The sequence below is a fragment of the Dasypus novemcinctus genome, unplaced genomic scaffold (genome assembly GCF_030445035.2).
Source record: "Dasypus novemcinctus isolate mDasNov1 unplaced genomic scaffold, mDasNov1.1.hap2 scaffold_271, whole genome shotgun sequence".
Lineage (NCBI taxonomy): Eukaryota > Metazoa > Chordata > Mammalia > Cingulata > Dasypodidae > Dasypus > Dasypus novemcinctus.
The window spans coordinates 357-65,426 of NW_026688236.1; the positions used below are offsets into that span (position 1 = coordinate 357).

Sequence of the window (65,070 nt, forward strand, 5' to 3'; positions counted from 1 at the left end):
GCCCCGCTGCCCTGCCCTGCTCGCCCTGACCGCGGGGCAAGCACAAGGCGCTGCGTCCTCAGGCTCGGCTCAGCCTAGGGGTCCCCACCACAGCCGGAGGCTGCCGGGGCCCCCCTACCCGGCATGGCGCGCGCAGAGAACGCGGAGACCTGCGCGGGCGGCTGGCGGGGGCCTGGCCACGTGGGGCGGCCGCAGCGCCTCCCGGCGTCCTGCGCGCCAGGGCGTCCCCCAGCGGGCAGCAGGGAGACGGGGCTTGGGGTGGGGAGGCGGGTTTCCCCAGAACTGCCGCTTGAAAAGGGAACACAAGGAAGGAAGCGCCCCCGGGGCTGGCGGGGACCGGCCAGGCCTGCGCCCTCGAGGCCTGGGGTCCCACCCGCTGCCGCCCGCGGGACGCCCACGAGGCAGGGAGCCCACCGTGGGCCGAGGGGGAACCCCCACACGTCAGGCCCTGTGCAGCCAGGAGGCGGCGGTCCTACCGCAGGGGGCGCGTGGCGCTGCGCAAGCGCAGGGACCCTGGGGGGCATCCACGCCCCGCTGCGGCCCCCGGCCCCCGGCCACCGGGGCGGCCCTCCTGAGCAGCGGGCGCCCGAGCCACTGCGGCGGCGGCGGGAGGCGCGGCCTGGAAGGCGGAGCGTGAGGAACGACGCTCACGTGGCGCCGAGGGAGACCGCCACCCGGGGCAGAGCCCACCGCCGTGGCGCGGACGGAGCGAACCGGGGACCCGGCACGCGGGACACGGGCAGCAGCTGCTCCTCTGCGCCCGAGGTCCCGGGTGCGTCGGCCGGGTGCACCGCCAGAGCATGGTCAGGTCACGGCTGCCCGCTGTGACGCGCACCGGGGGCAGGGGGCAGAGCCCAGGCCCGCCCCGCCCACCCCGCCCGGCCACGAGCAGCCGGCGGTCAGCGCGGCCCCGTGGGGTCAAGCCTCCCGGCGGAGGCGCCGTGTCCGCCACGCGCTCCCGAGGGGGCGGCAGAAACGCCGGCACGTGGCGCGTCAGCGTGGCCAGCCTTCCCAGGACACCCGCCAGCCCCCCGGGCCGAAGCCCAGCGCCGAGCGGGGCCCCTGGCTCGGCCCGCCCACCCCCAGGGAGCCGCCCGTGCAGGGGGGTCCTGCACCTGCGCCGTGGGGGGGGAGGGCGGACGACGGCCCGCGCCAAGCTGCCCCGCGCAGCGCCAGAGGGCTCCACGGGGGCCGGGCGGGCGCCGTGCCGCCCACCTCCCCGCAGACGGGAGCCCTGGCCCGAGACCCCCGGCGGGAATCAGGGGCAGGCTCCGCGGCCTCAGGGCCCGGCCCTCGCTCCCCGGGCTGCCCGCAAGCCCGTCCTGCCGGCGCCGCGCAGGGAGGCCCTGCCATCAGGGCCTTCTGCCCTGCGGCGCGTCCCTCCACGCGCCAGATGCCGTGAGCGCGTCCTGCCTGCCGCCCGCCGCGGCTCGGACGTCCCCCGGGAGGGCCCGGCTCGCCGACACCCACGGCGCCTGCTCGGGAGCCCCCGGGACCGCGGGCAGGGCCTTCGGCCTGCGCAGAGCGCAGCCGCACCAACGGATGCCCACAGCCCGAGAAGGCTCCAGAACGAGGGGTCGTGCCCGGGACCGTCACAGCCGGGGAGGCTCCGGGAACGAGGGGTTCAGGTCGGGCCCCCGTGGCCCTCAGAAGGATTCGCAGCAAAAGGGCGGCGGGCACAGGACGGTCGCGGCCTGAGAAGAAGGTTCCGGAATGAAAGGGTCAGGCGCAGGGTCCGCACGGCCCCGGCTGGAAGGGTCTGGAACGAAAGAGGGTCAGCTGCGCCATCTTCACCGCCTGGGAAGGCTCTAGAAGGAAGAGCGGGGTCAAGCGTGCAGCCTCCAGGGCCTGAGAAGGTTCTGAACGAGCAAGGCTTGGGCGCAGACCCCTCGCAGCCCGAGAAGGGTCTAGAATGAAAGGACGTCGACACGGGGCACGGGATCCCCGTGGCCTGAGAAGGTTCCATAGCGAGGCGTCGTCGGGCCCAGGACCCTGTCAGCCTGAGAAGCTTCTGGAATGAGAGTGACCCGCGTGGGACCTTCACAAGCTGAGAAAGATCCGGGACGAGAACGAGGCAGGTACAGAACCCGCACGCCCTCAGTGGAAGAATCCAGAAGGAGAGAAACCCTCGCGGCCCTGCGCGAAACGCCGTGAGACGAAAGGAGGTCAGGCACAGCACGGGCAGGGCCCGAGAAGGTTCCAGAACGAGACGGGGTCCCCCAGGAGTCAAGCCGGGGCTCGACGCCCGGCCGCCCCGGCCCTCGCGTGCGCCGTGCCGAGGCGCCTGCAAGCAGCGCCCACCTAAGACCCCCAGGGGATCCCCGCCCGTCCCTGCGGACGCCTCGCGCGACGGGGGCCAGGGAGGCACGGGGGAGGGCCTGCGCCGCTGACCACAGGGCTGACGGCAGAGCCGGGGTTCAGCGCACGCCCCCAGTCGCCCCGAGTGGCTCTGGGAAGCGCCGGGTGGACGGGGCAGGCCCAGAGCCACCTTCCCTCGCGCGGGGAGGACCCGGGCTGGGGGAGGGGTGTAACCGACACCCGGAATTAAAAATAGCAGCGTGCGGCGCGGGGAGGGCGCCGGGCCACGCCGCGGGCCCCGCGGCTCCTAGGGGCGGCCCGCCCTTCTCGCGGGCCGGGCGCGGGGGGCCGGGCGGAAGGGCGGCCGGGGCGCTGGCCGTCGTCCGCAGGGTGCGGGGCCGCCAAGCGAGGTCACGGCCGGCCCCGGCGGACGCCGGCGGCGGGGAGCGGGGCGGCGCGGGGAGGCTCCCGGCTTGGCTGGCAGCGCCGAGCCCGTCCCGGGCAGGAAGGCAGCCACATTCCTTCCCGGTTAGTCGCCCTCCTCGCCCGCCCCCCCCAGCGAGCACAAACACACGCACGGCGCGGGGCTCCCGCCCCCCCCCCGAAAGTGGACACCTCGGCCCCCACGGACCCCGCTTTCCCGGGGGGGAGCTCGGATACCCCTTCCCCCGCGGCGCCGCGGACACCTGCGCCGAGGGAGGGCGCCGGGACCCCCGCGGGGACGGGAAGGCGCCCGTTTCTGCCCGCGGCTCAGCTGTACCCCGAGATGGGCCGCCCAGAAGGGGGTCTCCCCCTGGCCCTAAGGGGGCAGAGCCGAAAGGCCTCCATACTTCCCCCCAGACGGCCCCAAATCGGGTGCTGAGGGGCCCGGGAGTGGCGGCCAGGGGCGGGGTCCGGCGACACCTGCCAGGTGCCCCACCGGGGACCCCCGGGGCCAGGACAGCAGCAGGACAACTCCCGCCGCCCGGACACGGCCGCCCACGGGGCCCCGTCTGGCAGGGTCCCCGGCAGGGGGGTTGGCCCCGAGGTGGGGACACGCTGTCAGCGGCGCCCCCGAGCCCCCTTCCCGCACCCCAGGGCCAGGCCGACCCCGGGCCGTCCCACCGAGCTCCGGGCACGGCCCCCCACCCACCCAGGGGGCGGCGACCCCGGCCCAGCACCCTTCCAGCGGGGGGGTTGGCCCCGAGGTGGGGACACGCTGTCAGCGGCGCCCCCGAGCCCCCTTCCCGCACCCCAGGGCCAGGCCGACTCCGGGCACGGCCCCCACCCACCCAGGGGGCGGCGACCCCGGCCCAGCACCCTTCCGGCGGGGGGGTTGGCCCCGAGGTGGGGACACGCTGTCAGCGGCGCCCCCAAGCCCCCTTCCCGCACCCCAGGGCCAGGCCGACCCCGGGCCGCCCCCCCCCCCCCCCCCCGAGCTCCGGGCACGGCCCCCACCCACCCAGGGGGCGGCGACCCCGGCCCGGCACCCTTCCAGCGGGTGGGGGGGGGGGTTGGCCCCGAGCTGGGGACACGCTGTCAGCGGCGCCCCCAAGCCCCCTTCCTGCACCCCAGGGCCAGGCCGACTCCGGTCACGGCCCCCACCCACCCAGGGGGCGGCGACCCCGGCCCGGCACCCTTCCGGAGGGGCCGCTCCCCGGGGCCGGGCCCCCCACTCGCGCCCCCCGCGCCCCGCGGGCTTTCTGCTGGCGGGGGTGGGGGGCGAGGGCCCCGGACGCCCCCTCCCCGGGCCGGGCGCGCCCCCAGGGGCCCCTCCGCCGCCCCGGGCCGGCCGCCGGGGGTCGCCCCCGGAAGGGCCGCGCCGGCCCCGCGCCCCGCGCCCCCGGGCCCCCCGCTCACCTGGCCGGCGCGGTAGCTCTCGAAGGCCCTCAGGGCGCTGTCGGTGAGCTTCACGTGGAAGACGGACACCCGGCCGCCGCCGCTCACTCCGCCCGCACGACAGCCCGTAGCTCCGAGGCTCCCTCAGCGCCGCCATCTTGCGACCAGCGCGCCCCCCGCCCCCCGCCGCGGCGCCGCGCCGACGCCGCCCCGCCCCGCCGCCGCTGACGCGCTGCATTATTCATGAGACGCGCCCGGCCACGCCCCCCGGGGGGCGGCCCCGCCGGCCTGCGTGTTCAGGAGCGCGCCGCTCGCCCCGCCTCCCCGGGCGGGCCGGCGCGCGCCGCTTCCCGCGTTCGGGCCCCGCCCCGACACGCACGCCCTCCGCAGGCCCCCGCCCCCTGCTTATAAATTCATGGCGGCGTTTTCCGGGAGGGGGGCGTGCCGAAGCCCCGCCCAGCCGGCCAATGACGCGATGCATTATTTATGAGGTCCTGCGGCACTTCCGTCGCTGGCTGCGGTTGGAAGCCGCAGAGCGGGGCGCGGAAGGGGCGGGCCGGCGGGGACGCGAGGGAGGTGGAGCCCCCCGGTGGGACGTGGTTATGCAAAGCGGCGCGCGCGTTGGACGCTGGGGCGCGGCCGGTGGGGGTCCTTGTAAAGTTAGTTTGCGAAAAGAATGAAATTTTAAGGCCCTGTGAGCGCGGAGAGGGGGTGGGTCCAGCTCCCCCCATGAGGAGAACTAACTTTATGGAATCGTATTTTTATCTATAAAATTTATTACTCTGGAAGTCCCCCTTTTGGTGACTTGCAGTAATTTTATCATAATCATCTTCAAGACATTTTTATCTCTCCAGGAAGCTTCCTCTCGTGTTAGCTCCGCCACCCACTGATCTGCTCCATGGAGCTGCGTGTTGGCGACATTTCACAAAAAGGCGGGTCACGCAGCGCCTGTCCCTTCGTGTCCGGCTTTGGCCCTCAGCCTGACCGTCGTGGGCACCCCACGTCTCCGCGTGGGTCAGGCCTTTCCCAGGCCTGAGCGCTGGTCCATCGCGCGGACGGTCCACGGTGTCCCCACTACCCTGTGATGGCGACGTGGGTCGGGTCTGCCCGCTGGCCACCACGTCCGAGTGCTGATTTTTGGGTGAACATGTGTTTTCCCTTTTCCTGGGGGTCCAATTGCCGGATCATGGGACAACTCTCCCCGTGGGCCCCAGGAAAAACGGCCGGAAGGTTGTCCACAGTGGCTGCAGCTGCCTCTCAACTCCCCGTTTTACAGATGGGGAAACTGAGGCTGGAGACGGGCCCTGGCCGGTCCTCCCGGGGCTCCCCGTCAGGTTGCTCTCACCGCTCGGGACCGGGGGCCGCTGGGTGGCGAGTTTGGGGTGAAAGGGAGGAAGGTGAAGCTTGGGGACCCGCTGTACCCTCCCACCTGAGGTCACCGCTTCCCGCCACCGCCGGCCGGCACGCCCACTCCCACTTCACAAGCGTGACTTGTCAGCACCCGGGCCGCGAACTGCTGGCCCGAGGTCCACCAGACTCCCCGCGACGGCTTTTACCAGCGACATCCCCGTTTGCAAATGGGTAAACCGAGGCTCAGAGGGCTGAGGCAGCCGGCCCGCGGGCGCCCTGCCGGCGAGTGGCAGGGCCAGAACTCGAACTCGCATCTTTCCCACGCAGGCACGCTGCGTCTCCCGGGCCGCCTTCCTCGTTTCCTCTCTGAACGACCCTGGCACGGGGCCTGGCGTGGGTGGGCGTGGAGGAGGCGCCCGCCCCAGGGGGTGAGTGGCCGTCCAGCCGTCACGACGCAGCCCCGGGCCCCTCGCCCCAAGGTCTCGCTTGCTGCGGCAGGGACGTGGGCTCTGGGATCCACCACCCCCACACCCCACCCCGCCCTACCCGGGAACCCCTGAACCCGCTTGTTTACCCAGGAGGGCGGGCCAGGGACATACGGGAGCAGGGAGAGCGCACTGCTTGGGAAGGTCATGAAAGGGCAGGCGCAGGGGCAGCCACGGTGTGGAGGTGTGGGGTGGACACGGGAGGGTGCAGGCTGCCGGGCGGGTGGGGTGCAGGGGCACGTGGGCGGGGAGGGCTCTGTGGGCAAAGCCTGGCTGTGCGCCCTCGAGGAAGGCGCCTCCCCTCTCGGAGCCTCTGGGGTCTCACCTGGGAAATAGGCGACTAATCTTGACTGCGTCCCGCGCCAAGCGGCAGCTCGTGGCCACGGGCTGGAGGGCGCCGACGGGAGGGGGGCGCTGGGCTCCCGGGAAGGTCGCTCCACGAGGACAGGAGGCAGGGACGTGCCAGGGCCGCCCCAGGAGGGGCCGGGAGAGAGGCGGGGCCGCCCTCCCGCGGGTCAGGGCCGCCCAGCGCCCGCCTCGCGCCCCTCGGCCGCCGCGGGGCCCCGCTCCAGGCTCCGTGTCCTGGCACCGCCAGCAGCCCCGGCTCCCTCCAGCACTGGCCCCCCACCCGGCCGGGTCCCCCATCCCCGGCCTGAGCAGCGGAGCGAGGCGCGGCCGTTTACTGCCCTGGCCCGCGCTGGGAGGGTGTGCAGAGGACGCGCAGCGCGGACGCGGGAGCACGGGGCAGGGCCGGGTGGGGAGCGCGGCGGGCGCCTCCTCCAGGGACGGCCTGGGCGGGGCGCCTTCCCTCGCCACAACGCGGGTGGCCCAGCGGGTGACGTGCACGGCCAGAGCCGGCAGGGGGACGGACCCGACCTCGGCAGGCACTGGGGGGCCCCGAGAGCGCGGGGCCTGCAGGGACACGGACAGAGCGGAGGGATACACGGGGGACACACGGACAAGCAGAGGGACATGGGGACATGGACATACAGATGCATGGATGGGGAGAGGGACACGGGGGACACGGACAGTGGGGAGGGGACACATGGGGACAGAGTGGAGGGACATGGGGACACAGGGACACAGAGTGGAGGGACACACGGACAAGGGGACACGGGGACACATGGACTGATGGGGAGGGGGAGACATGGGGGACACAGAGCAGAGGGACATGAGGACACATGGACACATGGACAGAGCAGAGGCACACGGGAAATGGGGACACGCAGACCCACAGACGAGGAGAGACACGTGGGACACACAGACACAGAGTAGAGAGGGACACGCAGCGGACACACGGACACAGATAGAGCACACGGACACGGGGACACATAGATGGGGAGAGGGACATGGGGGACACATGGGTGTGGACAGAGCGCGGAGGGACGTGTGTGGATACAGACGAGGAGGGACACACGGACAGAGCAGAGAGACACACGGGAAACGGGACACACAGACTCATAGACGGGGAGGGGCGCACTCGAGAGATACGGGGGACACGTGGACACGGACAGAGCGGGAGAGACGCGTGAAGACACACGGACCCACAGAGAGACGGGGAGGGACACGGGCCCGTGGCCCCGGGACACCGAGGGGGGGGGCGCCTTCGCAGACGCCCTGGACTGGACGCCTGGGGGGGACGCGGCCCTCGCCGGCCAGCGACAGCGGGTGTCACCGACAGCCTCGGCGCACAAGCCAGAGCCGGGGGCGCCCAGCAGGGGCCCGAGTCCCCGCGCGACGCGATCGTACGAGGGCGCAGGCCGGGATCCGCGGAGCTGCCGCCGCTCGTCCCTGGACGGGCTGACCGAGGGGCCGGCGGCGGCGGGGGGCGCCCCAGGGCCCAGTGGGGTGAGCCCCAGCCGGGCCCCGGGCCCCCCCAGCCGCCCCACTCGCCCACCGGGGCCTCCGCGCAGCCCCCCGCCCGCCCGGGGACGCAGAAGGGCCCGGGGGAGGCGGGGACGCAGAAGGGCCCGGGGGAGGGGGTGCGGGTCCCTTCCTGCCGGGCGGGCGGTGGCGTAGCCTCCTGGGCCGCGGGCGGGGGTGCAAGGTCCCCCTCGTCCGGGCCCCCCACCCCGATTGCAAGCCCTGGAACTCGGGGCACTGATCCCGTGCAGGGGTCCTCCCGGAACCCCGGCTCCTCCAGGCCTCAGTTTCCCCCTCAGGGGGCCAGGCGCTGCGCAGTGGGTGGCGGCGGAAGGAGGCTTCAGGCAGGGGCTGCGGCAGGAGCTTTTATTTCCCAGGGAGGGGTTCGGGGGTGGGGGGCTGCACTGGGGGGCGGGGCGGGGGCTGGGTACGGCCCCTCCTTTGGGCGGGGCCCCGCCTCGCCCTCCTGCTCGCTGGGGCGTGACCCCCGACCTTTGGCCTCGGGGCCCCCGCCAGAGGGCCAGCCGAGAGGGGCGATGACGGGGGGGCCGGGGGGTTCCGGGGGGGGGGGGGGAGAAAAGGTGGGGGGCTGCGGGGCAGGCGGTGGCCGCCTGCCGGTCAGTTCCGAGCGGCGATGACCACGGACAGGGCCACGCCCCCCAGGGCGACCGCAGTGGCCCCGAACAGCCACTTCCAGGGGATGGACTGTGGGGAGAGGAGGGGAGAGGCGGCTGGAGGGCGCGCGAGGCAGGGCCCTGCTACCCGGCGGGCTCCTACTCACGCGCTGAAACCCAAAGCAAATGGCCCCTCCTGAGATCCCTTCCCCGAGAGGCGCCATCGAGCCCCACCCTCCGCCCAGCCTGGCTCAGGCGACGTGTGGGGGGCAGGGGGAGACCCCCGTGCCCGCCGGCCCGCGCTCACCCAGGCGCCCTTGCTGGGACACTTGGCGGGCAGCCTGCTGGGGTTGCCCAGCATCTTGCGGTACAGGGCGGTCTCCGTGTGCCGCTGCGCGGCGTGCTTCTTCACCAGCTTCGACAGCTCCGCGTGGATCGTCTGCGGGGCGCCCGGGCGTCATGGGGGCCGGGGCTCACCCCTCCCTCGGGAGCCCCCGGCCGCCCGCCGCCCCCCATGGGGGAGGCGCGGCGGGCGCCCGGGCGGCGGGGGAGGCGGGCACTCACCTTGTTGCACGGCTCCAGCTTCAGCGCCGCCCGCAGCGTGGGGATGGCCTCGCTGTACTCGCCCTGCTGCGCCAGCACCTGCCGGGGCCGCAGTGTCACGGGACCCGGCCCCCCGGGACCCGCCCCCCACCCCGAGGCCGGCTGGGTCTGGCCAGCGCCTTGACCCGGGGCCGTCGCGGTCCCTGAGTGCGGAAGGCGGGGGCCCAACGATCGTGGCCTGGGCCCAGCTGTGCCTGAAGCCGCAGCCGGTGGCACGGGGCCTCCTCCTCGGCTGGGGCCTGTCTGCGCGGGGGGCGCATCACCGACCACCACGTCCGAATCCCCCGGGAAGGGGTGGGCTGGGGAAACCCGCCCGCCCCCTCCCCACGCGTCTGTGGCGCTCAGCGCGCGGCAGGTGCCTAATGTGTGCACGCGAGGCAGGGGAGGGCCCCCTCGGGCCCGTCACAAGCGCGCTAGGTGAGTGGGAGCCTGTGCCTCAGTTTACCAGCCTCCCGGCTGGACGCTGGGAGCCCCACCCCCACCACCGCAGGGCCGCCATGAGGAGGGATGGGGGCCCCTGGGCGGGGTGGGGGGAGAGTGCCGCGGGGGAGGGCGCGGGCTGTACCAGGGCCTGGGGTGGGGAGCAGCAGGGAGGAGTGGGGGGAGCCAGGAAGCCCTGGGGGTGCAAGGGTGCAGGGGGGGCCCTGGGGGCTGGGGTGAGGTCCCTGGGCAATGTGGGGGGCCAGGGGGACTGGGGGTTCCTGGGGGGGAGGAGGGCCCTGGGGGGCCAGGAGGGTCCAGGGGGGGCCCTGGGGGCTGGGGGGGAGTCCCTGGGCAATGTGGGGGGGGCCAGGGGGACTGGGGGTTCCTGGGGGGGAGGAGGACCCTGGGGGGTAGGGAGGGCCCTGGGGGGCCAGGAGGGTCCAGGGGGGGCCCTGGGGGCTAGGGGAGTCCTTGGGCGATGTGGGGGGCCAGGGGGTTCCTGGGGGGGAGGAGGGCCCTGGGGGGGAGGAGGGCCCTGGGGGGCCAGGAGGGTACAGGGGGGGCCCTGGGGGCTAGGGGATCCCTGGGCGATGTGGGGGGGCCTGGGGATTCCTGGGAGGGAGGAGGGCCCTGGGGGTCGGAAGGCCCCAGGGGGGCCAGGAGGGTCCAGGGGGGGCCCTGGGGGCTGGGGGAGGCCCTGGGCGATGTGGGGGGGCCAGGGGTTCCTGGGGGGGAGGAGGGTCCTGGGGGGGAGGAGGGCCCTGGGGGGCCAGGAGGGTCCAGGGGGGGCCCTGGGGGCTGGGGGATCCCTGGGCGATGTGGGGGGGCCTGGGGGTTCCTGGGAGAGAGGAGGGCCCTGGGGGTCGGGAGGCCCCAGGGGGGCCAGGAGGGTACAGGGGGGGCCCTGGGGGCTGGGGAGGCCCTGGGCGATGTGGGGGGACCAGGGGTTCCTGGGGGAGAGGAGGGTCCTGGGGGGGAGGAGGGCCCTGGGGGGCCAGGAGGGTCCAGGGGGGCCCTGGGGGCTGGGGGATCCCTGGGCGATGTGGGGGGGCCTGGGGGTTCCTGGGAGAGAGGAGGGCCCTGGGGGTCGGGAGGCCCCAGGGGGGCCAGGAGGGTACAGGGGAGGCCCTGGGGGCTGGGGGGTTCCCTGGGCGTTCCTGGGAGGGAGGAGGGCCCTGGGGGTCGGGAGGCCCCAGGGGAGCCAGGAGGGTCCAGGGGAGGCCCCGGGGGCTGGGGGGGTCCCTGGGGGAGGCCCTAGGGGCTGGGGGGGGTCCCTGGGTGATGCGGGGTGGCCCCGGGGGGCTGGGGGTTCCCAGGGGGGCCTCTGGGGGATGCGGGGGGCCGGGGCTCGGGGGGGGGGGGCGCGGGGCGGCGCACCTTGCCCTTGCGGAAGAGCGCCTTGACGTTGTCGGGCTGGTGCTGCAGCACGAGGCTGCAGGCGCGCAGCGCGGCGCGGTGGTGGTCCAGCTTCAGCTGCGAGGCCGCCAGGTTGTTGAGGCACTTGACCTTGAGCTGCAGCAGCTGCTCCTCCTCCTCCCGCGTCACGTCCACTGCGGGCGGCCGGTGCTCAGCCCGCGCGCCCGCCCCGCGGCCCCCCCGCCGGCCCCCTGGCGCCCCGGCCCCCTGGCGCGGCACCTTTGGCGCTGGAGGTGATGGCCTTGATGGCCAGGTCGTAGGAGTTGGCGGCCAGCACGAAGTCGGCACGCTGGTAGTGGGGCGTTGCCGCACTCGCGCTTGCGGTCCGCCAGGGCCATGCGCTCGCGCCCGCTCAGCGTCTCCAGGTCGGGGCCGGCGGCCGCCGCCGTCAGCGTCAGCTCCAGGCACAGCGCCGCGTGCGGCGGGATGTACGGGCTCCTGCTGGGGGGGGGGGGCGCGGGCAGGGTCAGCCCCCGCCCGCCCCCCGCCCCGGGGTCCCCCACTTACCCCGGGGGCCCCGTCCGGGGGCCTCACCTGCCCTGGGTGCCGTAGCAGTACTTGGCGTCGGCGGTGACCATGGCCGTCTCCCCAACGTCCATGAGCGGGGACGCTGAGGTCCAGCGCCTGGGGACGGGCGGCCAGGGGTCAGCGGCGGCCCCTGGGGACCGCCCGCCCACCCCCACCCCGCACCCACCTGGATGACGTCGCAGTCACCCAGCGTGAACTCAAGCTGCGCCTCCTCCTGCACGCGCGTGCCATTCTCCAGCGAACGTCTGCAGCCGCACGGTGACCACCTGGCCCTTGGCCGGCCGGCACGAGCCGGGGGGCCCCGCCACCAGCGTCTTCTTCCTCAGTAGCCCGTTCCCTGCGGGCAGGGGGGCGCGGGCGTCACGGGCGGGGGGCCCCATCGAACGCAGCAGGGCCCCAGGCAGGGGGTTGTGCCGCCCTGAGCCTCGGTTTCCCCACCCGGGAATGCCGCCGCGGCGAGAACAAGCAGCGGGCGGACATGCCTCCCCGGGGAGCACCTCCCTGGGGACAGCCCCGACGCGGTCCCGGGCCACCGAGAGGCGCGAGGGGACGTCGGCACCGGCGGTGGGTTCTCCCGTGGACGCCCGAGCGCCAGCCCTGGGTGGAGGCCCACGACGGGGGGCGTCCGCCTCACCCAGGATGTCCAGCCACTCGTCAGGGGCGGGGCGCCGGGGCGGGGGCGGGCTCCGTGGCGGCCAGGAACTCGCGGGCCAGGGCGCCGGGGGGCTCGGTGTCCAGCGGCGGGGGCGGCCCCACGTCCTCCAGCGGGGGCAGCTGGCTGAGGTCCTCATCGTCGTCGTCCTCGGTGTCCCCAGTTCCGTCCAGCACCTCGAAGTCCTCGAGCGCAGGGGGTCCCGGCGGGCAGCGGGGCGGTGGGCTCGGGGCCCGCGGCAGAAGGCCTGGCACAGGATGCCATGCTGCCGGGGGAGGGCGGGGTCAGGACGAGGGGGGGACCCCGCGCCCCGCGCGCTCGGGGGTGCCCCGGCCTCAGTCTCCCCGTCTGTTCGGCAGGTATAACGACGGCGCCAGCGCGTCCGGGGACCCCGCGGTCTGGCTCGGCGGGAGCTGTTATTAGGCGGGGGCCGGTATCCTCGTCCGCGCCCGAGGAGGTAAACTGAGGCCTGGAGGGGCATATCCGTGAGTCCAAGGTCACGGGAAGGGGCGGGATTTGAACCTGGGCCCTTGGTTAAATCCAAAAGAAGGGGGTGATGATTTGTTTTCGTGGGGGGGGGAGGGTAAGGCCTTGGGAGGATATTTTCAGAGCCCAAGATAGAAGGGATCCCGTGCTCCCGGGGGCTCCCCACTTGCAAGGGGCACCCCCTCCCCAAAGTCACCTCCAGTGGCGACCACCCAGGAAGCGGGACCCCAGCCCAGCGCTCCCCAGGCCTCCTGACTCAAAGCGCTCCCCACCCCAGCTCCCGGGGAGTGGGCACCCGGCCTGCCCCTGGCCCCCCCCCCCAGGCCGCCGGGCAGCCCCCCGCCCCAGGGATTTCCGGGGAGACCCCTCCCCAGGCCGGGGGAAGCCCTCACCTGCGTCTCCCGCCGCCCCCAGCCCACAATCCCCCGCGCCCGCCCCAAGCCGGGCCCCCCCACCCGCCGCCGCCGCTCCATCACCCCGAAACCCGCCCGCCCCCGCCCCGCAGGCGCCCCCCGCCCGGCCCCCGCCACCGGCCCGGCCCCCGCCGCCCTCGGGCGCCCCCGGCCCCGCCGGCGACCCCCGCCGGCCCCCGAGGCCCGCCGCCCCCGCCGCCCCCTCCGGGCCGCCCCCCGGAGTCCCCGGCGCCCCCCCCCCCCCGGTTTCCCCTTCCCCCCCCGGCCCGGTGCCCCCCGCCCGCCGCCCCCGGCCCCCGCCGCCCCCGGCCCCGCCGGCGCCCCGGGCCACGTGCCTCCGGCTCGAGGACCCCCGCCCGGGGTCGCGCGCCCCCTCCCCGCCCCCAGCCGCGGCCGCCGCGCCTCGGGAACCAGGCTCGGGCGCCCGGCCCCGCCCCCGCCGCGCCCATTGGCCGCCGCCGCCGCCGCCGCCGCGCCCATTGGCCCGCGCGCGCGTCGCTCTCGGGCGCGGGCGCCGCCCCCTTCCTGCCGGCCGCCGCGGGGCTCTCTTAAAGGGGCCGAGGCCGCGGGGCCGGCGGGGCTGGGGCTGGGGCGCCGGGGGGCCTCGCGCGGCTGCTCGCGCGCGTCCGCGCTGCCCCCTGCCAGCCTGCGAAATGGGGCCGCACGCCTTGGCCTCGCCGGGCAGCCCACCCCGCAGCCCCCCAATACAGAGGGCCCCCGGGGTGGGGGGGGGGAGGCTGTGCCCGCCGCCCCCGTCCCCAGAACGTTGCTTGGTGCATGCATCTGGCGCCCAGTAAGTGCAAGGTGGGCGACCGAACGAGCTGCGCCGCCAGGGGTCTGCGGGGGTGATAGGTCGGGGATCAGGCTGCAGCCCCCCGTTTGTTTGGGCTGGGGAGGGGCGCTGACCCCACCCTCGCCCCTTCCTAAATTCCTTCGCGGCACTTACCCCGCTTCCGGAACCACGCTGTTCATTTCCCTGCTCGCTTCCCCGCGCCACTCCAGAGTGGCAGCAACTGAGGCCTGTTTTGTCCCTAGAACCTCCTAGAAGGGTACCTGGCTGCTGAGTGCTCACTGAGGGAATAAATGAGTGAGGCACCTGCACAGACCTGACGGCCAGCGCCACCTCCTCCAGGAAGCCCCAAGGCTCTCCGGGCAGGACGGGCCTCCGCTTTGCTTCACAGGGGACAGAGTTCTATTTGTGCCAGGATTTGGCTAACCTCCGCCACCCCTGCCCTGGGAGCCCCCCAAAGCCCGACAAGGGTGCATCTCTTACTGCTGTAGGTCTGGTGCCTTTGGTGGGGGGGGGGGGGTGCTCAGGAAGATAGCTGAGGAGGGGAGGGGGGAGGCAGCTGGGGAATGAATGGAGGAGCATGGATCAGCCTGGGCCGTCCTGGATCTCGGGGACCCAGATAATTCTCCTTCCATCCCTGAGCCCCAGGGCTCCCCCGGCATCCACCCCACCTCTGTGCTAGGCTCTGAAGGAGCAGCAGCTAACCACAATAACGTGGTAATCAAACAGCAGCGAATAAGCCTGAAAATTGACTGATAAAATAAAAACAATAGGGGAAGTGGGCTTGGCCCAGTGGTTAGGGCGCCCATCTACCACACGGGAGGTCCGTGGTTCAAACCCCAGGCCTCAATGACCCACGTTGAGCTGGCCCATGTGCGGCGCTGATGTGCGCAAGGAGTGCCCTGCCACGCAGGGGTGCCCCTGTGTGTGCAAGGAGTGCGCCCCATAAGGAGAGCCGCCCAGCACGAAAGAAAGTTCAGCCTGCCCAGGAGTGGCGCCGCACACACGGAGAACTGATGCAGCAAGATGATGCAACAAAGAGACACAGATTCCCATGCCACTGACAACAACAGAAGCGGACAAAGAAGAACACGCAGCAAATAGACACAGAGAACAGACAAATGGGGGGGGATAAGTAAATCTTAAAAAAAAAGAAAAAAACACAATAATATAGAATTAGTACAATGGAATTCTAACGCTGAAGCGCATTGCACAGAGACATGGGTACCAGGTACTGCTCCCCGCACTTCCCATGTGTTGAATCCCCACGTGGACCTTAGGAAGCAAACAGGCTATGTCCCGGGGGCCACATCACGGGCTGCATGAAGAATCAGCTGAGCTGGGCCTCGTGCAGGATGACGTGTTCCAGGTGGGCTCAGTTGCTTTCAGACAGAACGGCTGTTCTCTTTGGGATCACCTTGAAATGCTCCCACACACGCACCTTTCTGTAGCCTTACGCGGTGGCACGTATGTCTCTCTGACGCAGTGGCACGTGTGTCTCTCTGCAGCTGCCAGGCTCGGACTTTGTTTTCTGATCCACTCTGCCGATCTTTGCCTTTTAACTGGGGTGTTTGGTCTGTTCGCGTTTAATGTAATTACGGACCTATCGAGGCCTAAATCTGCCTTCTTGTTGCCCTCTGCTCCTTTTTTCTTGCCTTCTTTTGGATTGGTGGGGCGCGTTTTGGTAAGACTCGTAGGATCCTCATCTAGGAAATAGGGAAACCGAGGTGCAGAAAGGCCGATCGTCTGGCTTGAGGTCATGGCAAGATGGACACAGGCCCCTTCCCGCCACCAGGCTCCCCTCCCAGACCGTGTGGCCAGCTATTGCACAAACGACGGTGCACGCATTTACTTGCAGCTGTGGTAAGCGCTGGGGAGGAAATGAACGTGGGAAAAAAGGCAAACAAAGGCTTCCAGGCTCCAAACCCGGGCCTCCCCCTTTCTGCTGAGCCAGAATCCTTCGGCCTCAGCAGCTGGGCCGCTGGGCCCGGGGCCCGGCCACTTCGGGGCCCGAGGAATCTGGCACGTGTCCGGAAGGGAAGTCGATCCTCCACTTGGGGCAAATAAAAGGCCTTTCCCACCTATGTCGCCGCCGCGGGCAGCTGTTGGCAGCCGGGACGTTTCCCCTTCGTTCCACCCTGACCCGTCGACACGCAAAGCAGGAAAATGTTTTCTGTCTCCACCCCTTTGTGCTCAAACTAGTAGGGGTCGGCCTGTCCCCTGAGATCCCCACCCCAGCCAGGACCCTCGTAACTATTTCCTGGCCCCCCGCCGGAACCCGAGGGACCCCTTGAAAGGGTTGGTCTCTCCAGCCCAGGCCTCCTCTGCCGGCGCCTGCAGACGGCCGCGGTTCTGCTTTTCCCAGCAGGCCCCACCCCGCTGGCGCTCGCTCTCGGCGCCTGCTGCTGCCTGGCTCGCGGAGCTCCCCAGCTCTTACAAAGGTCAAGTCCACACGCTGTACCTTCCCGCCCTCCTGCTTGGGCTCCTGGGATCCCCTCGGGCCTGGAAAGGCTGGCCAGCGCCTTGGAGAGCTCCTCATCCTACCTCAAAACCCTGTCCAGATGGACCTGCCAACCTTGCAACCCTCCTGGCCCCCGCCATGAGCCCTCGGTGCCCACCCTGCAGTGGGGGGCGCCTGTGCCCGTCGCCCCGCCTCCTCCAGGGTTAGGCAGGGACACAACCTCTCCAGATCTCCAGCATATGGTTTGCAGGTAGCAGGAGGGCTTACTGGACAATTTAAAAAAACACAAAGAGAGAAATAGGAAGCTGCATCCCTCCTGACTTATTTTTCCGGGGGTTACCAATTCACTTTTTTTTTTTTAAGATTTATTTATTTCTCCCCCCTTCCCCCACATTGTCTGCTCTCTGTGTCCACTTGCATTCTCAGCAGCACTGGGAATCTGTGTTTCTTTTTGTTGCGTCATCTTGCTGTGTCAGCTCTCCGTGTGGGCGGCGCCATTCCTGGGCAGGCTGCACTTTCTTTCGCGCTGGGCGGCTCTCCTTATGGGGCACACTCCTTGCGCGTGGGGCTCCCCTACGCGGGGGACACCCCTGCGTGGCAGGGCACTCCTTGCGCGCATCAGCACTGCGCATGGGCCAGCTGCACATGGGTCAAGGAGGCCCTGGGTTTGAACCCTGGACCTCCCGTGTGGTAGGTGGATGCTCTATCCGTTGAGCCACATCCGCTTCCCCCAGATTACTTTATTTGAAGGAATGGCATAACGGAAGACCTCGGGGGATCTCAGCAGGACTTAAAGACAAGGTGAAGGTAAAGCCAGCACTCAAGCTCCGCCATGGGGACCCCAGAAGTCCCCTTTGGGGCTCTGGGTTCGCTGTCCGGAGGCCGAGCTCTCCAAGACACCGTTTCCCGGGATGGGCGGGCCGAGCACTGCCCAGGCAGGGTGGCCGGGGCGCCTGCCCCGCCTCGGCTTTTCGGGGAACGAGCAGAGCAAAGCGGGGGCAGCAATGTCGCCCACAGATCCCCGAGGGCCCCCGGCGCGCCGGGCCTCGTGGTACGCGTTTCTCCGGAACGTTCCAGAACGGCCCCGAGGACGTCGGAGCTGAAGGGCCACCAAGCCCCCGGCCGGGGTGGGACGGGGCTGGGGCTCCGCGGGCATCCGCGCCCTGTGATTTCCGTACGGATGGCCACTCTCTCAACAGCCTTCAAAAGCGGACACTGTGCCGCGCCCAACGCGGAGAGTCACGTAGGACACGTGACACACAGCCCCAGCTGCTCAGGAACGGCCGACGGGGACTGAGCAGTTACTACGGGACAGGTTTGGTTCATGCGTTGAACCCACACGATCTCATTTAAAAAGTCATCTTCATCTCTGTGTGCACCCTTGCTGTTGTTTTTTAGAAGGTACCAGGGATTGAACCTGGGACCTCGTATGTGGGAGGCAGGTGCTCAACCCCTGAGTCACGCCCGCTCCCCAGTGAGTTGGATTTTTTGTTTGTTTTTAGGAGGGACCAGGGATTGAACCTGGGGCCTCTTATGTGGGAGGCAGGCGCTCAGCCCCTGAGCCACACCCACTTCCCTCCTCCGCCGCCCACGTGGTTTTTAATGGATGGAGACAGAGAGCCGGAAGTAGGGCTGGATTAACACACGCAAATCTCCCTCCCAGGGGCCAGAGGGCCTAAAAAGCAGCAGGAGCCCGGGAGAGACCTGGACTAGAAAGCAGGCTCCCTGCAGAAAGGGCTGATTCTGCGGCTACTGCGGAGGCTGGAGCATCTTGTGGTGCCAGAAAGGAAGCGTAGCAGTTTGATGTAATTGATGAACTCCAAGAAGAAATACTGGATGATGCTTGTAATCTGATCTGTACCTGGGCATGATGGAATTATGATTACGGTGTGGGCAAAAGCATGGAGAAGACCAGACTGGAGGGCTTTCAATGTTGGAGTTCTGAGGTTGGAGTTTGATGCCGAAGCCTTAAGCTGGAGCCCCAGGAAGTCAGCTCCCAGAGGAAAGAGAAGCCAGAGCCTGGAAGGAGGGACCCTGAGCCCAGAGAGAAGCCAGACCCTGGAAGGAGGGACCCTGAGCCCAGAGAGAAGCTGGACCCTGGAAGGAGGGACCCTGACCCCAGAGAGGAGCCGGACCCTGGAAGGAGGGACCCTGAGCCCAGGGAGAAGCCAGGGGGACCCTGAGCCCAGAGAGAAGCCAGACCCTGGAAGGAGGGACCCTGAGCCCAGAGAGAAGCCAGAGCCTGGAAGGAGGGACCCTGAGCCCAGAGAGAAGCCAGAGCCTGGAAGGAGGGACCCTGAGCCCAGAGAGAAGCCAGAGCCTGGAAGGAGGGACCCTGAGCCTAGAGAGAAGCCAGACCCTGGAAGGGGGGACCCTGAGCCCAGAGAGAAGCCAGAGCCTGGAAGGAGGGACCCTGAGCCCAGAGAGAAGCCAGACCCTGGAAGGGGGACCCTGAGCCCAGAGAGAAGCCGGACCCTGGAAGGGAGGGACCCTGAGCCCAGAGAGAAGCCGGACCCTGGAAGGGGGGACCCTGAGCCCAGAGAGAAGCCGGACCCTGGAAGGGGGGACCCTGAGCCCAGAGAGAAGCCGGACCCTGGAAGGGGGGACCCTGAGTTCAGAGAGAAGCCGGACCCTGGAAGGAGGGACCCTGAGCCCAGGAAGAAGCCAGACCCTGGAAGGAGGGACCCTGAGCCCAGAGAGAAGCCGGACCCTGGAAGGGAGGGACCCAGGAAGCCTGAACCCTTGCAGACATCAGCAGCCATCCTGCTCCAAATAGCCTTTGGTGAGGGAAGTAACTTGTGCTTTATGGCCTGGTCTCTGTAATCCCCTACCCCAAATAAATACCCTTTATAAAACCAACCAATTTCTGGTATTTTGCATCAGCACCCCCTTGGCTAATGTTGTGGGGCATTTGCAAGGTCTATAAACACCGTGCCCCAAGTTTATGGCACTGGCAGGCTCTACTTCTCAAGCGAGGGCTCAAGGTCAACAGTCTTCTTTAGGTGGCACCAGGAACCAAATCTGTGACTTCCCGTGTGGGAGGCGGGTGCCCAACTGCTTGAGCCACATCCGCTTCCTGGGATGCCTTTTAAAACATTTATTTTGGTAACAAACACAACCTAAAAATTTGTCTCTTTAACCACAAATATGTAGTGTGGTGGTGTTAATTATACATCACGCAATATTGTACTGCCATCGCGACCACTATAAAAATTTTTCTGTCCTCAACAGGAACTCTGTATCGACCAAGCATTAACTCATTCCCTACCCCTACTCTGATAACTGCATTCTAGTTTCCAACTACGGATTTGCTTATTCCACTGACTTCAATTCAGCATCACCGTAAAATGTTTGTCCTTGTGTCTGCCTCAGTTCACGTAACATGATGTCTTCAAGGCTCATTCATGTCCTTGCCGGTGTCAGAACATCTTTCTTTTTCACAGCTGTGTAATATTCCATCGTGTTTCCCTACCCAAGTTTGTCTATCCGTCCACCGGTCGATGGACACCTGGGTTGCTGCCACTTTACGGCTATTGTGAATAGTGTCACGATGAACACTCGTGTGCAAATGGCTCTCCCAGTCTCTGCTTCAACTCTTGGGGGTAGCGCCTTAGAAGTGGGATCGCCGGGTCACAGGGTAATTCTGTAAGAGCAGGGACTTTTGAACCCAGATGAGGCTGATTCCCAGCCTGGAGAGCGGGACCCCTCGGTCTGGGTCTGCCGCAAGCCCTCCACCACCGTGCGGTGGCCGGAACAGCGCCCGCCGCGCTCGGACCTCGGGCTCTTCTTCCGTACCACGCCACCAGCCCTGGCGCGCCTCCCTACTTCCGGGCCGCCGCGGAGGGCGAGCTGCGCACTGCGCAGGCGCCCGAGGGCCCGCCTCATTGGCTCTTCTCTGGGACGCGCTGAGCTTACGCCGGGGGCGCCCGGCCCCGCCCCCTCCCCGCCGTGCCGCCGCGCACGTACGCGCGCGGGCCCGGGGGCACGTCGCCGCCGGCCGCGCGCGCGCTCGCACGCACGCAAGGACGCTGCGTGGTGACGTCGCGGCGCCGCCGGCGCGCCATCCCGGAAGCGCGAGCGAGGCCGCCAGATGTGCAGGTGCCGCCGCCGGGGCGGGGCCGGGGAGGGGCGGAGGGGGCCGCGCCGGGGGGGGGAGCCGGGGGCGCCGGGCCTCAGTTTCCCCGTCGGCGCCGCGCGCGCCTCCCCCGAGGCTGTGCCGTGCGAGCGGAGCCCGGCGCCGCGGGGCTGGGGGCCTCGCGGGACGGGGGGACCCCACCCCCCCTCGGGACCTTTTCCGACCTTGGGCCGCCCGATCCGGGGCAGGGAGCCCGCGAGCCTCAGTTTCCCCCGGGGACGCGCCCGCCTCGGGGCAGTCCCGCGGGCGCGCGCGCGCCTCCCCTTGGGAGCACGTGGCCTGCGGGCTCCCGGGCCCCCCGCGGGGCCGCCTCGGGCTCCCTAGGCCCCAAGCCCCGCTCGCTTCCTGCCTCCGGGGCTTCCCGGCCTCGCAGACGGCCCTGGGAGGTCGCTACCCTGCCTTAGCCCCATTTCTCGGATGAGAAAACTGATTCGGGAGAGCTGAGGCGATTTCCCCGAGGTCACAAGCCCCCTTCTCCGCGGGTTTCCCTCCGAGCCCTGGCCGCAGCATTTCTGCTCTGTATCTATCCGGGTGCCAGGGGCTGAACGGTTACCCCCAGGTCCAAACCCTGCTGTGGCCGTGGGACTCCGTCCTGTGACCCTACGTGACCTCTTCAGAAAGGAATGATCGTGGGTGTTTGGAAAGGTGTGGACATGTCTGCCCACGGCACGCGGCAGCGGCCCAGTGATGATTGGAGGTGTCTCCGGCAGCAGCGGGGGCTGCAGACCAGCAGCAGGCTCTTTAGCCTCCACTGTGTTTTGGGAAAAAAAAAAAAAATATATATATATATATATATATATATATATTAGTGGCTAACACTTGTAAATGAGGTGATGACACAGAAAGAATATCCCTTGGACCCTTTTTTTCTCGGAGCAAAGTTAGAAATCTGGCACAGATTGCCACAAGAGGCAGCTGTGCCGTCACAGGTGGATACTGTCCTCAAGAGTCACGCCTTTGTGTGGCCCTGGACGTTGGAGTTTGCCCACCCCCTGCATCCGCTGGCTGTGTGATGCTAGGTTAAGTTTCCCGTCTCTCTGGGCCTCAGTTTTCTCTATAAGGATGATTTTGGTGCCACGCTTGGCATTCAGCAGGTGCTCCATAAATGGGAGGGTGGAAGGGCTCTGCAGCGTGTGGCTCTTAACCAGCCGTGGATGACCTTTTCTGTCCACATCATGTGGTCCCCGAGCCGAGCCAGTCGGTTATTCCGGGCTTTATCTGAACCCCCCAGGAGGGAAGGAGCGGAAGCTGTGGCACTTCCTATCACGCGATCTAGGAGCCCCCACCAGGCAGGATGGAGCCGGGGAGCTGCTCAGTCTGCCTGCAAGTGCCTGCAGTTCTCGGCTTGAACTTGCTCTTAAAAGTCTAGCATCCCAGCTGAGTCTGAAAGGGCCCCGGGGTGCACAACGAGCGGGTTCCTGGCTGGCCCCGCAGGCAGAGCTGGAACTTGCTCTTAAAAGTCTAGCATCCCAGCTGAGTCTGAAAGGGCCCCCGGGGTGCACAACGAGGGGGTTCCTGGCCGGCCCCGCAGGCAGAGCTGGAACTTGCTCTTAAAAGTCTAGCATCCCAGCTGAGTCTGAAAGGGCCCCGGGGTGCACAACGAGCGGGTTCCTGGCCGCCCTGCAGGCAGAGCTGCGAGCGAGATGGACGTGGGTGTTTCCTTCTGGAGCTGCCACGGAGGTGGGGGAAACAGACCCAGGGTCAGCTCCTAGCTGAGATCATTTCCAGAAGGAGGCAAAGTGACGCGAGGGCCGGGGCGGGGCCGTCAGGGCTTCCTGGGAGAGCAGACGCCCGGGGCGGGGATGCGGTGAGGGGGCCGCGCGCACATTCTGGCAGCGGGAGCAGCGCGTGCCCAGGCCCACGCAGCAGGGAGTGAGTCAGAGCGCGGGGGCAGGCCGCGCCCGTGGTCGAGGACGCGGGGGGCTGGGGGGCCGAGGAGGCGGAGGGCGTCGTGGGCTGCGCTGAGCGCGTCGGCGGGGCCCGTCCTCAGGAACGGGGCGGGGGGGGGGGTGGCTCTTTGGGGGGACACAGTTGAGCCGCAGCCTGGAGTCCTCCCGACACCCTGAATTCCCGACGAGCGCGGAGGCCCGGGCCCTCCCGCGCAGCCCCCCGACGGTCTCCCCCCGTTGCAGGCGGCGAAGGCGGAGGAAGGGATGGAGCCCCCGGACTCGGCCTCGAGGGTCTTCTGCGGACGCATCCTGAGCATGGTGGACGCCGACGACGTCAACGCCATCATCCAGGCGCAGAAGAACATGTGCGCGGAGGGGGAGGGGGAGGGGGAGGGGGAGGGGGAGGGGAGGGGCGGGCCGCCCACTGGCCAGCAGCCGGGAGGAAGCGGCCTCTGGGAGGGGCCGTGAACGCCCCCCCCCCAGAAGGGCAGGTGCAGCCTCTGCTGTCAGCAGCTGCCCCACTTTGGACATGCGCAGATGCGCCTCCCCACGGCGGGGGGGGGGGTGTCTGGACCTCAGGCGTCCACCCCCCCAGTTCTCCCAACCCCGTTCTGGAAACCCCAGACTGGGGAGCCCAAGCCAAGTATCGCCCCCCTCCCCCCCCCAGTCCTAGAGGATCAGAACTGGGCCCCAAGGAAGAGCCTGGGGTCAGGGGAGCCCAGAGTCTGCTGGAGAGAGCAGGGGAAGAAGGCGGCGGGAGGCGGCCGCACTCGGGGAGGGTTCTGAAGGATGAACAGGAGTTGGGGCGGAAGGCCCGGGAAAAGGCGGGTGCAAAGCCTCAGAGCGGGAAAGGCCGAGCCGGGCTGGGGGCGGGGGCCCGGCAGGGGCGCTCACGCTCGCCCCGGGGCCGCCAGGCTCGACCGCTTCGAGAAGACCAACGAGATGCTGCTGAACTTCAACAACCTGTCGAGCGCGCGCCTGCAGCAGATGAGCGAGCGCTTCGCGCACCACACGCGCACGCTGGTGGAGATGAAGCGCGACCTGGACAGCATCTTCCGCAGGATCCGGTGGGCGCCCGCGGGGGGGGGGGGGGGGGGCCCTCCTGGGATCACACCCGCCCTTCCCTCCCCCGCAGCCTCCAGGGAGCAGGCGAGGAAGCCTGAGCTCCGCGGTGGAAGTCTTCTGTTTTTATTTTGTTCTTTTTTAAGGTTTATTTTATTTCTTTCCCCTTCCCCCCCCCCCCCGTTGTCTGCTCTCTGTGTCCATTCGCTGTGTGTTCTTCTGTGTCAGCGGCACCCAAAATCTGGGTCTCTTTATGCTGCGTCATCTTGCTGCGTCAGCGCTCCCTGTGTGCGGCGCCATTCCTGGGCAGGCTGCGCTTTCTTTCGCGCTGGGCGGCTCTCCTTACGGGGGGCACTCCTTGCACGTGGGGCTCCCCTACGCGGGGACACCCCTGCGTGGCAGGGCACTCCTTGCGTGCATCAGCACTGCGCACGGCCAGCTCCACACAGGTCAGGAGGCCCGGGGTTTGAACCCTGGACTTCCCATGTGGTAGGCGGGTGCTCTATCCGTTGGGCCAAGTCCTCTTCCCGTCTATGTTTTTAGATTTCAATCTAATTTATTTTCCAAAAAAGTTAGCAGAGTGAGATAGGAGAGAGCGGGAAGCCGTGCTCCCCCCAGCCCCGCCCAGGCCCCTCTCGATAGGCCAAGGTCACCCGCCCTCGGGTGCTGGGGCGTCCGCATGGGCCAGCAAAGGCCGGCGGACGACGCGGCACAAAACCCAGCCTCCCCGGGCCCGCGAAGGGCTCCACGCGGTCCGCTGGGGCTGCAGGTGCCCCAGGTTTAAGGAGAAGCCCCCTCCTGCGCGGGAGTCAGGGGAGGACAGCTGCCCGCGGCCCAGGCGTGGGGCAAGGGCGGTGCCCACCACGCGGCACCTCCGGGACGACCCCGCTGGGTCCTCCTCTGTGACCAACGCGGCTCAGGCTTTGGGGGGAAAGGAGGGCGGCGCCTCCAAGGAGGCAGCCGAGCCCCGGCTGGACGAGGGCTGCGGGCGAGCGTCCTCCGGCCCTGGCGCTCGCGGCCACCCCGGGACCCCCAGGCAGGAGCGGGCGGCCGCGGGCAGCGGGACCTCCCGGCCCCGCGCTCACCACCCGGCCCCCCATGCTTCCCCCCCGCAGGACGCTGAAGGGAAAACTGGCCAGGCAGCACCCCGAGGCCTTCAGCCGTAAGTGTCCGGAGCCTGCCGTGCCGGGGACCGCCTGGGAGGACACCGTGGGATCCCCTCGACCGCCTGCACAAGGGGGTGGCTGCTCAGGGGATGGGGACAGGACAGGGATGGCCCGCGCCCCCCAGGCCTGCAGCCAGGCTCCCACCTGCCACCACCAGAAGAAGCCCCCCTGGGGAGAGCCTCGGTTTCCCCTGGGGCCTCCCGAGCCGCCCCCCGGTCTCTGCACCCCTGCAGATGTCCCCGAGGCGTCCCTGCTGGAGGAGGAGGACGAGGACCCCGTCCCGCCCAGCACGACCACCACCATCGCCACCTCGGAGCAGAGCACCGGCTCCTGTGACACCAGCCCCGGCCTCGGCTCGCCGCCGCCCAGCCCGGGCTTCGAGGAGCTGTCCCCGGCCCGGCCCCGCTCCCCGGCCATCAACGGCCACAGCCAGACGGACGAAGAAGAGGGGACCCCGGGAGAGTAGCGGTGCCCTCCCCCCCCAATGACGGGGGGCCCCGGGGTTAGCGGGCAGCCCCTTCTCGAGTCAGCCTGCGGGGTCGAGCGTTGCGGGCCCTTCCTCCCAGAGCACAGCTCTCCTGCAGCCCCCAGGGCCGGCCCAGAACTGACCAGGCCACAGGGGCCACTGCCCCCAGCCTGCCCCCTGCCCCCTAATCCCACCTTCCTGCCCCTTCCTCTGTGGACACCGCTATCTCAAGGGGGAGGGGGGTGCCCGGGGCAGGAGGGCCCGCTGCGCAGCCCCCGGCCCGGGCTCTCCACCGGGCAGGGACCCCGAGGGCCCTCGGGGCGCTCCCCCCACCCCGGGGCCTCCCCGGCGAGCCTCCGGGCAGACGGAGTAGAATGGAATATTTTTGTACCCGATGTTTACAGATGCTGTTGGGAAGCTATCAATAAAAGGAGTCTGTTACTAAACGGGACGCGTGGCTCAGCCGGCGGCCTCCGAGCCCGGGACGCACGCGGGGGGCCCTTCTGGCAGGGGGATCCGGCGGCGGCCGCCGAGGCCTCGGCACCGGCCCCAGCTAGGGCGCTGAGGGGGTCCCCGCCGCGTGCCCGGGCCCCCGCGGACCCCCGAGCCTGGGCCGCGAGCCCCGGGGCGCCGCGGAGCCCCCCACGCCAGGGGCGCCGGCCACGTGGCGCAGCGCGCGTCCGCCCGGACCTGCCGCGGCTTCGCGCGCCAGCACCCAAGATGGCGGCGGCGCGGGGGCGGGGCCGGCGCCCGCGGCGCGGATTGTGACGCAGGCGCGCGGCGTGCCCGGCGCGCAGGCGCCGTCGGGGCGCAGCGGCGGCTTCCGGTTCCGCCGCCCTCTTTCTCGTCGGCGAGGCGGCCGAGAGGGTGGGTGGCGGCGGCCGGGCCGGGGCGGGCGGGCCGGCGACCCCCAGCGCGCGGCCCACGGGGCTGCGGCGGCCCCGGGCCCAAGGCCCGCGAGGCGGGTCGCGCCGAGCCATGCGCCGCGCGAGCCCGCCCCCGACCGGCGCGGCGGGTGCTGGCGCGCGTGGCTCCCGGTGGTCTAGGGGGCCCCTGGCACGCGGGGGGCGGGGGCCCGGGGGCTCTGGGTACGGAGAAGGCAGCAGGCGGGCGGGTTTTTCCAGCCTGGGGCTTGGGTGGGACGTGCGCGCCTGCAGAGTGCGCTCGCTCCCGAGATGGCGGGGAGGGGGCGCCGAGCTGCGGACGGGGTGTGCGGCCGGGGGGGGGGGGTCTTGCCGGCCTGGACTCGAGGCCGCCCTGCTTGGCCCCCGTGGGTCACCAAGTGGTGCCCGTGACGCTCGTGGCGGCCAGAGGGCGGGTGGTCCGGATCGCGGGCCGGGGGGCGGGGGGGCGAGGGGCCCCGGGCAGCGCCCGCGCTGAGCCCCGCGCCGCCCCCCGCAGACGCAGCCATGCAGATCTTCGTGAAGACGCTGACGGGCAAGACCATCACCCTCGAGGTGGAGCCCAGCGACACCATCGAGAACGTCAAGGCCAAGATCCAGGACAAGGAGGGTGAGGCGGGGGGCGCCGCGGGGCCCACCCGGCCTCAGCTTCGCCCGTGTCCCCCCCCCCCGGAAGATAACGGCAGAACCGGCCTCTCCGTTTCCCTCGTGAAAGCGTGCGTGGGGGGGTGGTGGCGAGCTCTGCGGGGGGCCGTGACCCTTCTCCTCTCCCCCCACTCAGGCATCCCACCCGACCAGCAGCGCCTCATCTTCGCGGGCAAACAGCTGGAGGACGGCCGCACGCTGTCAGACTACAACATCCAGAAAGGTACCGCGGGGGTGGGCGCTGGTGCTCCCCGGGGACAGGGCGGCTTTTATGGCCTGGCCGGGTGGGGGTGGGGGGCTGTTTCGTAAGAGCCAGGGGTCAAGGTGGGCCAGCGTTCCCCCACAGCGGCGGTGCTTTTCACGTCCTTAAAAACCAAGAAAACGCCTCTGCTGTAAGGGAAAGCAGCACGGCTGTCCAAGTAACGGGCCCTGAGGGTCTTAGGGATAGAAGACTCGCGCCGCGGAGCCTAAAAGTCCCCTGGGCGAGCCCAGACGGGCGGGTGGCCTCGGCACCCGGGGCTGGCGGTGACCCCCCCCCCCGCCGCGTCCCACCCCCGTCCCCCGCAGAGTCCACCCTGCACCTGGTGCTGCGCCTCCGGGGGGGCATCATCGAGCCCTCCCTCCGCCAGCTGGCCCAGAAGTACAACTGCGACAAGATGATCTGCCGCAAGTAGGAGCCCGGGCCGGGGGCGGCGGGGAGGGGGGCGCGGTGGGGGATGGGGGGGCTCACGGGCCCTGCTGCCTGCCCCCCAGGTGTTATGCACGCCTGCACCCCCGGGCCGTCAACTGCCGCAAGAAGAAGTGTGGGCACACGAACAACCTGCGCCCCAAGAAGAAAGTCAAGTGAGGGCCCCGCTCCGCAAGGCGCCCCGGCCCCCCCTCCCCCCCACGGGCGGCCTCGAGACCCCAATAAAGCCCCCTGGGTCGACTGAAGCAGTAGCTGGTGTCCGTGTGGCTGGTCTGTGGGGGGCGGGCCGCTGGGCCTCGGGGTCAGGACACTGCCTGGTGCCCCGCTCCTGCCGCCCCCGAGCTGTAGTCCAGCCGGGCGAGGGGCACTGGGGGCCCCCCACCCCCCTGAGTCGGGGGCTGCACTTGCCAAGGCGAAGCCGGCGGGGAAGTGGAGGCGCTGGTGGGGTTCAGGGTGCTCCTTGGGCCTGGGGGGTGCTGGTCTGGGTCAGGGTCTCCTGGGCAGGCACCTGCCACTCGAGGTCAGCACTGCGCCAAGGCGGCCCGGGGCAGCGCAGGTCGATGGTGGCCGGGACCCCTCCCCTCCCGGCCTGCCTGCCAGGCGCCCCCCCGCCCCGGGTAGCCCGGGAGCCGCCGTGTCCCGGCCGCGACAACCACAGGGCCTTGGCGCGGCTGTGGCCCACCTGCCCGCGGCGCAGAGGGCAGGGCCTGGCACGGGGGGCTCCGGGGCGCGGGTGGCCCAGGCCCCTCGGGCCACAGCCGCGCGGATCAAGCCAGCCGCGGCTCCAGGGCTGTGCGGGGAGGGCGCCGAGCGGTGTCGAGCGAGTGCGGGGACACGCCGAGGCCGGGCGCGGGGCCTCGGGCCGCCCACGAGCCGGAGGGGGCGCCGCGCGGTCACGGTCCCGGTGGAGGCGGCGGCGGCGCCGGGTGAGCGCGGGCCGGGCGGGGAGCGGTGGCTCAACGCGCGCCGGCCCTCGCCCGCAGAAAGGCGGCCGCTGCGCGCGCTGGTGCGGCGCGCCCGCGAGCTCCAGGCTGAGCGCGCGCGGGCCTTCCGCCGGCTGCGCGAGTGAGTGCGGGCGCGGTGGGGGCTCCCGGGGATCGGGGCCACCCCCGGGGCGGAGGGGGTGCCGGCGGGCGCGGGGCGGGGGGCGCGGCCCGGGGCGCCCGGGGCCAGCTCCGCTCCCGCCCGCCGCCTTCCCCCGCCCCCGGGCCGCGGTGCACGAGGTGACCCAGGCCTTCGCCGCCGCCGCGCGGGAGGTGCTGGCCCCGGAGGCCGAGCTGGCCGGGCCCCGCGCAGCCGCTGCTCGCCGGCCACGTGCGCCGCCCGCAGCGCCGGGAGCAGACGCGCCTGGCCACGGCGAGCCCCGCCCCCGATAGGCCACGCCCCTGAGGACCCGCCCCCCAGCAGGCCACGCCTCTGCGGGCCCGCCCCCGGCAGGCCACGCCCCTGTGGGCTCCGTCTTCCCGGCCGCCGCGGGCCCCGCCCCCGGCAGGCCCCGCCCCTGTGGGCCCGCCCCCGGCAGGTCCCGCCCCGTGGGGGCTCCGCCTTCCCGGCCGCCGCGGGCCCCGCCCCCAGCAGGCCCCGCCCCTTATGGGTTCCGTCCTCCGGGCGCCGCTGGCCACGCCCCCAGGCAGGCCCCGCCTCTCCCAGGAGCCGAGCGGCAGGCCCCGCCCCTCGCAGGCACCGCCCACCGCGCCCCGCCTTCCCTCCGGACCCCGCCCCAGCCCGGGCTCCCGGCCCGCCCCCTCCCCCCGGTCCCCCTCCCCGGTCCCCCTCCCCGGTCCCCTCCTGTCCCAGGCGACGCCCGCTCCCCACTCGCGGCCCCGCCTCGGCCTCCGGCTCCGCGCGGGCGACCCCTCCCCGCCGCTCTCTGCCCCCCAGGTGGCCCTGCAGCTGCCGGGGACGCCGGAGGCGCCCGGGGCGCAGGGCACCCGGCAGTGGCGCGAGCTGAGGCTGAAGGGAGCGCGCCGCCCCCGCCCCGGGGCCCCCCAGCCCCGCGCGCCCCGCCCGCCCCCGGGGGCCGCCGTCGGGGCCGGGCCGCGCTCCCCGGGGACGCAGCCCGGAGCTGGGGCGCGGGCAGGGGGCCCCGGGCGCGCCCCCGCCCCCTCGGCGGCGCGGCGGCGGCTAATTCGGCGCATCTGGGTTTTATTTATAGTTCCCGTCCGCCCTTGTAGGGTAATTAAAACCATGGAGGCAATCAGCGGCGTCCTCCAGGACCTCAGGTCGGACGCGGAATCCGCCGAGTGACGGCGCTCCCCGGGGGCCCGCGGGGGGCTGCGAGCGGATGGCGCCCGCCCGGCCCCGCCCGGCCCCGCCGCCAGCTGGCGGGCGCGCCCCGAAATAAAGGACCCCTCCCGCAGCGCCGGCTCCCGCGTGTGTCCCGGGGCGCCGCGAGGGGGCCCCTCGGGGTCAGCCGTGGTGGAGGGGGACCCCCCACCCCTCCGGGCCCCCGGAGCCTCTCTGGCGTTTGAAAGACTCTCCAAGCACTGGGAGCCTGGAATTCCAGACCCCGGAGTTGTTTCCAGCCCCGAGTGGTCGAGGGGGGGGGCGCCCCACTTCCCCCCGCTGCTCCTGCCCCCAAACTCTCCTTGGCAACCAGGGCACCTAAACAGACCGTTTATTTAAGCCGTCTCCGGGGCGTGTCCCCCCGCCACACAGCCCCGGCGGGGGTTGCGGGGCAGCTCGGCCGGGCCGTCACCCCCCACCACACGGGCTGCACCGGCGGGGGCCGTCAGGGCGCAGGGGCCCTCCTGCTGGGGGTGCCGCAGCTGCTGGGGCGCTGGAAGGCGAGGGTGCGCCCCCCCTACAGCTTATCTGGCAGGACCTGTGGGCGCAGAGGAAGCGGGGCTCAGCGGGGGGGGCAGGCTGGCGGTCAGACCTGCGGGGACCCCGCCCATCCCCCCATGGGGGATGCCAAGTGCGGGGAGCAGGGTCTCCATCCGCTCACGCCCTTACGAGGTGCCCAGGCACACAGTTGGCGCTAAATAAATGCCGGGGAGGGCAGGAGCCTCCCGGGGCCCCCCCTTACCTCTCGCCGCGCCCCGTCGGCCCGCGGGCACGATGCCCTCGTCCTGTGCTTGGAAGGAAGGCGTGGGTGTGGGGGGGCCGCGCGCGCCGCGCCCCCGCGCCCCGCGCCCGCGCCCCGGGGACGCGCCTACCTGGTGGCGCGCCTTCTGCGCCTTCTGCATCCAGGCGCGCCACTGGTCGTAGAGGCGGAAGCTGAGGTTGGAGCAGTACGCGTGCTTCTTGAGCCAGCCCAGGAACTGCTTGAGCTCGCGCCGCACGGGCCCCGAGCTCGGCTCGCCGCCGCGGGGCTCGCACGCGCCGCCGCCCGGGCCCGGGCGCTCTGCGGGCGGCGGGGGCCGCGTCAGGCGCCGGCAGGGGGCGCGCGCGGGGAGCCCCGGGGCCGCCCGTTCCCGCCGCGCCCCCCGGGAGCGCGCGCGGGCGCCTCCTCCGCGGCGCCGGGAACGCAGGCCGCCCCGGGCCAGGTGCGCGTGCGGGGGGGGGGGGGGGGCGGGAGGAGGGACCTGGGGACCCGCGCCGGGGAGGCAGCCAGGCGGCGCGGCGGAGGAGGGGGCGCCAGGTGGGAGCCCGGCCCCGCGCAGGGGCGCACGGGCGGATGCGCACATCCATAACGCGCGGGACCCGCTGACAGGCCCTGGCACGGCCGCGGCCCCCGCCCCCCGGCCCCCGCCTCGGGGGACGCGGCGCCTGCTGGCTCCCGCGCAGGAAGGCCAGGTGCCGGGCACGGCCGGGCCAAGGCGAGGCTCCGCCCGCGCGAACCTGGAGGGGCCCCGCCGGGGCCTGCGGGGGGCGGCTGCGCTCTGCCCCGCCCCTGCCTGGCCTCAGTTTCCGCAAGGGCCTGGAAGCTCAGGGGTCCCGCTGAGCCTCCCAGAGCTGTGGGGGGCAGACCCGCGGGGGAGGGGGGGGTGTCTGCAAACACTCGCACGGCGCCCGCTGCGGAACGGGCTGTGATCACGATCGCCCCTCACCACCAGCTGGGGAAACTGAGGCCAGGGGGCGAGCCTGCCGCCCGCAGGCCTGGGAAGCGGGGTCTCCAGTGCACTCGCCCTCAGGGGCCTGAGACGGACTGGGGGGTGGGCCAAGGTGACTAGGGCCTGCCAGGCTTGTGGTGCAGTTTCCCGGGGGGCATTTGGAAACCCCAGTGGGGATCCAGAGCCCGGGGCGGCGGGGGGCTCACCGCTGCGGGGGGTGGACGCGGCCGTGGGGTGGCTCCACTCGCTCCAGATGCCCGCCTTCTTGGAGCCGTAGATGCCGAAGGGGTTGCAGCGCACTTGCACGAAGTAGACGGTGCCCGGCCGGAGGCCCGCCAGGCGGCACGACGTCTGGTTGCTGGCGTCGTCCACCACCTGCGGCGAGGGCAGCTCAGTGGGCGCGGGGGGCACGCGGGGGCGTGGGGGCGCACGGGGGGCGCGGGGGCGCACCTTCCAGTCCACGCTGTCCTCCACGCGGTAGCGGAGCTGGTACTTGGCTTGGAAGAGGAAGTCCTTGAGCGCGGGCGGCGACACCCAGCGCACGCTCAGCTGGTCCTCCAGGCCCCCGACGCGGCTGACGTGCACGTCGGGCGGGGGGTCGGTGGTCACTGCGGGCCGGGGAGGGGCTGGGTCACCCTGCCAGCCCACCGCCACCCCTCCCCAGTGCGGGTGGGTCAGGGGAGCCGAGCGTGGGAAACCCTCAGCCCCCAGAAAGCACGACCCCGTTTCCAGAAAACACAGTCGCCGCCACGACGAGCCTGGGAGGCCAGGGGGCCTGTCGGGAGGCCGGCCGGGGAAGCCCCCCACCCCGGGGCCCCCCACCGCCCACCTCTGGCTCGGTCCCATCCCCAGACAGGGGGTACCCGCTTTGCAGGCTGCAGCGGGACCCTGACGCCTGCCCTTGGCCGTGGCCGCTTGGGGAAGTGAGGAAGCAGGCTGGACAGGGAGGGGGCACGCCTGGGGGGCCCCAGGGGTCTTGCAGAGCTGGGGGGGGGTGCGTGGGGTGGGCTGCTCTCCCCCCCCAGGCCCGGGCCTGAAAGGGTTAAGGCGGCGGCTGCCCGGGGCCCAGAGCTCCTAATTAGATTAGGCCCAATTCCTGCGCTTCCTGCCAGGCCCCGCTTCCCGGGGCGCCTCCGACCCGGGGGATGGCCCCCTCCGCCCGCACACCTGGACCACCGAGGGCGGGGGGAAGGTGGCGGCCGGGCCAGGTGTCCCGGGGGGGGCCGGGTGGGGGGGGGCTCCCGGCGGGGGCTCACCCACGTCCAGGATGTCGAGCGTGAGCACGTCGGAGCGTGCGCGGCCCAGGCGGTTGGCGGCCTCCACCCAGATCTGGTAGGGGGTGAAGAGGGCCAGGTCCCGGGGGATGTGGCACGAGTGGGGGCCGGCCGCGTGGTACTCCTCGCACGTGTTCTCCTGGCCGTACCACCTGCGGGGGGGGACACGGCCCGTGAGCTCCCGCGGCGCCCGTCCCCCCACCGCCGGGGCGCCCCGCGCACCTCAGCTTGTACTTGAGCGAGTAGTTGGTGTGCAGGAAGGTGTCGCTCAGGGCGCCCGGCGACCAGCGGCACGTCAGGTCCTTCATGTTCCGGGACCAGCAGCTGATGTTGTAGGGCTTGTCGGGGGGCACTGGGGGGGAAGGGACGGGGGGCGCAGCGGGCCTGGGCGCGCAACCCCACCCCGGAGCCCCTCGCCGGCCCTGGCCCTCCTCCCCGGGCCCCAGGGGCCCCCCAACTCCCGCCCGCGCGCGCCCCCTCTCCGCGCACTCACGGCCGACGTAGACGCAGGAGCCGGCCAGGATGCTGCCGTCGCGGGCGTGGCACACGAGGTTGTCCCCCGACTGCTGCCGCGACCCGTTGAGGCCGGCCAGCGCCAGGCCCAGCGTGGGTGGCGTTCAGCACGCGCGACAGCTCGGGGGGCAGGCGGCGCCCGTTGAGCGTCCAGTAGAGGCCCTCGGCCGGCGTGTCGCCCAGCACCGAGCAGGTGGCCCGCAGGGACGAGCCCACCAGCAGCGTGGGGTCCTGCGGGCTGATGACGGCCGGGGCTGCGGCGGGACGGGAGCGGGGCGTCAGGCCGGGGGCGGGCCCCGAGACCCCCACCCCGCCAGGCCCCCCGGGCGGGGGGACCGAGGCCCCCTCAGGTCGGGGGTCCAGCCCAGCGCCGACTGCGGGACGTGAGCACTTCTGGCCACTTTGTCACCCACTCGCCCAAGGCTGTCCCAGGCCACAGAGCGCGAGCAAAGGCGCACAGGGCCCCGGGGCTCCGGGTTTGCGCGAAGTTCTGACGCTGAGCCCGCTCTCCCTTCCTCCATTCCTTTCTTCCTTGCCCTTTCTTTCTTTTTTCCTTTCTTCCTTCCTCCCTCCCTTTTTCTTTTTTCCTTCCTCTTTCTTTTCCTTTCTTCCTTCCTTTTCCCCTCCCTCCCTCCCTTTTTTTCTATCCCCTCCTTTCCTTTCACTAGCTTTCTTTTCCTTTCTTCCTTCCTCCTTTTTTTCTTTTTTCTTTCATTAGCTTTTTCTTTTTTCCTTCCTCCTTACCTCCCTTTTTCTTTCTTCCTTTCTCTTTTTCTTTCTTTCCCTTCCTTCCTTTTTCTTTCTTCCTTCCTCCCTCCCCTTTTCTTACTCTTTCTTCCTTTCTTCTTTCCTTCCTTCCTTTTTCTTTCTTTCCCTTCCTTTTTTCTTTCACTAGCTTTCTTTTCTTTCTTCTTTTCTCCCTCCCTTTTTCTTTCTTTCTTCGTCCCTCCCTCTTTTTCTTTCTCTTTCCCTTTCTTTTTTTCTCTCTTCCTCCCTCTCTCCCTTTCTTTCTTTCAACACTTAGAAACGGAAGATGGGGAGGAGTTCTTTCCCTGATACCCCCAGACCCTCACACGCGATTTGAATAAAGACCCACTGGCCCCCCGACATCCTGCCCTGTGCTGCCCCTGGCGCTAGAGGGGGGTAGTGGGGGGCTCTCACCAAGCCCTGGGCACCCCCAGCCCCACACAGAGGGGCCGTGGAAACTGGACCGGGGGTGCGCCACCGGAGACGCGAGCTGAGGGGATCCTAGTTTACGCGCAGGGAAACCGAGGCCCACGGAAGTGGGGAGGGGAGACCCAGCCCGGGCCTGCTCCCCCTGCGGCCTCAGTTTCCCCGCTGTGCAGTGTCTGGGGGAGGGAGGGAGACATCCAAGGACCATCGTGGGTGACCCGGGCCTGGGAAGGAACGGAACGCGGGAGGGGGGGGGGGGTCTCGTTCATTCATTCGTTCCCTCACCCACGCTCGCACGGCGGTGACAAAAAGCCGACAAAACTCCTGCCCTGGGGGACCCCGGGCAGAGGGGCAGGCACCAAGGACACACAGATACCCCCTAGAAGAGGCCGGGAGAGGGGGGAAGAGGACGGACGGTGGCTCCCCGGGGAGGGAGCAGCCGAGGCCCGAGTCAAGTGAGACAAGCCGCCGGGTTCCGGGCGTGGGGGCGGCTGGCGCAAAGGTCCTGGGGTAGAAGCGGTGGGGAGAGGGCCGGGGGTCAGGGTGGACCCCGGGAAGGGGGCGGGTTGGACTCCGGCCGCCACGGCAGCCACCGGGGCGCCCCGAGCAGGAGGGAGCGGCCGCGTGACGCTGGCAAAGGATCCCCAAGGGGCGCCGGCAGCGGGCGGAGAGGGGGGGGGGGGGCCGCGGCCAAGGCCGGGGCGCGGCGGCTCCCGGCCTTGACGATTTTCCGGGGCAAACTTGGCGGCGAGGCGGCGTCTCCCGAGCCTGGGAGCGCAGTTGCGGCTGGGGCTGGGGCCAGGGCTCGCCGGAGGCCCCCGCGTCCGTGCGAAGGAGCCGGCCGAGCGGGCCCGCGCCCAGGAGGCGGGGGCGGCCGGGGTGGGGCCGGGGGGCCGCCCGGGAGGTCCCCGGCCGCCGCCCGCCGCCGCGGAACGCCGCGGCCTGACGCGGGCCCGTGCCAGCCGGCGCCGCTGCCCCGGCCCGCCCGCCGCTCCCTGCCTGGGCCCCCTTGGGGAGGGGCTGTCGGGGGCGCCCGGCTGGGGGGCACCGGCCCGCGCCCCGCCCCGTTGGCCCGGGGCCGCTGGGATCTGGCTGCCAGCGCCTGCAGCTGCCCTCGGGGGCTGGCGGGGGCCGGACAGGGCCTGGCAGGGAGGTCACAGGCAGGGCCACCTGGACCCTCTGACTTGTCTTCTCTATAAACAAGGCAGGACGGGGCTCTGGCTAGAGGGGCGCCAGGGGGCTCTGGGGGGCCCGGAGCTCCCACCTCCCTCTGGGTCTCCCCCCACCGCGCGCGCGGGGGCGCTGGGAGCAGCCCACCGAGGCGGCCTGGTTTGGGGCTGCGGGGGCCCCCCAAGACAGGTCCCCGGGCGGGGCTCTGGGACCGCCCCCCCTCCCACCGCCGCCCCAGCCCCGGCCTCTCGGCCTCTCACGCAGAGTTGGGGCCTTTAAAAGTTCTTTTCCTTCCCCCCTTCCCTCTCCCCGGCCCGAGCCGCGGCCGTTATTAAAACCCAGCGCCATGTGTTTTAAAAGGGAAAAGTGTGAGATTCCCGGCGAGCCAGGGGGAGGGCGGGCGGCCTGCGTTCCGGGGTCCCCGCAGGGCGCCCTCCCCCCGGCCCCGCGGGGACCTGCAGACGCTTCCCGACCCTCCCCCCCACCCCGGGCTGACCAGGTGTTGAGACACCTTAAGTAGAAACAGACCCCGGAGGTGTGAGAATCTTGACTTTAATTCTGTCCCCTCCCAGGGACACAGCCCAGCACGGCGGCCACCCCCCCCCCCCCCCAGCTTCCCCGGCTCCTCTGGCGCCGGGACACAAAGGCTGGCAGTCAGGTGGCATCCCAGGGCACCGTACCCCCGCCCCGCACCCGGCAGATGCCCCGCGCCCACCCCCGACCCCTCACCTGCCCCGCTCCTTGACCTGCCACGTCCCGCTCGGGGGCTGTGCGCGCTGCGGGGCGCCGGTGGGGGGGGAGCAAGGGGAGCGCGCGCCTGCACGAGGCGTGGGCCGGGGCGCGGCCTCCTGCTCGGAAGGAGTCTGCGGGCGCGGGGACGCGCGTGCGGGGATGGAATGCGCGCCGGGCGGGTGCGCGGATGTGCATCTGGAGGGCATCGGGGGGTCGGGGCGAGGGTGACGAGCCACCAGCCGGGGAGCCTTTGTGTGTCTCTGGGCATGAGAGCGGGAGCGTCTGGACGTGGAGACGCGTGCCCTGGCGGGGTGTGCCTCGACTGGGGGGCCCCGGACTCCCCGCCCCCCCCCCACGTCTCCCCCGCCCCGAAGCCGGGCCGCGGTGCCCGGACTTGCCGCATCCCGCTCTCTCTCGCCCTCACCCACTCGCTCACCGAGATTCCCCTTGCCCGAGGCGCCTCCGAGGCCGCGGGTGGCCGGGACGCCGCGGAAGCCAGCGCGGGGTCCCGCAGGGGGAGGGTGACGGCGCCGGCCCACGGAGACGCGCGTCCCCCGGGACCCCGGGCCGCGCGCCAGGCGGCCAAGAGGCCCCCCCCTGCCGGCCCGCCCTCCCCGCCCGAGGAGGGGGCTGCGCTCCCGGCCCGCACCCAGCGCGCCCATCGCGGGCGTGCCCCGGCCCGCAGCGCTGCCCCCGGGGCCCGGGGCTCCGGCTGCACCGCCGCGTGCGCCCTGGGCGCAGAGGTTCCCGGGTCGCGGGCCCCCGGGTCGGGCGGCCCAGGTGAGAAGGCCTCGGGCGCGGGGGCGGCGGCGGCCCGCAGGTGAGGGCGCCGCGGGGGGCGCTTCCTTTGTTCCCGCGCCGTCCAGGTGGCGCCCGCGCCCCCTCCCCCCGGCCGTCCCGGGGCGCAGCTGGCGGCGCGCGCGGGAAGGGGGCGCAGGGCGCCGCGTACTCACGGGCTGCGGAGCCGGCCCGCGGCGGCCCCAAGGCCAGCAGCAGCAGCAGCAGCGGCGGCGGCGGCGGCCGCGCGGGGTGGGCGGCGGGGCGCGGGCGGCCGGCGGGCATCGGGGCGCGCGGCGGCGGCGCGGGAGGGCGCGGAGGGCGCGGGCCGGGCCGCCCGCACGTCGCTGGGCGCGGAGGCCGGAGCAAGTCTGAGCAGCGGAGTTGACAAGACGCAAAAGCACCGCTGGCCCCGCCCGGCCCCGCCCCCGGCCCGGCCCCGGGGGGGGGGCGGCGGGCCCCGCACCGGCCTCCCGCCGCCCGCGGGCACCGCGCGCCCCGCCCGCCGGCCTCCGCCCCGCCGCGCCCGGTCCCGCGGCCCCGAGCCCCCCGCCCGCCCCGAGCGGCCCGGGGCCTCCCTCTCCCCCACGCCAGCGCCCGCCTCCCCACCCCCAGCCCGCGCCGGGCGCCCCGAACCCCATTTCCCTGCCCCGCGCGCGCCCCCTCCGCGCCCCCTGCGGGCCCCGTCCGCGTCCTCTCTTCCCCCCCGGTCCCGGCGGGTTCCTGGGCCTCGGGGTCCCCCCCAGCTCTGGCCCCGCCCCCCCACCGAGCTGTCCCTGGGCCCCGCCTCCCCCGCTCGCCAGCCCCCCCTCCTTCCCCCGGGGCCTGGCCGGCGCCCCGCGCCCTGCGCCCGGGGGTCCCCGCAGCCCCGGCCCGGCGGCCTCGCCCCATCCCGCCCGCCCTCGACCCCCCGCGCGCCGCCGAGGCCGCAGACTTGGCCGGAGCGGGGACGCCGAGAGCGGGCAGGCCCGGAGTCCCCGCGGCCGCCCCGCCCGGGCTGCCCCTCCCGCGCCGACGGGGCGGGGGCGCTCCCGCGTGGGGCTCGAGGCGGCGGCGGCCCGGGCCCGCGGGCACGTTGGCGTCCCGCGCGTGGAGGCGGCGGCGGGGTCCCCGCGGGCTGGGCGGGAAGGAGCGCCCCCCCCAACACGGAAAACCGCGCCCGGCGGCCGCGCGTGGGGGCGCCACGCGGTGAGTAATCGCCCCCCGCGGCGGCTGCAGGTAGCGCCGGGCGCCGCGGGCCACGCGGGCCACCCGCTGGGTGCGCCCTCCTATTTTTGGCCACGCGCGCCTCGGGGTGTTCGGGGCCCCTGCCAGCCCTGACGCCTCGTCCCCGCCTCGCGATTCCGCGCCCACGGAGAACGGGGTCCCGGGTGCGAGCCTGGAGGCTCCGCGGAGAGGGCCCTGGAATGAGACTTCCTGGGCCGGGGAGGGGCGGAGCTGCCGGTCCCCAACTTCCAGGGGCTTCCTTAGAGGCTGGGCCCCCTGTCCCAGCGCTCCCACCCAGCCGAGGGGGTCTCAGTGTCTGCGGGGTGTCCCCTTTGTCCCCATCTTCTCGTTGTGTCCCCATCTTCTCGTTGTGTCCCCAGCTCAGACCCGGGCCTGTCAGAGCAGGGGAGGGAGGCGGGGAGTGCATTCCCCCCACATCTGGCCTCTGGGAGGGGGTGCAGGAGGGTGGGCCACCATGGACTGGGGCGAGCCAGGCCTCCCCTGCCTCAGTTTCCCTCTTGCCCAGCCGTCGACTCCAAGCCAGTCCCGGGGGGGGGGGGAGGGGGTTGCAATGCAAATCCCACTTAGGGCAGCGGCCTGGCTCTCCTGGAGGGGCGCACGGGGGCGGGCTGGGCTCCCAGGTAGGTGCCCCCCCCACCCAGCCCCAGTCTTGGGAAGCCCCCCCCAGGGGGGGGGACATCTGATCCCCCGAGTCGGGGCGGGGAAGGGCTCCCCGTCCACCCAGGTGCTGCGGCCTGGGGGCGGCAGGCACGACCCCTCTCCCCCTCTCCCCCACGGCCCATCCATCAGCAGATCCTCTTGGCTCCGATTCCAAAACACATCCTGAGGCCGGCCCGGACCCCTGCTCCCCGCCCGGCCGCCCTTGCCGGCGCGGCCCCCCGGGAGCCGGCGGAAGCAGCCGCCCTCCTCTCCCTCCCGGGGCCCGGCTCGGCGCGCAGACGCGCCCTGGCCGCCCCAGGGCCTTTGCACATGGGGGGGCTGCCCCCTGCCCGCCGCCTGCCCGGGGCCCGCGCTCCGGCCGGCTCACAGCCTCAGTGTCCCCCCTCCCCGGGCCCTCTCCCCCTCCTTCCATTGGCTCGGGCCCGCTCTGAGCCCGGCGACCATCCTCTCCCCGTCGCCTGTGCCCTGCGCTTCCCCGGGCCCACCCGACAAGAGGTTAAAAAACATTTGCAAAATCAAAGGGCGGAGAAGAATTTTCAGCTCCTCCAAGTAGCGAGAAAACGGCCCCAGCGAGCCCCGTTGCCCGGCACCCGCCGAGCCCACGCCCCTTGCGCGCCGGGGAAGGGGCCAGCGGCCGCCCCGGGGGGGCCCGGCCCCTGCAAGCGGGAGGTGCGGTTTCAGGGTGCCCCCCCCTCGACTTCCCCCCCAGGGGGGGACCTTTAACCCGGACCCTTGACTTCAGGGTGAGCGATCTGACCCCGCCGCGCCCCCTCCCCGGCCCTGGGTGCCTGCAGGGACTTAACCCTTTCCTCCCGGGGCCGGAAGCCTCTTGGGGGGGGGGGGAGCAGCCGTCTGGACAGAGCTGTGGGCAAATATTGACCCACGTCCTTGAGGGTGGCTGGGCAAGTGCTGGGGGGGGCAGAAGGAAGGGCCCTGGGGGAGGGGCGCCCCCTTAGTCCTGGGGGGGGGCTCCAGGCCCAGCTGCCGGGCATTGCGGTGGGATTTTAAGTTGGGTGGGGGTGGCGGGGCAGTGGTAGCAGGATCCCCGAGGGCCCCATGGGCCCCCGGACCCAGGGGAAGGAGGGGGGCACGGAGCACGCCCGCTGGGGGCCCCCGGGTGGGATTAGCTGCTCCAGGCCAGTGCTCCCCGGAAGGAGGTGGCCCCGGGTCCCACCTGGAAATGGGGAGTGGGGACAGTGGGAGCCACCGCAGCGCGCCCCGGGCTTTGTCATTTCAAATCTGGGCGCCGCGGGCGCGTGGGCAGGGCCGGGGTCGCGGGCAGTTCCAGGAGCGAACCCCAGATGTCGGTGTCCCCGGAGACGCCAGCCACGTGGGGGGGGAGTCGCGCCCTTCCCCCCCCCCCCAGGCCAGCGCCGGCGCCAAGGCGGCGACCCGGCCTGGGGGTGGGGTCAGCGGGGTCGCCGGGAGGGCGGCGCCGGACAAAGGGCGCTTGTCCGCCGGGCGCCCGGGCCAGCGGCTGATTCACGCGGCGCCGGCCGCAGCGCCCCCCCCCACCGCCCCCGGCCCCGCCGCCCCGGGGGGTAGGAAGTGGGGGGGGGGGGCGGCCAGGGGCGGCGCCGAGTCAACTTTCCCTCTTAAGCCCGGGAGGAATGTCGGCGGATTTCCTGAAACCCGACCCCGCCGCGCGCCGCCCGCCCCTCACCTGCGCCGGCCCCCTGGGGGACAGCGGGCGGGGCGCGGGGGGCTCACCTGGGGGCCCGGGGCCATCCTCCTTCCGCTCCCCCCACCCGCGGCCTCGCGGAGCGGAAAGGGGCGGGGCGGGCGGCCCCCAAGCCCTCTCCTCCCCCTTCTGGGCCACCCGGGCCGCCGCTCCCACCCCGCCAGCCTCAGTTTCCCCTTCTGCAAAAGGACCCTGGGCCCCTCGCCCCCTGGGTGCTCGCCCCCCCTGGGTGCTCCCCGCGCCTTCCAGAGCCGCGACTTCCCCGTCTGTGAAGTGGGCAGCGCGCCCTGGTCCTGCCAGACAAGCGCAGCCGAGAGTGTCCCGGGCGAGGGTGGCCGCCGGGACTTGGCGCGCGGGGCTGCCCCGTCCACCCGTGCGGGTTCGAATCGCGGCGCCGCGCAGGAGCAGGACCCGCCGAAACGGGGGCAGGTCCCGACGCGGCCGCGGGGCTCCCCGGGCCTCCCGCCCACGGCGGGGTCGCCGCGGCTTCCGCCCGGGAGGGGCGCGGGGCGGAGGGGCCGCGCCGGCGACCAGATGTTCGGGGTCCGCCAGGCACAGCCGCGCCTGCTGAAGCCACGTGGGGGCCGCCGAGATGAAAGCGCGCAGGGCCCCGGGGAGGGGGCGCGCCGAGACCCCGGGTCCCCTCCTACCCCAACCCCCCGCGCGGCTGCCACCCGGCCTGCAGGGGCGCGGCGCAGGGGGAGGCGCGCGGCCTCGCAGGCACCTGCGCCACGCGGCGCGGGGGGCGCGGGGTTTTCAGGTCTGGAGAGCGCGGTTTGGAGGGCGCCCCTGTTCCGGTGCCGGGCAGAGGGCACCCCCTAACCCGAGCTCATGGGGCTGCCCAAGTCACCTTGAGGTGGGACAGTGTGGGAAACCAGGACTGCCCCAAGTTTGCGTGCAAGATTTAGCTGCTTGGCCGCTACTTCCCCCCAAACGGTCTCCTGCGCACCCGGTGCTGGCGGCTGCGCCCCTAAACTGAACCAGGGGTCCCCAGTTTGGGGGCAATGGAGCCAGACACCCCCAATTCGGTGAATTTGAGGCTGGAGCAAGGCTGGGAGAGCTTCCCGGAGGAGGCGCGGTGCGCGCCAACTTAGCTCCTTTCTGACCGCGCGACCTGGAGACGCGCCCACCCCTCCCGCCTCTGGGTGCCCCCCAACCCCTCGTCCTCCTGCTTCCCCCGGGCCCCCAGCGCTGGGAGAGCCCCTCTCTGTGGGTGCCAGAGGGACACGGCGGGACCCCGAGGCGAGGACGGGTCCGACGGCGGGGAACCGCGAGCCACCTGCCCGCGCCCACGCGCGGCCCCGCACCGCCGAGCTGCGGGCGCGCGGCTCTCCCGCGCGTTCCCCGCATCCCCCGCCCCCCCTTCCCAGGCTGCCTCGCTCGCGTGACGTCAGCGCCCGGTCCCCGCCGCCGCCGCCGCCGCCGCCGCCGCCGCCTCAGCCTCCGCGCCGCGCGCCAGCCCCGCGCCCCCCGCGCCCGGCCCGGCCATGGCGCCCGCGTGGCTGCTGCTGCCGCTGCTGCTGCCGCCGCCCGCCGCCCCCGCGCCGCCCGCCCGCGACCCCTTCGCCCCGCAGCTCGGCGACACGCACAGCTGCCAGCTGCGCTGCCGCGACCGAGACCCCGGCCCGCGGCCCTCGCAGGTCGCGCGCGCGCGCGGCGCGGGCGCGAGGACCCCCGAATGGGGGCGGGGGTCCTCTCCCGCGGGGGGAGGGGGGGGAGGGTGACCGGGGGCTGGGGGTGTCTCGGATGCAGGAGGGGTTGGGGTAGGGGGTCGCTCGGGTGGGGACGGGGGCCGCGGGCCCCGAGGTCGCCTCCCGGCCGTGGCACCTGCGGGGGCTCCCCCCGTGGCTCAGGCCTGATGATCTAGCCCCCCAACTCCTCTCTCTCTGTCCAAATGGCTCCCACATTTCCCTACCCCCCCTCCAGCCACCAGCCCCCCCATATCCTTGACCCAGCAAGGCAGATCCCAGTTTTCCTAGCACCCGCAAGACCACCCCCCCTCCCGGGCTTCCCAGCCTCCTGAGGCCACAGGGGTCCCCCTTTCCACAGCCCGCCCCCTCCCCCTTTTCAGACCAAGTGACCTGCGGCCTCATCCCAGTTGTCCTCGATTTTGTTTTATCCGGGTCGCCCCCTCTCCAGACTTCCCCCTCCGCCTCTCCCCCCCCCCCCAGGCGGGGCTCGAGGTCCCCTCCGCGTCCCCCTCCGCCAGGGCGGCGCTGGCGAGCGCCTGCGCGCGCGGCTGCCGCCTCTTCTCCATCTGCCGCTTCGTGGCGGGCGGCGCCCAGGCCAACGGCACCCGCAGCGAGTGCGCAGCAGGTGAGGCGGCGGGGGGCGGGGCGCGGGCGCGGGGCGGCCACCGCAACCGCCCCTCCGCCCGCAGCCTGCGCCGAGGCCTACGGGAAGGCGGCGGAGCAGCGCGCCTGCAGCCGCGGGTGCTGGGGGCAGCCCGAGCCCCGGGCCGAGCCGGAGCCCCAGGTGGGCGCCCCCGCCTGTCCCCCCACCCCCAAGCCTCAGCCTGTCCCTGGCACCCCCCGCATCCCAGGCAGTACCCGGGGAGGGGATTTCCCCACAGCGCCAGGAGCGCTCACTTACTGAGCACCTGCTGCATATGCGCCGCCCCTGCATTGCCTCCCCAAGGGGCAGGGTGGCCCCAGTGGGCCCCCCGCCAACCAAGCACCCCGCTCCTGCCCGCTGGGGGAAAAGTGACACGCGCTCACCCCAGCTCGTCCACCAGCGAGTCTGGTGGATGGTGCATCTGGGGAAACTGAGGCACAGAGGTCCCTCGGCACAGCTGGGATGTCCTGGAAAGCCCTTTCTTGCCTCTGCCCATTCCACCCCCACCAGGCTGTCACTCTCCTCGGAAAGGCACCCACCCCTTTGTGCTCCTAGGGCCCCCCCCGACACTGTCCATACAAGACCCAGTTACCAAGAACTGGGCCACCCCATTTTAGGGCTCGGAGAGGGCGATCCACACCCCCAGGGCACACAGCGCGGCACATGCAGGGCCGATTACATGAAGCCCCCCCCCCAAGCCAGGGACCATCACGGGGTCCCATCCCAGCCCCCTCCCAGGCACAGACCTCCCCGAGGGTTCGCGTCCCCCCGCCCCAGGTGACGGCTCTGTGCCTTGGGTCTCTCCCACCCATGGCAGAGGAAGGCCCTGGGAGCGCCACACGGGGCCCTCTCGCTCCTCGAGCTGCTGTCCATGCTGTGCAGTGATCTCGTCACCTCAGCCCAGGGGTTCGTGTCGTCCACCTGGACCTACTACCTGCAGACGGACAGCGGGAAGGTGGTGGTGTTTCAGGTGAGGGCTGGGGGCGGGGGCACTCGGCGGGCGGCCAGGGGGAGGCACAGGGGCACGGCTCTCGGCTCCGGATAAAAAGTCCACGGGGGCTGGCATCAGGTACGGCCGGATCCAGGGGCTCGCTCGCTTCTTTCCTGGGCAAGGGCTTCTCTGGGTCGGGGGCGATGCTCGAGGCCAGGGTATCTGGGATTGGCTCTTTCCGGCCCTGGCTGGATCATCTCGGTCAGTGTCTGTGATTTCCGTGCCTCACGCTGGGTCCTGGGGAATGAGGTCAAGGAAAATCCAGGGGGCGGCGGTGACAGGCAAGGCCATCCCTGACGTCACGTCCCCGCCGCCTCCTGCTTCCCGCCCAGACGCAGCCGGTGTTGGAGAGCCCCGAGCCCCAGGCCGCCCGCCTGCAGCGCCTGGAGGTGACCTGGCAGGGGGCCCGGCGCGATGCCCCGGAGGTCCACGTGGGTAAGGCGGGGCCCCCACCGCGCTCCTTCGCGAGCCCCTGCTGCCCCGCAGGTCCTCCCGCCTCGCCGACCCCGCACGGGAAGCTCCTGCCCAAGGAGGGCCCCGTGTGCCCCCCGGGCTCCTGCCACCTCCCAGGGCCACCCCCTGGGGCGCGGCCCCCACCCCCCAGGCCGCGGCTGCGGGGCCTCTCAGGGTGGCCGCCGCACCCAGACCCTCTAGGACCCTTGGACAAGGTGAGGAAGGCCAAGATCCGGGTCAAGACGAGCAGCAGGGCCCGCGCGGAGCCCGAGCAGCCCCAGGACACCGACTTCCTCAGCTGCATGGCCCGGTGCGTGCGGGGCCCGGGCGCGGGGCGCGGGGCGGCTGCGCGCGGGCCCGGCGCTGAGCGGGGTCTCCGGGGCAGGCGCTCGGGGCTGCCGCGCTGGATCCTGGCCTGCTGCCTCTTCCTCTCCGTGCTCGTCATGCTGTGGCTCAGCTGCTCCACGCTGGGGACTGCCCCGGGCCAGCGCCTCCCGCTGCAGGTGGGCGGGGCTGCGCCGCGGGGGCGGGGCCATGGGCGGAGCCAGCTCCCGAGTCGTGGGTGGGCGGGGCCAGCGCCTCAGCTGCAGGGGGCGGGGCCATGGGCGGAGCCAGCTCCCGAGCCGCGGGGGGCGGGGCCAGCGCCTCAGCTGCGGGGGCGGGGCCACGGGCGGAGCCAGCCCCTGAGCCGCGGGTGGGCGGGACTGGCGCCTGGGCCGCGGGGGCGGGGCCATGGGCGGAGCCAGCTCCCGAGTCGTGGGCGGGCGGAACCAGCGCCTCAGCTGCAGGGGGCGGGGCCATGGGCGGAGCCAGCTCCGGCGCCGTGGGTGGGCGGGGCCAGCGCCTCGGCTGCGGGGGCGGGGCCATGGGCGGAGCCAGCCCCTGAGCCGCGGGCGGGCGGGACTGGCGCCTGCGCCGCGGGGGCGGGGCACAGGCGAGACCTGCGCCTCAATTGTGGGTGGGCGGGGTCACGGGCGGAGCCAGCCCCTGAGCCGTGGGTGGGCGGGGTCAGCGCCTGAGCTGTGGGGGGCGGGGTCACGGGCGAGCCCTGCGCCTCAGTTGTGGGCGGGCGGAGTCATGGGGGGGGCCAGCGCCTGAGCCGCGGGGGCGGGGCCAGCTCCTGAGCGGTGGGTGGGCGGGGCCAGCGCCTCAGGGGTGGGTGGGTGGGCAGGGTCATGGGCGGGGCCAGCGACTCAAACTGCACGCGGGCAGGGCCAGCGCCTGCGCCGCGGGGCCGGGGGCCATGGGCGGAGCCAGCTCGTGAGCCGTGGGTGGGCGGGGCCAGCACCTGAGCTACGGGGGGCGGGATCTAGGCCTAAACTGTGAATGGGCGGGGTCATGGGCGGGGCCAGGGACTCAAGCTGCACGTGGGCGAGGGGCCAGCGCCTGAACTGTGGGTGGGCAGGGTCATGGGCGAGGCCGGCGACTCAAGATGCAAGTGGGCGGGACCAGCGCCTGAGCTGGGGGCGGGGTCACGGGCGGGGCCAGCGCCTGCGCTGCGGGTGGGCGGGGCAGGGGGCGGGGCCGCGGGACCGGACAAGCACCGGAGCTGCGGGGGGCGGGGTCACGGGCGGGGCCAGCGCCTGCGCTGCGGGCGGCAGGACCACGGGACAGGAAAAGCGCCTGCGCTGCGGGTGGGCGGGGCAGGGGCGGGACCAGCGCCTGAGCTGGGGGCGGGGTCACGGGACAGGACCAGCGTCTTCGTTGCGGGGGCGGGGTCACGTGCGAGGCAAGCGCCTTGTGGCGAGGGCGGGGTCGTGGGCGGGGTCTATGCCTGAGCCGCGAGGGCGGGGCTGTGGGTGGGCCCAGAGCGCGAGCGGCGGGCGGGTGGGGACTGAGCTGTGGGTGGGTGGGGCTGTGGGGCGGGGCCAGCCCCTCGGCTGTGGGGGTGGGGGCTGGGTAGGCGGGGCCAGAGCCTGAGCTGCAGGTGGGCGGGGCCAGCGCCACAAACTGCGGGTGGTCGGGGCCGGGGCCGGGGCCAGCCCCTGGTATTTGGGTCAGAGGCGGGTCCCGTGGACCGGGCAGGGCCAGAGCCTCGACTCCCAGAGAGCAGAGCCATGGGGGGGGGTGGGCCCAACACCTCGCGCTCTGGGCGGGCCGGGGTCGTGCGGGGGCGGGACCAGAGTATCAAGGACCGAGTGGGCGGGGCCTCGAGTCCCGGTGGGCGGGGCCAGGGCCTCGAGCTCCAGGTGGGCGGGGCTTGACTCCCGATGGGCGGGACCCACAGGTGGGGACTGATCAGGGACTCAAGCTGCAGGTGGGCGGGGCAGGTGGCCGATAGCCCTCCCCGCCCCCTCGTCCCCCTCCCCCTCCCCCTCCTCCCGGGTCTGGCCCCCCCTTCACCCTCCTGGGGTGAGGGGTCGCGACTTGCCCCATGACCTGGGGCCGCTTCCTCCCCTCCCCTGTCAACGGGGGAGGAACGCCCGCCCCCTCGGGCCGCGGGAGGTGGTCCCAGCCGCGCGCCCCCCGCAGCCGCTGGCCCTGGAGCAGCAGCAGGGCTTCCTGGCCGAGCCCGCCTGGGCCCTGTACCCGCCGCCGTCGCCCGCCTGCGAGGACAGCCCCCCGCCCTACAAGCTGAAGCTCGACCTGACTAAGCTGTAGGCGCCCCGGGGGTCCTGCACCCACGGGGTCCTGATTTCCGGGGTGTCGCGGGGCGCCACATCCTTTTGGCCACACCCCTGCCCCCCTCCCCGGGGCCAGCTGCCCATCCTCCTCTTTTCCAACTTCTGAGTATTTGAACCCCGTGTCTGTGCCGCCTTCTTTCCCTGTCCCCTCTCCTCTCTGGGGGGCTGATCCCCAGGGGAGCCCCTCCATTCCCCAGCCCTGAGGCCCCGCCCACAGGGGGGCTGGGCTGGGGGTGCAGCTCGGGGAATAAACCATGTACACGAAAGACCCCCGGGCTGCTCTTTCTTTTGGTCTGTCTGTCTGCCTTGGGGGGTGGACCGGGCATCTGCTCCCCACCTGGGGGGAGTGGCCCTGCACCCACCTTCGCCCGCCCCCGGGGGATCTACCAGCAGTGCCAGGGCAGGTGGGGCCCAGGAGGGCGAGAGGACACAGGGGCCTTCCTTCTCGCCCGCGTCCTTCCGTGCCACGGCGCCCCAGCGCATGGTTCTCTCTGGGGTCCCAGGGCCCACCTGGCTTCCCTTACCACAGGGACTTTGCACATGCATTCCCTTCCCCCCGGGATACCCTCCCAGCCTCGGCTCACCCTCACGCCAAATCCTCCACGACACCGGCCCCTCCCCAGCAAAGGCGCCTGGGCCCCCCAGCCTGAACCAGCGCCCCTTTCCTACCCGTTCCCTGCTGCCTCCATTTTTTTTGGTATTGATTCATCAAATGTTTGGTGCATGCTTTTATTTATTTGTTTTTTATTATCTTTTTTTTTTTTAAATACATAGACCACACAAAATGTTACATTAAAAAAAATGTGTCCCCATATATCCCACACAGCCCCACTCCTCCCACGTCAACAACCTCTTCCGTCATCGTGGCACATTCATTGCATTTGGTGAATACATCTTGGAGCACTGCTGCACCGCATGGATCATGGTTTACCTTGTAGTTCACACCCTCCCCCAGTCCGTTCAGTGGGTGATGGCAGGACATATCATGTCCCACGTCTGTCCCTGCAATATCACCGAGGACAACTCCAAGTCCCAAAAATGCCCCGACATCACACCTCTTCTTCCCTCTCCCTGCCCTCAGCAGCTACTGTGGCCACTGTCTCCACATCAATGACACACTTTCTTCCTTTGCTAGAGTCACAATAATTCCATAGTAGAATACCAGTAAGTCCACTCTAATCCATATTTTATTTCTCCATCCTGTGAACCCTGAGATGGTTGTGTCCTCTCCACCTCTACATCGCAAGGGGGCTTAGTTCCCACACGGTTGATGGTTGGGATTCTCTTGCTCTCCCAAATGTAGACACTCCTGCTTCCCTGGTATGGTGGATGACCATCCTCATTTCCCTGTCAGCTGACCTAGGTAAGTCCAATGAACCGGAGAGTAGGTGGCACAACGCTGCTGAGGCTCAGGGCCCAGCTGGCACATGGACAGTCCAGAGATTCAAGACCCCTGAGCATCCACCAACCCCAGCACCAACCACAGGTTCAGTAAAAGTGACAGAAGAGGCATGTGTAGAAAGGTCACATCTGAGTCCACCTCCATCACACTCAGGAGCACAAACTCCAAAGCAGGGCCTACTGGCAAGGCACAGAACTCCAGAGCCATCTGCCCGTAGGACCTGGGTGTCTCAGCCCTCAGGAGCACCCCTACCTGGGGTTGTATCTACTTTGGCTATCTCTGGGATCCTGCTGAGACATGCATGAGTCCGACCCCTCTGATGACCTGCTGACTCATTTTAAAGTCTCTTACCATATAAGCTCATTTGTCTTTACCATTTCCCCCTCTTATCCATGGTCTTTTTCTAGTTGCATCACCAGTTAGTGATTGGTAGTAATCCTTTGGCGCCAGGGAGGCTCATCCCCGGGAGTCATGTCCCATGCTGGGGGAAGGTAATGCATTTACATGCTGAGTTTGGCTTAGAGAGTGGCCACATTTGAGCAACATGGAGGCTCTCAGGAGGTAACACTTAGGCACCCTGCGGCTCTAGGCTGAGTTGAAATTTCAGGAACACAGGTTCATAAACATAGTCTTCAGTAACAAGGGCTCATCATTGGACCATCCTCCTTCACTGGTCTTTGCCCTTGCACTGGGGGGATGGTTGTTGTTCCATTGGGGAATGTGGCAGAGCTCCCCTGGCTAAGAACTCAGCACTCAGTTGTTGTGTGAAACTACCCACTATGTCAATACCCAAGGAACATCCGAGTATTTTTCTCTACATCCTATAACCCTATCTGCATGCCCTGGAGAACTCCCTCCTGCCCAAGCATCCCCCATCAATGACACCCCCCACCAGTGCTCCTCCCCTGCCACAGTTGTACCCCTCTGTGATCCAAAACTTCTTCAAAAATGAAGCCTGATAAGTTTGGTGCATGCTTTTAAAGTTCTAGGCCATTCCCAAGAATTAGTCTTTCTTTTCACTGGGGGAAGCCAGCACCCCCTTGGGCCTCCCAGCCTCGGTCTCGCCCCTTCGCAGTCACAGTGCTGGATGTCGTGGCCGGCTGCTTTGCTCCCCTCCTGGAGATGAAACGGGCTCCTGCCTGCTGCACCCAGTGGTAGCCACAGTCCAACCTCTGGGCTCTTGCTCCAGCTGTGCCTTCTGTTTGGGACACCGAGGCACCTACGGGCACCTTCTCCTTCCTAACAGGAGCCAAGTTTGCTTCTGACCGCTGGCCTATGGGTCCAAGGGGCAGCGTGGCCTCTTGGGGATGGGGTGGGATTTCCTGGGAGAGAAACATGCCCTGCCCACTGGGGTAGCCGACCTAGGATGAGCCTGGAGCTGCTGAGGGCCTTTGTCACCACGACGGCACAGCCTGCCACGAGAGACGACGCCACGAAGCCCTGGATCAAGCTCATCCGTTTTCAGCTTAAGCCTGTTGCAAGTCTTCCCACTCCTTCCCAGACAATGTCGTTGCCCCCCCCCCCCGATGGTTCCCTCATCTGTTTGCTCGCTGTTGTTTTGCTCGTTGTCTGCTCATTTTTTGCTTGTTGTGTGCCCATTGTTTTCTGCTCATTGTCTGTTTGCTTTTTCTTTAGGAAGCACCAGGAACTGAACCCGGGACCTCCCATGTGGGAGGCGGGTGCTCAACTGCTTGAGCCATAGCCGCTCCCTGATCGTTTTGTTTTTGCTTGTTGTCTGCTTGCTTTTCTCTTTATTTAGGAGGCACCAGGAACTGAACCTGGGACCTCCCTTGTGGGAGGCGGGTGCTCAACTGCTTGACCCACACCCACTTCGTTTATTTTTTATGTTTTTTCTAAAAAGATTTATTTCTCTCCCCTCCCCCCTTATTGTCTGCTCTCTGTGTCCATTTGCTGTGTGTTCTTCTGTGTCTGCTCGTATTCTTGTCAGCGGCATGGGAATCTATGTCTCTTTTTGTTGTGTCATCTTGCTACGTCAACTCTGTGTGTGTGCGGTGCCATTCCTGGGCAGGCTGCACTTTCTTTCGCGCTGGGCGGCTCTCCTTACGGGGCGCACTCCTTGCGCGTGGGGCTCCCCTACGCGGGGGACACCCCTGCGTGGCACGGCACTCCTTGTGCGCATCAGCACTGCACGTGGGCCAGCTCCACACGGGTCAGGAGGCCCGGGGTTTGAACCCTGGACCTCCCGTGTGGTAGGCGGATGCTCTATCCATTCAGCCAAGTCTGCTTCCCTGTTTGTTTTTAATGCTGTGTGTCTAGAGAATTAATTCTTTCAAAAATTCGCTTTCATCCATTCCCCTTGAAGTTGAGATAAAAGCCGCGTCACGCTAAACTCACCGTTGTAACCGTGTCAAGTGCATTTGGCGCGGTCCCAAAATCGTGCAACCCGCACCACGATCTAGTTCCCAATGGGAACCCCGTGCCCGCCAGGCGGCTGCCCCCCAAACGCGCCAGCGCCTTAATTCCTGATGCCCCCGGGACCAGCCCCGCGTGACGCCTCCTGAGCGTGGTAGGAGTCAGGCTAGTCCCAGACTCGCGGCTGTGCGGAGGGCGGGCAGTCAGGGAAGGCTGCCTGGAGGAGGTGGGGAGAAGGGGTGGTGCCCTCTGGCCCCGCCCCTTGACCCGTTTCTCCCTCCTCCGTCACCTCCGCGTTGAGCTCCCTGTCCCCTCACGTCCCACCCCTTAGCCCGCAGAGGGACCTCTTGGGGGGACGCGGGCGCCCAGAGCTGCTGCAGGGGGCCCCTCGGTCAGGCAAGCCCTGGGCCCTGGAGTCTTGAGAGCGAGGCTCCCCCCTGGGATGATGTGGTGGTCCTCTCTGAGCCTCCGTCTCTTCATCTGTGCCCCCGGCTCTGTGTGGCATCTCTGAAGTAGCCCCCTCCCCTCCTGCTTCTGTCCGTGCTCCTGCGCCCACCAGACACCCAGAAGGAGGGTAGGTGGCGGGCGTCCTAGCAACAGGCGGCAGCACCCGTGGGTCCGTGGAGTACAGGGTTTCCATGGCAACAGTCTCTCCTGGTTCCCCCGGGGACGGGCCTGAGTTTTTGGCCGGGGGTGGGAGCTGCCTGGCAAGCAAGGAGGTGGGTGGGTGTACAGCGCCTGTGGGTGCTAGGCTGGGGGTCCATGTGCCCCCGGCTCAGTCCACTCCGTCCCTGAAGCCACAAGGCCGCGATGACAAGTCGCTGCTGGTTTGCTGGGCGACAGCGGCTCGGTGAGAACCGAGGGAGGCGCCCTTGGCTTGAGCCACCTCCACTTCATTATTGTGTCTCTCATCGTGCTTCCTCCTTGTGTCTCTTCGCTGCGTCACCTCGTTGCGTCAGCTCGCCGTCTTGCCCGTCTTCTTTTAGGAGGCACCAGGAACCGACCCCGGGACCTCCCATGTGATAGGCGGGCGCCCAGCTGCTCGAGCCACAGCCGCTTCCCTGCGGGAGCGGCTTACCTCCTCCAGCCCAGGATGCAGCTTCTGAATAGGGCGGTCGTTCACCAACAGCCGCAGGAGGCTGGACACACGTGCCCCGTGACCCAGACGCGGGCGTCCCCCCACTGTCCAGGTCCCGGCTCGTGAGTGGCCGTGGAGGCCGCTTGGGGGAGGCCTGAGGCTGCGTGACCCTCCCCTCGGAGACAGTGTCCAGTCCGCGGCACGTCCGCCCTGGACCTCGGTGCGTCGGGCTCAGAGCCTTTCCGGAGGAAAGCGGGGGGCTGAGGGAAGGCGTCGCAGCACCCCGTGTTACCTTCAGGTGTCTGAGGGCCGTGGGCAGCCCGGGCACCCCCCGTGGGTCGTTGCCGAGCCACGTGCTGTCACCGAGCGAGCTCTGCCGACACAGCCGAGAAGAAAACAGCCGAGTGCTCTGCTCGCGGGGCCGGCGTTGCCGTGGGAAGATGGAGGGTGAGCAGAAAAGTACAGGGAAGCGGCTGTGGCTCAGGCTACCAGGCTCCCGCCTCCCACATGGGAGGTCCTGGGTTCGGTTCCTGGTGCCTCCTACAGAAGATGAGCAAGCAATGAGTGGACGCAACAAGATGACGCAATGAGGAGACACACGGAGGAAAACATAATGAGAGATGCAACAAAGCAGGAACGGAGGTGGCTCAAGCGATCGGGCACTTCCCTCCAACATCGGAGGGCCAAGGTTCGGTTCCCGGCGCCTCCTAAAGAAACAAGGAAGATGAACAGACATGGCGAGTGCGAACAACGAGGGGATGGGGAGAGATCGATCAATAAAATAAATCTCCAAAAAAAAAAGTAAAATGTGCGATGGGTCCTCAAAACGTTCCACACAGTTACCACAGGAGCCAGCAATTCCGCTCCTAGGAACGGACCCCACAGAACCGCAAGCCACGTCCAGGTGACACGTGGCCGTCCGCCGCGGCCCGGTTCGCAATCGCCGGGAGGTCCAAGTGTCCGTCTGAGGAAGGTGGAGAAACAGAGCGCGGCGTGTCCGGGCCGTGGGATGGCGTTACACGCGGCCACACGGAGTAAGGCATTCTGGGACCCGCCGAGGGTGACAGGTGGCAGGCCTATCAGGCGTCGGCCTGTCCATCCCACCAAAAAGGAAACGGGAGGGCTCAAGGTCGCTCAGAGGTCAAGGCCAACGGGCCGGACGTGACCCCACGTGGGAGGCGGTTCCCTGGTCCACCTGCGGCCACGGCCCCCCGAGCCCCATGGCGGCCCCCCGGGAGAGCCAGGCCGGGGCGCTGGGCCTGCAGGACGCTGCCTGCCGTGTCCTGGGCCCTGAGGGCCCCTGACCCCTGGGCGCCCCTGCCCGACCGGGCTATCCACGGGGTGCAGGGTTCCAGCCGGCGCGGCCGTCCCAGCAATGGCCTGGCTGCCACTCTCACCGCCAGGTGTCCCCAGTGGCCTCCTCGGGCGCGGGATCGTCCCCTCGCCGTCCTCTCTCGGCCCCCTCGTTGCGCACACAGAGGAAAGTCCACGCCTCCACGTGGCCCGCGTGGCCCGGGGCACCCCCGCCCCACCCTGACGCGTCTCTCTCCCCCACGCCGCCCCGGGCCGCTCCTGCCCCAGGGCCTTTGCTCAGGACCGGGGCTGCCCGCAGCGTTTGCCGAGCGCTTGCTGCATGCGCGGGAAGTCCTAGCTGTCAAATCGGGCAGCGCTGACCCCCGGGTGTGTGGCGCAATGATTGGGCACCTGCTGCGTACGCCCCCCTCTGCTGGGGAAGAGCCAGGTGGGCCCGGTTCTACTTGTGGGGGCCCACCCACGCGGGCCTCCTGCCACCCCTTTCTCCCACCGCTGACTGCAGGGAGGGTTTCTGACCAGGGCGGAAGAATACATGGGGGAAGCGGGTGTGGTTCAAGCAGTTGAGCTCCCGCCTACCACACGGGTGGTCCCGGGTTTGGTTCCCGGTGCCCCCAAAGAAGACAAGCAAGACAGCGTGCTGATGTGGCGAACTGACACGAGAAGCACAAGGAGGAAAACATAATGAGAGATGCAACAAAGCAGGGAGTCGAGGTGGTTCAAGCGATTGGGTGCCTCCGTCCCACATGGGAGGTTCCGGGTTCGGTTCCTGGTGCCTCCTGAAAGGAAGACGAGCGGACAGTTGAGCTCAACCAATGAGGGGGTGGGGAGAAATAAAGCTTTTTTTTTTTTCTAAAGAATAAGTGGGCTCAGGCTGGAGGGGCGTCCAGGAGCTTGGAGCCTTCCAGGGGAGAGTCTGGGGGGTGGGCTAGAGTCTAGAGGGTGGTATAGAGGGGGAAGCAAAGGAAGGAGAGAAGGTTCCAGAATTCCACTGCCAACCTTGGAGGGCTGAGGATGGGAGGTGTTTGGGGGGCTGGAGGGGTCTGTGGGAGCTGGCTCTGCCAGAACCGACTTCGGGGTGTACGTGTGGGCTTGAAGGGACTGTGGGCAGGAATTTGGGGGGGGTAGTAGTTGGGATTTGAGTAGGGGGTGGGGAGAGGGTGCGAGGGTGGGGTTTGGGGGCCTGAGAACAGAATCGGTGGGTGAGGCAGGGGGTGGGATTCTCGGCGTTGCAGGAAGGTTGGCATCAGAGGGGGCTTGGAGGGCTGAGGTTTGGGGGCAGGGGAGAGCTTGGGGGGCGGGGGGGGGCTCCTCAGGTCTGAGGGCGGGGCCTGAGTGCCTGTGCCCCGCTCCTCTGCACCTCGCTCCGCCCCCTCCCCAGCCCGGCCCCTTCCCTCCTCTCCTGCCCCGCCCCCACCCCTGCTTCCTTCCGGGGTTCCCCTTCACCCCAATCACCCCCGGCTCCATCAGCTGCCCTCGGCAGACTGGCCCCGCCTTCCGCGGCCAGGCCGCGCCTCCGGCAGGAGGCCCCGCCCCTCCTCGGCACAGCCCCACCCCTCCCCACACAGGCCCCGCCTCTGCAGACAGACCCCGCCCACCCGCTGACACAGCCCCGCCCCTTTCCAGGGCAGCCACGCCCCCACGCCGGCCCTGCCTCCTGTGAACAGGCCCCGCCCCTCCTCAGCACAGCCCCACCCATTTCCACACAGGCCCCGCCTCCTGCAGGAGACCCCCCCCCACCTGTGGCACGACCACGCCCCCTTTTCAGGGCAGCTCCGTCTCCGTGCCGGCCCCCGCCGCCTGCAGACAGACCTCGCCCCTCCTCAGCCCAGCCCCACCCCTCCTCGCAAGGCCCCGCCTCCTGCAGACAGGCCCCGCCTCTGCAGAAGACCCCGCCTACCCGCTGACATGGCCCCGCCCCCTTCCCAGGACAGCTCTGTCCCCGCGCTGGGCCCGCCTCCCTCAGACAGACCCCGCCTCCCGCAGTCGGGCCCCGCCCCCTAGACAGACCACGCCCCCCAGGCCCGGCCCTCTCACGGACCAGCCCCGCCACTCCCCACGCCGGCCCCGCCCCCGCAGAGGCCCCGCCCCCGAGGAGGTCCCGCTCCTTCCCGGACCAGCTCCTCCCCTCCCCGCGCCAGCCGCGGCCACTCAGATAGGCCCCGCCCACCCGCCAGGCCCCGCCCCTTCCCTCCGCGGGCCGCGCGGCGGCCTCCCGGCCAGGCCCCGCCCCAGGCCCCGCCCCCAGCCGGCCCCGCCCCTCGCGGGGGCGCGCGCGTCGCCCGGCCCGGCGCGCGCGGCGGCGGCAAGATGGCGGAGTCCGGCGGCGGCGGCGCGGGCGGCGGCGCGGAGCGCGCGGGCGGGTGAGCGCGGGGCCCGGCCTGGCCGCCGCGGGGGCGCCGGCGCCGGGGGGCGGCTGTCGCGGTGCCCGCGGGGCGTGGGGGGGGCTGGGCGCCTGCGGGGCGGCGCGGGGTCCCCGGGGGTGCGGGGCGCGCGGGGGCCGGGGGGCCAGGGGGGGCTTCCGGGGGCCTGAGGGAACCCGAGAACTTGCCAGGACCCCCGGGGGCCCGAGGAACCCCGGAAGGGGCCCCAGGGGGACAGGGGGGCGCGTGGGGATGAGGGGGTACCTAAGGAGCAAGGGGCGGGGTCCCGGGGCCCCAGGGTTCCCGAGGGGGTCTTGGGGGGCCCAAGGGGGGTGGGAGCGCCTTGAGGGTCTAAGCCTGGAGAGGGTCCTTCCTTGGGAACGCCCCCCCAAAGCCCCGTGGGGTGCACCCCCCCAGGCCCAGGGTTCAAGCCAAGGCCTTCGACGAGGGGGCTCCAGTCCCCTCTTGGGGTCAGCCCCCCCGTGCGCTGGGGGCAGCTCCCTGGAGGGGGGGCCTCGGAGCCCCGGAACCGGCACGGGACCGCGAGCCTTTGCCGGGGTCCCTGGGATGGCGGGACCTGGGGCGGCGCTGGCGGGGGACGGGCCTGGTGGCCCCGGTGAGCGGGGCCCCCGCTTGGTGACCCCCCGTCCTGGAGCCGGAAATCCACGTCCCGGCGTGGCCTGCGCTGGCGGGGACAGGCGGCCATCAGCGTCCCTTGGCTTGTGGCCCCGCCCTCCGTCGCCGCGCCGCCGCCTTCCCTCTCTGCCTCAGTGTCCACTTCTCCCCCCCCTTCTGAGGACACGGCCGCCCGGCGCCCACGTGGCCGCGTCGTGACGAATCTCCAAAGACCCTTTACCCAATCGAGGCCCCGTGGGCGAGGCCGGGAGCTGACACCCGGCCGCACCTTTCTGGGGGACACGCTGCACCCCACAGCAGGTGGATGGAATGGGGGTGGGTGGGGAGGGGCGGCCGGGCCCAGGCAAGGAGGCGGGCAGGGCCCTGCCTGCCCTGGGGGACGCGGCGGCACCGTGGGGCGCGCAGCGGCGTCCGGCCTTCCGGTGGGTGCTGGCCGAGGCCCGCACGGGGCGCCAGGAGGGGGCAGAGACCTCAAGGAGGCGTCGGAGGGTGGGTGGGTGGGCGTGAGGGACAGGCTAAGGGGACACAGGCAGCCGGCGGAGGACCCGGGGCCAGGGCCCTTCCTTTTCTTTCCTTTCTGAGCCAGCTCCACCGACGTGTCCTCCGTTCGCCACCCCACGTTCGTCGCCGTCGAGCCGTTCCTTGCGTTTCAATAAATCCGCACAGCCCTGGAAACCCGTCACCGCCTGCCGGTTTTCAGGAGGCTCCCGTCACCCCGGAAAGTGCCCTCCGGCCCCTTGGCGGTGGGCCCTGCCCCCGCCGCCTGCCCTGGCGCCCCAAGATCTGCGCTCTGTCTCTATCCATTTTTTTTTTCCAATATTTATTTATTTCTCTCCCTTTCCTCCCCGTTGACTGCTCTCTGTGTCCATTTGCTGTGTGTTCTTCTGTGACCGCTTCTATCCTTACCAGCTGCACGGGAATCTGTGTTTCTCTTTGTTGCGTCACCTTGTTGTGTCAGCTCTCCGTGTGTGCGGCGCCATTCCTGGGCAGGCTGCACTTTCTTTTCACACTGGGCGGCTCTCCTTACGGGGCGCACTCCTTGCGCGTGGGGCTCCCCTACGCGGGGGACACCCCTGCGTGGCAGGGCACTCCTTGCACGCATCAGCACTGCGCATGGGCCAGCTGCACACGGGTCAGGAGGCCCGGGGTTTGAACCGTGGACCCCCCATGTGGTGGGCGGACGCTCTATCCGTTGAGCCACGTCCACTTCCCTCGCTTCATTTTCAGTTGCAGTGAACTAGGCGTAATTTGAAAACCATTGTAACGGTTCCGTGTGGACAGTCCTCGGGCGTTAAGTGTATTGACAAGACCGCGTGACTTTCCCGCTACTTCCGCTCTTTTTCCCCTTTCATTTACGGAAGTGAATCTCTATATGTAAACGCCCGTAAACGCTAGGTGTGTGCTCGTCGCTGTGACCCGACAGAGCAAAGCTGCAGGACATCGCGCCCAGACTCGCCCCGAGAACGTTGCCTGATCACACTGCGTCCTCCCTCCGCCCCGGCCGCCGCCATCCTGCTTCCCCCGTGGGGGACGTCACAGTCGGTCCTCCTGTGCCCGGCTCGTGCCACTCAGCTGTCTCCGCGTTGTTGCGTGGGGCGGCACCTCTTTTCATGGGGATCGACGTCCTTCTCCGTCCGTGCTGACGGACGCCGGGGTTGTTTCCCCCTCTGGGCTGCCGGGAACGGTGTGGCCGGGAACAGCGTGCACGAATCCCTCGTGTCTCTGCTTTCAGTCCTTCGGGCACATACGTGGGAGCGGAATTACCAGGTCATGGGGCAGCTGTCCGGTGAACTTTTCGAGGAACCGCCGTGCTGTTTTCGCAGCAGCGGCCCCTTTTTACATCCCACTGCCAAGGCACAAGCCCTCCTTTTTCTCTGCATCCCTGCCAACGCTTCTCGTTTCCAGCGTTTCAAGTAACAGCCATCCTAGTGGCTGTGAAGCGGTAACTCATTGTCGTTTTCGTTGGTTTAAAGATTTATTTTATTTGTCCCCCCTTGCCGCGTGCTTGCTGTCTGCTCTCTCTGTCCGTTCACTGTGTCTGCTTGTCTCCCTTCGTTGCGTCATCTTGCTGCGCCAGCTCTCTACGGGCGCCGGCCAGCTTTGCCTTCACAAGGAGGCCCCGGGACGCGAACCCAGGGCCTCCCATATGGTAGGCGGGAGCCCAATCGGTTGAGCCACAGCCGCCTCCCATCATTGTAGTTTCAGCTTGCATTTCTCCAGTGGTCAGTGCTGCTGTGCATCTCCTCATCTCCTTATCGGGCATTCGAATGTCTTCTTTGGAGACAGGTCTATTCCAGCTCGTCGCCTGTGTTTTGTTTCTTTTTAAGATTTATTGAGTTGTTGTCCCCCTGCCCCTCCTCTCGCCCTGCTGTTTTCTCTGTCTGTGTTGTCTTCTCTTCTCATTTTCTCTCCTCTAGGATCCACTGGCATTCGATCCTGGAGATCTCTGATGTGGAGAGAGGCTCCCTGTCAATTGAGCCACCTCGGTTCCTGGTCTCTGCTGCGCTTCACCTTGACTCTCCCCTTGTCTCTCTTTTCATGCGTCTTCATCTTGCTGCGTGACTCACTTGCGCGGGCACCGGCTCATCGCACGGGCACTGGCTCTCGGCACAGACACACTTTCTTCTTCTTTTTCACCAGGAGGCCCCAGGGATGGAACCCGGGTCCTCCCATATGGTAGGCGGAAGCCCCATCACTAGAGCCGCATCCGCGTCCCCTTAGTCTGCTTTTGAAACTGGGTATGTCTTTTTGTTGTTGAGTTGTAGAAGTTCTTTATATATTCTGGTTATTAAATCCTTACCGGAGATTTGGTTTGCAAATATTTTCTGCCATTCTGTCGGTTGTTTTCACTTTCTGGATGACGTCCTTTGATGTTCAAAACTTTTACATTTTAAGTCCATCTTTTTCTTTCTTTTTTGCTCTTGTTCCCTGTCCTTTTTAATCCGCTGCCTACCACGAGGTCCTCAAGATGTTTCTCTGTGATTTTTTGTAAGAGTTTTATGCTCTTAGCTTTAGGTCGTTGATCCATTTTGTGTGTGTATATATATATATATATATATATATATATATTTATATATATTTTTTAAAGGTTTATTTTTTATTTATTTCTCTCCCCCCCCAGTTGTCTGCTCTCTGTGTGTTCTTCTGTGTCCACTTGCATTCCTATCAGTGGGAATCTCTGTTTCCTTTTGTTGCGTCATCTTGCTGTGTCAGCTCTCCGTGTGTGCGGTGCCATTCCTGGGCAGGCTGCACTTTCTTTCGCGATGGGCGGCTCTCCTTACGGGGTGCACTCCTTGTGCGTGGGGCTCCCCTACGCGGGGGACACCCCTGCGTGGCACGGCGCTCCTTGCGCACATCAGCACTGCATGTGGGCCAGCTCCACACGGGTCAAGGAGGCCCAGGGTTTGAGCCGCGGACCTCCCCTGTGGTAGACGGACGCCCTGTCAGTTGAGTCAAATCTGCTTCCCTTGAGTTAATATTTTTATAGGGTGAGGGGCCAGCATCCACATTCATTCTTTTGCATGTGAATATCCCATTGTTTCAGCACCCTTTGTATTTTTAAGGCTTTTATTTATTTCTCCCCACCCCCTCGTTATTTGCACTCGCTGTGTCTGTTCGTCTTTGTCTCTTTAGGAGGCACTGGGAACTGAACCTGGGACCTCCGATGTGGGAGGGAGGCACCCAGCCTCTTGAGCCACCTCCATTCCCTGCTTCGTTGAGTTCCTCATTATGTTTTCCTCCTCGTGTCTCTTGTTGTGTCAGCTTGCCGCGCCTGCCCGTTGCGCCAGCCTGCTGTCTTCTTTAGCAGGCACCGGGAGCCGAACCAGGGGCCTCCCGTGCAGCAGGCAGGCGCTCCACTGCTTGAGACACATCCACGTCCCGCCTTTTCTTGCAGGGACTTTTCTTTCCCCAGTGAGTGGACTTGCCCCTTGTTGAAAACCAGCTGGCCTTTCCTGTGTGGCTTATCTCTGAACTCTCAGTTGGCGTACCAGTACTACACTGTTTCATTTACCGGATTTTGCTGTAAGTTTGTTTTATTCTTCTTCCTTTCCTTTGCCTCAAGTTTTGAAATCAGGAAGTGAGATTCCCCCAACTTTGTTCTTCTATATCAGGATTGTTTTTGGCTCTTTGGGGCCCTTGGCGATTCTGTAGGACTTGTTGGATCAGCTTTTCCATTTCTGCAAAAAAAAAAGGCTACTGGAGGGAAGCGGCTGTGGCTCCATCAGGTGGGCTCCCGCCTACCGTATGGGAGGCCCTGGGTTCGCATCCCGGGGCCTCCTTGTGAAGGCGGGCTCCCCCGCACGCTGCGAGAGGCACCCGCCCGCGAGGCCGCAGAGAGAGCCGGCTCAGCAAAGGCGACGCAGCAGAAAGGAGACAAGTAAAAAAACAGCAACACAGACGAGCTTGCAGCAAATGGACACAGAGAGCAGACAGCAAGGAAGCTGTAAGTGGGGGCGGGGGGTTATTAAAAAAAGGCTACTGGAATTTTGATAGGAACTGCATTGAATTTATAGATTGCTTTAGGCAGAATTGAAAATTTTAGCACTATCCAGTGCTCCATGAACATGGGATGTCTTCCCATTTGTTTAGGTCTTTTTTAGTGTCTTTTGGCTGTGTCTTCAGTGTACAAGTCTTTCCCCTCCTCGGTTAAATTTATTCCTTGGTACTTCATTTTTTTAGATGCCGCTGTAAATGGAATTGTTTTCTTGATTTCCTCTTTAGAGTGCGCGTTAGTGGAATATAGAGGCCCAGATGACTTCTGTATATTTATTTCCTTTGTAGATTGCTCGTTATATCTGCCCTTTACCATGCTGAGGAAGTTTCTCTCAGTTCCTAGTTTTCTAAGTGTTTGTATCAGGAAGGGGCACTGGACTTTGTCACACGCTCCTTCTGCATCTGTTGAGAGGATCGGGTGTTTCTCCGCCTTCGTCTGTTCATTGGTGCGGTGCAGGGAATTTCTGATGTCGAGCCATCCTTGCATTACTGGACCAAATCCCACGTGGCCACGGTGGATAGCCCTTTTAATGCACCCTTGGACTTGGCTTGCTAGAATTCTTTTGAGATTTTTTGCATCTGTATCTGTGAGAGATTTCGGCCAGTAATTTTCTTGCGCTCGCTTTATCTGCCTTTGTATGAGGGTCATGCGGGCTCATAGAGTGAGGTAGAAAGTGTCCCTCCTCTTGTGTTTTTTGTTTTTGGAAGAGTTTGGGAAGGACTGGTGTTAAATATTCTTTAAACATTTGGTGCAATTCCCCAGTGAAGCATCTCGTCCTTGGCTCTTCTTGGAGGGAGGTTTTTAATGACTGAATCTCTTTACTTGTTGCAGGTCTGTTGAGATTTCCTATTTCTTGTGTCTCAGAGCAGGTACTTTTATGTTTCACGGACTTGGTCCTTTTCGCCCCTTCTTTGGTGTATAACTGTTGGTGTGTCCTCTCATCGTCTTCTTTATTTCTAGAAGGTCCGTGGCCATGTCCCATTTGCACTCCTGAGTGTAGTTATCTGCATCCTTGCTCTCCTTTTCTCTGTCAGTCTGGCTAAAGGTTTGTCAATTTCATTGATGTTTTCAAAAAACCAACTTTTTGTTTTTGTTGATCCTCTTTATTGTTTTTCTCTTCTCTGTTCTTGTTTTTATTCTGGTTTCTCTAGGGTTGAAGCTAGGTTTTTTATTTGGGTTCCTTCTTGCCTTTTAACGTAGGAAGTTAGAGCTCCAGATTCCTCTCCGGGCACTGCCTTTGCTGCAACTCATACATTTGGTATGTTGTGTTTTGGTTTTCATTCATCCTACGATATTTCCTAATTTCCCCGGTGATTTCTTCTTTGGCCCATTGATTTGCCGGATGGCGTTTTTCTTTTTTTTTTTTTTTTTTAAATTTCCACATATTTTCCATTTTTCCTTCTGTTAATGATTTCTAGCTTTATTCCATTGCGGTCCAAGAATTACTTTGTATGATTTCACCATTCATAAATGTACCGAGATTTGATTTGTGGCCTCACACATGGTCTCTCCCGGAAAATTTTGTCCTCGCGTGTCTTGCTTGTTTCACTCGGCGTCATGTTTTAAAAGTCTGCCTGTGTCGCAACCCGTCTCCTCACTCCGTTTTTTTTCTTAAAGTTGAATAATATTCCATTGTGTGTCCGGAGCACAGTGTGTTTACCCAGCCGCTGGCCGGCGGGCGCTTGGGCGGCTTCCAGCTTTCGGCTGTTGTGAGTAACGCTGCTGTAAACAGTCTCTGGCACCCGTTCCCTCTCTGGTCGTGTCGCTGGAAGTGGGACCGCTGAGTCATGTGGCACTTGCGTATGTGCCGTCGCGAACGGGCGCCGTGCCGCGTCCCACGGTGGCCGCGCCAGTCCGCGTTCCCAGAGGGCCCGCGCCCCGCCGCGCCCTTGCAAGAATGAAGAGCTGGGACTCAGTTTCCCCTGGCACGCGTCGAGGAAAGACGAGCCCCCCCTGCCCCAGAAGCCTGCGCACCTGCGAGCACGGCGCTGCCCCAGGGGTGGAACGGAGAAGCCGCGGGGCTTCAGCCACGGGAGTGAGGGGACACGGGGACCCTCACCCCTGCAGATCCTCCAGCCTGTCCCGAAAGCCCCCCACCCGCCACCCTCGGCCACGCAAGGGGGACAGCGCCCCCCTCGGGCTCCCCGCCGGGCCCTGGACCTCAGCCCACCCTCGACGGCCTCCCACCCACCGTCACTCCCCACCCCGGGCAGGTCCTGCAAAATTCAAATTCACAGAGGGGGTCTCCCTTCAGACCTGCTCCGTGGGGAGCGCTGCCCTGTCAGCCTCCGCCCGTGTCGTGCGACCGTGTCCCAGCGAGCGCCCCCCTTTCCCCAACACCTGCCAACACGCGTTACCTTCCTTTTCCGAATAGCCGTCCGTGTGTGTGCGAAGTGGGACCGTTATGCTTTTTAAAAAATTTATTTCTCTCCCCTTTCCCCCCGTTGTCTGCTCTCTGTGTCCCTTCGCTGTACGTTCTTCTGTGTCCACTTGTATCCTTATCAGTGGCACCGGAAATCTGTCGTTGCGTCATCTTGCTATGTCACCTCTCCGTGTGTGCGGCGCCATTCCTGGGCAGGCTGCACTTTCTTTCACGCTGGGTGGCTCTCCTTACGGGCGCACTCCTTGCGCGTGGGGCTCCCCTACGCGGGGGACACCCCTGCGTGGCAGGGCACTTCTTGCGCGCATCAGCACTGCGCATGGGCCAGCTCCACACGGGTCAAGGAGGCCCGGGGTTTGAACCCTGAACCTCCCATGTGGTAGGCGGACGCTCTATCCATTGAGCCACATCCACTTCCCCCATTATGCTTTTAACTTGCTTTTCTCCAGTGCCTGATAACGATGAGCGTCTTTTCCCGTGCCTGTTGACCACTATATCACCTCTTTGGAGAAATGTCTGTTCCAGTCCTTTGCCCGTCTTCTCCTCATCAGGCTGTCTGTCTTTTTGCTGTTTAGTTGCCGGAGTTCTTTATGTATTCTGGATATTAAACCCTTATCCGGTGTCTGGTTGGAGACGATTTCCTCCCGTTCTCTGGGTTATCTTTTCACGGTCTTGATAATTTCCTTCAGTGCACACAAGTTTTTCATTTTGGTGAAATCACATTTCTCTTCTGTTCTTTTGTTGCTCGGCTCATGGTGTCAAGTCTAAGAATCCGTTGTTGAGTCCATGTCACCAAGATCTGCCCTTCTCTTATCTTCCAGGAATTCCACGGTTGCAGAGCTTAGATTTAGGTCTGATTCACCTCGTGTGGGTTTTTGAACGTGGTGATAGGTAGATTTCTAGCTCAGTTCTTCTGCTTGTCAAGGCCCTGTTTTTCCAGCATTGCTTGTTGAAGAATTTTTATTTTTTTAAAGAGTTTTATTTTATTTATTTCTCTCCCCTCCCCCCTCCCGTTGTCTGCTCTCTGTGTCCATTTGCTGTGTGTTCTTCTGTGTCTGCTTATATTCTTGTCAGCGGCACCGGGAATCTCTTTCTTTTTGTTGCGTCATCTTGCTGTGTCAGCTCTCCGTGTGTGCGGCGCCATTCCTGGGCAGGCTGCGCTTTCTTTCGCGCTGGGCGGCTCTCCTTACGGGCGCACTCCTTGCGCGTGGGGCTACCCTACGCGGGGGACACCCCTGTGTGGCGCAGCACTCCTTGCGCGCATCAGCACTGTGCATGGCCAGCTCCACACGGGTCAGGAGGCCCGGGGTTTGAGCCCTGGACCTCCCATGTGGTAGGCGGACGCCCTGACCACTGAGCCATGTCCACTTCCCTTGAAGAACTTCAGCCATCCTAACAGGAGCGTGGAGGTGTCTTGGGGTTTTAATTTGCATTTCCCTAATAAGGTTAGATAATTTTTCATGTGCTTATTGGCTCTTCATATCTTTGGTGAAGTGTCTTTTCAAACGTTTTGCCCATTACAATTTGGGGGGTTGGCACGGAGGTGGCTCAAGCAGTTGAGCCCCTGCCTCCCACACGAGAGGTCCCAGGTCCGGTCCCACTGCCTCCTAAAACCAAACAACAGGCAGAACAAAGAAAAGACCAACCCAGGGGAGCGGATGTGGCTCAGTGGTCAAGCTCCGGGCTCTCCCATACGAGGTCCCGGGTTCAATCCCCGGTCCCGGTACCTCGAGAGAAAAAAAAAAGTTGCTGGCATTTTTTTTTTTTTCTTAAGGAAATAAGTTGTCGGTTTCTAGGAAAGTTGCACAGAACACGTAGAGTTCCCGTAGCCCTGCCCCGTTACCAGCAAGCGCTGTCGCGTTGCCGCTCTGCCGGCGACGACGAAAGCCGCGGTAATTGCGCTAGAGAGCGCAGCCCGCGGTTCACACCGAGCCGCTGCCTGCGCTGAACCCCGACGCGCCAGGCGCGTCCGCAAGACCGAAACTCTCCCCGAGCCTCGCCCAGGTGTGGCGCGACGTGGCGGCTGGCGCTGCCGCCTGCCCGTCCAGGCCTGCCCGTCGTGCGCAGTGATCCCGTAAGCGTCAGTCCCCTTTTGGACTCCTGCCCGCATCCCGGTCGCTTTGTCTTCTGATCGTGGAGGTTGTTTTGCAGTTACTTGACGACAGCTGCGCTTGCTGGCAGCTGGCGATTTCCATCCAACCTGCAGGTGTGCGAGGCGGCGGCCGGGGCGCGGCCAGGTGGCGCGGGCAGGCCTCCCTCTGGAGCTGCGCGGGCC

General features: G+C 68.4%; 7 protein-coding genes across 7 annotated transcripts in view; 5 read left to right on the forward strand and 2 right to left on the reverse strand.

The window, feature by feature from the left end:
• Positions 1–8,294: 8,294 nt before the first annotated feature.
• FKBP8 (FKBP prolyl isomerase 8) lies at positions 8,295–15,515 on the reverse strand. Its single transcript, XM_058292747.2, is given in 14 exon segments — positions 8,295–8,519; positions 8,736–8,867; positions 8,993–9,070; positions 10,832–11,004; positions 11,090–11,168; positions 11,170–11,311; positions 11,405–11,475; positions 11,477–11,494; positions 11,565–11,639; positions 11,641–11,735; positions 12,033–12,063; positions 12,065–12,247; positions 12,249–12,315; positions 15,181–15,515. Coding segments are annotated over 14 exon segments (1,551 nt in total). The 5' UTR covers positions 15,501–15,515; the 3' UTR covers positions 8,295–8,432.
• Positions 15,516–20,224: 4,709 nt separating this feature from the next.
• KXD1 (KxDL motif containing 1) lies at positions 20,225–25,364 on the forward strand. The gene is made up of 5 exons (XM_058292744.1): positions 20,225–20,298; positions 22,468–22,589; positions 23,139–23,291; positions 24,402–24,448; positions 24,686–25,364. Exons 2-5 carry the CDS (start codon positions 22,489–22,491, stop codon positions 24,916–24,918), a joined length of 534 nt encoding a protein of 177 aa, XP_058148727.1. The 5' UTR covers positions 20,225–20,298; positions 22,468–22,488; the 3' UTR covers positions 24,919–25,364.
• Positions 25,365–25,664: 300 nt separating this feature from the next.
• Positions 25,665–27,404, forward strand: UBA52 (ubiquitin A-52 residue ribosomal protein fusion product 1). The gene is made up of 5 exons (XM_058292745.2): positions 25,665–25,785; positions 26,320–26,430; positions 26,602–26,688; positions 27,033–27,135; positions 27,219–27,404. The coding sequence occupies exons 2-5, from the start codon at positions 26,328–26,330 to the stop codon at positions 27,310–27,312; spliced, it is 387 nt and encodes a 128-aa protein (XP_058148728.1). The 5' UTR covers positions 25,665–25,785; positions 26,320–26,327; the 3' UTR covers positions 27,313–27,404.
• A 309-nt stretch (positions 27,405–27,713) lies between these two features.
• Positions 27,714–29,440, forward strand: REX1BD (required for excision 1-B domain containing). Its single transcript, XM_058292750.1, is given in 6 exon segments — positions 27,714–27,770; positions 27,812–28,218; positions 28,274–28,444; positions 28,446–28,509; positions 29,035–29,117; positions 29,328–29,440. Coding segments are annotated over 6 exon segments (855 nt in total). The 3' UTR covers positions 29,401–29,440.
• A 313-nt stretch (positions 29,441–29,753) lies between these two features.
• CRLF1 (cytokine receptor like factor 1) lies at positions 29,754–37,172 on the reverse strand. The gene is given in 10 exon segments (XM_058292749.2): positions 29,754–29,977; positions 30,182–30,224; positions 30,312–30,499; positions 31,355–31,523; positions 31,599–31,756; positions 32,405–32,574; positions 32,645–32,774; positions 32,916–33,030; positions 33,032–33,189; positions 36,964–37,172. Coding segments are annotated over 10 exon segments (1,254 nt in total). The 5' UTR covers positions 37,073–37,172; the 3' UTR covers positions 29,754–29,963.
• A 4,582-nt stretch (positions 37,173–41,754) lies between these two features.
• TMEM59L (transmembrane protein 59 like) lies at positions 41,755–47,023 on the forward strand. Its single transcript, XM_058292748.2, has 8 exons — positions 41,755–41,995; positions 42,527–42,671; positions 42,736–42,830; positions 43,507–43,659; positions 44,013–44,115; positions 44,326–44,443; positions 44,519–44,636; positions 46,606–47,023. Exons 1-8 carry the CDS (start codon positions 41,843–41,845, stop codon positions 46,732–46,734), a joined length of 1,014 nt encoding a protein of 337 aa, XP_058148731.1. The 5' UTR covers positions 41,755–41,842; the 3' UTR covers positions 46,735–47,023.
• Positions 47,024–55,230: 8,207 nt separating this feature from the next.
• KLHL26 (kelch like family member 26) overlaps positions 55,231–65,070 on the forward strand; it is a 20,876-nt gene continuing 11,036 nt past the window's right edge. The window contains 1 exon segment of the mRNA XM_058292753.2: positions 55,231–55,284. Within this exon segment, the coding sequence (XP_058148736.2) occupies positions 55,232–55,284 (53 nt within the window). The 5' untranslated portion in view covers position 55,231.

Bases quoted from the DNA above. Each gene is read 5' to 3' on its own strand.
- TMEM59L (XM_058292748.2), top strand. From the start codon at position 41,843: ATGGCGCCCGCGTGGCTGCTGCTGCCGCTGCTGCTGCCGCCGCCCGCC. The intron at 42,672-42,735 runs GTGAGGCGGCGG...CTCCGCCCGCAG, and splicing joins CCGCAGCGAGTGCGCAGCAG to CCTGCGCCGAGGCCTACGGG. The intron at 43,660-44,012 runs GTGAGGGCTGGG...CTTCCCGCCCAG, and splicing joins GGAAGGTGGTGGTGTTTCAG to ACGCAGCCGGTGTTGGAGAG.
- KXD1 (XM_058292744.1), top strand. From the start codon at position 22,489: ATGGAGCCCCCGGACTCGGCCTCGAGGGTCTTCTGCGGACGCATCCTG. The intron at 22,590-23,138 runs GTGCGCGGAGGG...CGGGGCCGCCAG, and splicing joins ATCCAGGCGCAGAAGAACAT to GCTCGACCGCTTCGAGAAGA. The intron at 23,292-24,401 runs GTGGGCGCCCGC...TCCCCCCCGCAG, and splicing joins AGCATCTTCCGCAGGATCCG to GACGCTGAAGGGAAAACTGG.
- UBA52 (XM_058292745.2), top strand. From the start codon at position 26,328: ATGCAGATCTTCGTGAAGACGCTGACGGGCAAGACCATCACCCTCGAG. The intron at 26,431-26,601 runs GTGAGGCGGGGG...CCCCCCACTCAG, and splicing joins CAAGATCCAGGACAAGGAGG to GCATCCCACCCGACCAGCAG. The intron at 26,689-27,032 runs GTACCGCGGGGG...CGTCCCCCGCAG, and splicing joins AGACTACAACATCCAGAAAG to AGTCCACCCTGCACCTGGTG.